At 46.1% G+C, this 71,301-nt stretch overlaps 2 protein-coding genes across 3 annotated transcripts; one reads left to right on the top strand and one right to left on the bottom strand.

The window, feature by feature from the left end:
• The first annotated feature begins 31,061 nt into the window (after window positions 1-31,061).
• Window positions 31,062-33,362, top strand: PLAAT1 (phospholipase A and acyltransferase 1). Of its 2 annotated transcripts, none has more exons than XM_072867134.1 (4): window positions 31,062-31,236; window positions 31,853-32,068; window positions 32,261-32,529; window positions 32,917-33,362. In XM_072867134.1, exons 2-4 carry the CDS (start codon window positions 31,945-31,947, stop codon window positions 33,016-33,018), a joined length of 495 nt encoding a protein of 164 aa, XP_072723235.1. In that variant the 5' UTR covers window positions 31,062-31,236; window positions 31,853-31,944; the 3' UTR covers window positions 33,019-33,362. The 2 variants fall into 2 exon arrangements, with proteins under 2 accessions (XP_072723235.1, XP_072723234.1); XM_072867133.1 differs by having other exon boundaries at window positions 31,850-32,068.
• A 2,182-nt stretch (window positions 33,363-35,544) lies between these two features.
• Window positions 35,545-69,574, bottom strand: ATP13A5 (ATPase 13A5). The gene is given in 30 exon segments (XM_072868494.1): window positions 35,545-35,745; window positions 36,499-36,579; window positions 37,437-37,525; window positions 39,029-39,219; window positions 40,308-40,482; window positions 41,092-41,164; window positions 42,207-42,303; window positions 43,030-43,139; window positions 43,956-43,998; window positions 45,015-45,094; window positions 45,892-46,014; window positions 46,602-46,765; window positions 46,928-47,052; window positions 47,651-47,768; window positions 49,196-49,352; window positions 50,451-50,534; window positions 51,818-51,968; window positions 54,605-54,666; window positions 54,914-55,099; window positions 55,380-55,543; window positions 55,778-55,948; window positions 56,563-56,694; window positions 57,501-57,573; window positions 59,863-59,997; window positions 62,225-62,294; window positions 62,847-62,927; window positions 63,004-63,074; window positions 63,303-63,449; window positions 64,592-64,765; window positions 69,524-69,574. Coding segments are annotated over 30 exon segments (3,579 nt in total).
• Window positions 69,575-71,301: the final 1,727 nt, after the last annotated feature.

The raw sequence follows: 71,301 nt of genomic DNA, 5'->3' as shown, positions 1-71,301 counted from the left end.
AACTCAGGTACTGCCATGTTCCATTCCCATCTTGCACTGCTTGTGGCCAGTGTTCAGTCAGCTTTCTTTGAGGCTCACGGCCAAGGGATAGAGCTGCTGTAGTGAAGGAGCTGCGTGTCTCCTTTTATCACCCAGCTATGCTGTGTGGATAGCACTTGAGTGCACAAATCTCTGCTGAGGAGTCACTGTGCGATCCCTGCCTTGGGCCTCTCTGGTCATGGTGTTGGGGTGTTTTTGGGAAGGGTGGACCAGCTGCCTGCAACAGATCTCCCATGTTGGCGCAGATCTCCTCTAACTCTCTCTTGTGCTAGGTCCATCGACACCAAAACCCACGATCCCGTCGCCAGGCACTACAACGCAGCCTCCACGCACGACATCACCACCGAGACCCACTCCGACCTCAGGTACTCTCATGCTTCCTCCCCACCTTCTACTGCTTGTGGTAACTGTTCATTTCACTTCCTGCAAGGCCCACAACCATGGGATGGAGTGTCTGTAGTGAAGGGGCTGAGCGTCTCTTTCTATCCTTGAGCTATGCTGGTGGAATAGCACTTAAGTGCAGAAATCTCTGCCGAGGAGTCACTGTGCGATCCCTGCCTTGGGCCTCTCTGGTCATGGTGTTGGGGTGTTTGGGAAGGGTGGACCAGCTGCCTGCTACAAAACTCCTGTGTTGACATTGACCACTTCTACCTCTGTCTCTTCATAGGTCCACTTCCTTCTACACCTTCAACCCCATTGCCAGGCACCACGACACAGCCGCCACGCACAACACCACCACCAACACCTGGGACGACCTCAGGTACTCTGCTGTTATTGGTAGCATTTTGAGTCACCTTCAAAACGCGTAGTGGAAACATGGTGCATTTGCATTGGAGGGCTGTTATTTGCTTTCTGTCACTCTCCTGCCATATTGAGACACGCACTGAGTGCTATTCCCATTCTGAGGCTTTGGGTGGGGCACCTGAGCTTCTGGCATTTAGGTGTTTGAGGAGGTTTGAACCGGATGCCTGGAGAAAATAATCCTGCCTTGACATATATCTCCACTAACTCCGTCTCTTGGTAAAAGCAGGAGAGCAGACATAGAGCTGATGTTTGTTGTGCAAGGTGGGCTGGGAAGAAGAGGCAGCAGGAGGTGCTTAACTGAACGTTTCCAACGTGAACTGAGAAACTGAACGTTTCTCAATGTGGCCTCCACATACAGCAGCATCACCATCACCTGGGACAAGCACAGGCACTGTTGTCTCCCATGCATGTTTTTTATGGCTGTGCTAGGCACTCAGGTCATGCACTTGCACGTGGTTGGCCATCCTCACCTGGCCATGAGCATGCCATGGATGTAGGTGTGCCCTGTGAGACACGTGGAAAAGGTGGCCCCACCCTCACTCTAGAAACTCTGCTTTCCTTTCTGTACCATATCTAGCTCCCACAAAAGACTGCAATTTCTTCTGCACATTCGACAACGACTTCTGTGAGTGGGTCCAGGCAGATTACAACAGCATTGACTGGATAAGGAACAAGGGTCCAACGCCCACGCAAAATACCGGCCCCTCCTCTGACCACACAACGGGAGGTAGGAACAGCAATTATTACTCAGCAGTCCTTCAGGCAGAGGGGTGTCCCTGGGAAGATGGCGAGAAACCTATTCTAACAGCAAATACAGGCCACATGTTTCCTGGCCTTGATCCAGAGCCGTTTGTGTCAGTCTCCCCCAGAGCCAGAGCCTTCCTTCAGGAAGATTTCAGGCCCTGGGAATCAGTCTGTGGTACCCACAGGGCAGGCAAGGACCTGCCACACAAGTGGGAAAGTAATGCAAAGCTTGATGATCTGGCTGCCTCAGGGGAACAGGAACGGGTCTCTCTTTTAGGAGATGCTGGCTTCTCCAGAAGCCAATGATAAGTGGGGCCCAAAGCTGCAGAGCCATGCAAGGATTGTGGAGGTGGTGCTGCTTTGGAGCTGGTGCCATTGCCCAGTCCAAATCCTGCAGCTGCCATGGCCCAAAGAGCACAGTTCATAGGCGGACTCAGGACTGGGGAGAGTTGTGGCTAGCCAAGGACCTGTGTTCGCTCTCCCCTCCTTTTGCCTGCCTTGAACTGAAGCAGGGGGTGCTCCCTGGCCTGTGCTTGGGTTGTCCCTGGCTGCCTTGTCTAGATTTGTTATGCGTGTGACAGCGTGGCTCACACTTCATTTTAGATGGCTACTACATTTACCTGCAAGGGAGCAATGCCCTCCCCGGCTTTGTGGCTCATCTGGTCAGTCCGGTGTGTGGATCAGACGGACCGCATTGCTTCCGCTTCTGGTATCACATGTACGGAACGGCTGAAACAATGGCCCTGCGGGTGTATGTGGCTAACGGTGAACAGCAAGGGCCAGTCTGGAGCAGCACTGGGAACCATGGGGACATATGGAACTTGGGAGAGATCACGGTGCACAGCACAGGAAACATGCAGGTAAGGGCACAGGCTCTCACTGCCACCTGAGATGAACCGTGCTTTGTAATGGCACTTCACATATGTGGCTGGAGCTAATCCTGTGAACCATCCCTTCCTTTAGATTGTTCTGGAGGGAGAATGGGGTGAAGATATCCGGAGCGACGTAGCATTGGATGATCTGTCCTTTGAAAAGGGATCCTGTGCAGGTACAAGGCTTGGCTTGGGGAAGGGCAGCTTGAGAGATGTCGCCGACTGAGGTGGCAGGCTGTGCTAGAGGCAGGAGCACAGGTAGTCTTTGCAGTGCCGTGTAGGCGAGTGATGTAGCCTGTGCCCAAGCAGGCTGTCCTCTGGGAGACTGGAGCGTTGGCACTGCCTGCAGTCACTGTTGAGTTCATGTATTACGAGGCCCACAGCCAAGACATAGAGCATAGGTACTGAAGTGCCTAACCTGCTTTTGTCACCCAGCTATGATGGTGGCAGAGCCCTTCAGTGGCAGGGCTCTTTCTGAGAAGACACTCTGCAATCCCTGGCCTGGGCCTTTCTGGTCATGGTGTTACGGTATTTGGGAAGGGTAGACCAGCTGCCTGCAACAAATCTCCCACGTTGGCGCAGATCTCCTCTAACTCTCTCTTGTACTAGGTCCATCGACACCAAAACCCATGATCCCCTCGCCAGGCACTACAACGCAGCCTCCACGCACGACATCACCACCGAGACCCACTCCGACCTCAGGTACTCTCATGCTCCCTCCCCACCTTCTACTGCTTGTGGTAACTGTTCATTTCACTTCCTGCAAGGCCCACGACCATGGGATGGAGTGTCTGTAGTGAAGGGGCTGAGCGTCTCTTTCTATCCTTGAGCTATGCTGGTGGAATAGCACTTAAGTGCAGAAATCTCTGCCGAGGAGTCACTGCGATCCCTGCCTTGGGCCTCTCTGGTCATGGTGTTGGGGTGTTTGGGAAGGGTGGACCAGCTGCCTGCAGCAAATCTCCCATGTTGGCGCAGATCTCCTCTAACTCTCTCTTGTGCTAGGTCCATCGACACCAAAACCCACGATCCCCTCGCCAGGCACTACAACGCAGCCTCCACACACGACATCACCACCGAGACCCACACCGACCTCAGGTACTGTCGTTTCCCATCCCCATCTCTTACTACCTGTCATAACTGCTCAGTTTTCTTAATCCAGGCTCATAGCCAAGTGACAGAGTTTTTACACTGAAGGGTCAGAGGTTTTCCTTGGTCACCCAGTCACACTAATGAGACAGTCCTTCAGTGCTGGGACTCTTTCTGAATAGTGGCTATGAAAGTCCCACCCTGGGTCTCTTTTGCCACAGTGTTGGGGTTACCAAAAACCCTCTCACATACCCTTTATTTCCATGACCAATAGTTATCTCACATACCCTTTATTTCCATGACCATAAATATTTAAATTACCCTTTTCTATGTCAAGTTTTCACCTTTTATTCAGATGTTATTGTTTGTATTATTTTGAAATTTAATTTAGCTTCCAAATTTTTTTTTTTTTTTAATATAATCCAATTGTGTGGTCCTGGAAAATACTATTATGTAGAGTGGTTATTGTTATTTTAATACTTAGGAAATACACTAAATTGTCAGTTTAGATAAGTTTTAACTGCTTCTTTCCTCCAATTTTAAACGCTAAGTCTTCTACATGTCGGCTTGTTAAGTACAAGAGACTGCTAGCTCACCTAGTCAGTTTGGATGTCTTCTGCGTTTTTTTATAATTGTTATGTATGTAGTTCCTGGAGTTTTAATAGTTTGTGTGTAAGCAGTTAAGGTTGACATGTAGACACAACCATAAGTGTAGCTATTTTTGTAACGTGCCATTGAAACGCAGAGAAGAGGTAAGGACCTCTTTTAATTATTTTTTGTTGTTGATAAACACCATAAAGCAGCTGCAAGCTCAGCTCTGCTAAGATTTGATGGGAAGATTTTTTTGTTGAAAATGGGAATTTCTTATTAGCACTCAAAACCTTGCCCAGCTCACACGCACAAATGTACACACACTGTGTACCTCCATTGTGCATATTATCACTGGCTAATTAACTTCAATATTTTTTAAGCGTGTAAAGGACATCTTGTGCATGCAGTGTTCAATAGGAGTTCCATAACTAATGTGAGTCCAGAACCCCAGCCAGCTGGTAGTGCAGTGGTCTATTCCAGCTAACCAAGCCTGTTTTTGAGTAAATTCTTCCTATTTAGTCAGATACAGCCTTTCAGACATGGACACTAAAAGCTCACTGCTCCACTTTATATAATGATGTCTTAAATACAAAGCTTTTTTTAATATCAAAGCTTTTTGCTTATATTTCTTCCTCAACCTCTAGCATAGATTTCTGATACACAGGACTACAGATTCTTTATGGGTCCAAAGACAGGAGGCTGGGTTGGGCTTTGGAATGTTCTTGACTGATGCCATCACTGTCATATCTGAGCAAGAATTACGAAGCGAAACAAGAAACAAAGTGAGAATAAAGCAACTGCAGAAGTCTGGTAGAGATTCAGAGGGAATTATTCTGTCTTTCTGTCTTCCTAGGCCGTGCTTTCTGTAGTGCCTCTGGGGATCCACATTATAACACTTTTGACCACAGAGTTCATAATTTCATGGGAAATTGCACTTACACCCTCTCCAAATTGTGCAACATCTCTGAGAGGCTTCCATACTTTGATGTGTCCACAACAAATGAACACAGAGGAGCCAACACCAAAGTCTCTTATGTGAAGTCAGTGCAAGTGGAAGTCTATGGCAATCAGATTTCTTTGCTGAAAAACAAGAAAGTGAATGTAAGAAAATATTTGTTTAAAAGACATATATAATATTTTTAAACTGACATGCAGATAATGAAATATTTTCTCTGTAGATTTTATAGCAAACTTTCTCTTTTTGTTAGCTAAATGTAACTCTTTTAATGAGATGTCCAACAAATTTGCTCAGATGAGGTGTTCTTTAATTGCTTCCAGTTCCCTTGTGCACAAGATCATATCTTTCACTAATCTGTTCTAGCTGCTGGTAGGGGTAGGAGTCCCAGCAGCCATACGCTAACTTTCACAACTTGCTGTACAGGTGAATGGCCACAGAATGAACCTGCCTGTATTTATTGAAAAGAAGATCAGTATTCAAAGCAGTGGTGGATATGTTCTCTTGGAAACTGACTTTGGACTATGGGTGAGATATGATGGAAATCACTATGCAGAAGTCTCTGTGCCCTCTAATTACAATGGTCTGCTCTGTGGCCTCTGTGGTAAGTCATAGGCTTAGACACTTTTTAGTGAGTTGTGGAGGCTGGTGATTACTTAAACTTTTTTTCCTAGCAAGTCATACTTATTCTACACACAACTACTCCTTGTCAAATGGACTGGAATTTACAGCAGAGAAGAAAACTTGCTGGAATTTTTCAGTTTCTAAGAACTTTTACTTACAAAATTCCTGGTAACATGCTATCCATTTGGAATGTTGTGAGGCATAACTACAAATAAAAATTTTAGCCAAATAAAAAAAGTCACTTCAGTTCTACATTTAAATTTAGGAAGACTAATGATTTGCATGCATCTACTCAAGAATTCTACAAATACATTTTTCTATTATTTATGTTCTGATGTATTTGTCTTTCGTTGGGTGTGAGGAATGCTACACCATTTCATTTTGTGAATCATAAAAACTTGAGGCTGTTTCCACAGCAGAGAGCAATCTTCAGAATAGGTTACTGTCAACATCCTCAAGCTTTTCTGCTGCTGTTTTCCCGTACTGTTTTAGGAGGTATTTATACAACCTGAATGATCATGTTTATATGATCAAAGGAAAAAAAAAAAAGAAGAAAGAAAAGAAAAAGAAAGAAATGAAAAATTAGACTACTAAGGCTTATTTTTACCTACTTTTTATTCCAGCTAAGACAGGCAATGTCTACATTAAAACAAAGCAATGGCAAGGATCCAATATGGATAATCCTGAGCTGACAGACTTGATGAATAAGGAAGAAAATGCATACTTTATTTCCAAAATTCAAATACCAAAAAATATTAAATGCTATATATGATACAAAACATAGAGGCCTTTTAGAGTCCTGTGAGAAAAGATCAGACACAAAGGGCACGTTCTACTGTGTTCTATAAGAAATTCTGTTGCAATAAAAAAATAAATAAGTCACAGGTGGCTTATGTAGCTAATGAGAGTAGGAGCTCACTGGAACTAGTAGTGACCAGTAATTTTCCTCAGCAATGTTGCTAATGCTTGAACCTGAGCAGGTTTAGTCGGAACAGCATTCTGAAATCCAGGTAATTATATGAAATGTACTTCAGGATGGAAATGGGACTGTAGAAATTACAAGAGTAGCTTGGCTTGTGAGTTTCTGATTATTCCTTGATTTGGATCATCTGAAATTTCCTGGTTCAATTATCTCTCCATGGGTTTTTCACATTTTCAATTCAGAAAATCTACCTAAGTATATAATGGTGCAAATAACACCATTTGATTTTTAGTCCAACATTCTACAGGTAGGATCCAAGGAAATGAGATGGTTTTTTTTAGCTAAGCAATTCTTTCTAGTATGCTATGTGATCTAGTTACATAAGAACTTACAGACTTCTTGCTTCAAGTCCACAAGTCTCTGAACGGCAGCTCTTGTCAGTTGTCAAAGTCTATAACACAATGGAGCTCTTCTTATTTTGCCCAGTACACATTAATGTTGCATATATACTCTCCCTAGTTCATTGTAGTTTATTTTACAGCCTGAAACCTAGGTTTGTTCTACAGGTGTGAACTTCATGTGTCCCATAAATCTCTTTTTATCCTCACAGGTAATTATAATGGTGATCCAAATGATGACAACATAAAGCCCAATGGTGACATTGCAAGTGGTTCCACTGATCTTGGACAAAGCTGGCTTGTGCCTGAGGAAAACACTATGTATGTATATTAATTTAATCACGCGGCATTTGCTAATCAAACTCTATAAAATCAAACATCCATCCACTCACTGGCTTTGTCATCCAGTACCATTGTACATCTTCCAACTGCCCATTAGGAGTAGGGAACTGCCCCTTTACATTAAACAGGGAATGAGAAGAGGGCTTGTGTCCTTTAAGTCTTGTTTGCCAAAGCAGGAACTGTCTGCTGAGTGTGAGGGGAGATGGGACTTCAGTCTGGTTCCCTGATTGGAAACCATAACTGATTGGATCCCATAGCTCTTTTTTCAGCTAAGAATAAGCCTTTGAATAGCCCAGAAGGCATCAAAAAGGGAGTCCATTCAGTGATAGGGCTGACATCAGCTTTTCAAAGAAGCTAGATAAAGCCTTGTGACTGTAATAAAATACACCCCGTTGTGCAGGGTTGTCATGTGTCAATCTTCCACTGAAAATCTGATAGTAAGAGATGTGAAACACATTTGATTTTGCTTGCTTTCCCCAGATGCTCCAGTGGGGCAGAAGAGCGATGTGATCCTGTGCTGGAGAGTGAAGCAAAGAAGAACACTGCATGTGGCATGATCACAGACCCAACAGGTAGTATGTTGGTAGTTCTCTGTGAGCCATGTGACGGAGCACTTTATAGCTCATGTTGTGTCCTCTCTATAGTCCGTTGTTCTGATCTCACATTGGAAGCATATAAAACCTCCAGTGTGAATGGCCAACATAAAACTCATAGGTGCTTGGTCAAGATATGTCAACCATTCAGACAGTGCCAATGTGTCCATGAAGATTATCTGAGAATGTGTGCAGAAAGCCATAGCTGCTCTTTGCTTTATAGTGACTTGCACTCTACTTGATAAAAGAAATAGTTCAGAGGGCACTGTCATTGCATGTATTACAGATAATTTATCTGAAATTGTGTACATGTTCCCCACATTGGACAGCCCCTGCAGTTGTCTAGAATTAGTGGCTTGCCTAGCCAGCAACTCTTAATTTATGCAAGCTGTGTTGTATGAATCATGCAAAAAGAAGAATGCCTGATCCAGAGGGCCAAGTCTCATTGTGCATGCTCCGTTTCAAGTGTTGGTTTAACTTACTAAACAAAGTTACCCTGGAGTACTCACAATACATTTGCTGTGACAGAAAATAGATGGTGGAGGTGATCTTATAATTTCCTTTTTTTTTTTCTATCCTTCTATATATCTTTCATGATTTACACAGGAATCTTCAAGGATTGTCATACCAAAGTGCCTCCAGAGAATTTCTTTGAAAACTGTATTTACGACATGTGTTTCACTGGTGGACAGGCAACATCCTTATGCTATGAACTGCAGGCCTATGCTGAGTCGTGTATCAATGCTGGGATATGCATAGAGTGGAGGAATGCTACTCTTTGCCGTGAGTGTTGTGGCTTATAAATATCTATTCTGGATTTAAACTTCAAAAGTATACACATTGTCCTCTACCTTTTTCATGCATGTTATTCCATTTTAGGTAATGTTTTGAGGATAGTCTATCTTTTGTCATGTCCTGAGCCTGCTTCAGTTTCCGTACCATTCCAGTATTTGTATAAAACACTCATTTTCATGAACATTTGGATATATGCAGGTCTAATCCTTAAAGTTTTAATAATTTACTATTAGTTTCTTGGAAAAGTTTGATTACATTCAACTGTATCTTATGTGAGCTTCTGCACTGGGGAAATAACTGTTGCTTTGCTCCACCGAAAATCTACCATCCTGAGTGTAAGCGGGGCTGGTAGTCCTCCATACACAAATGCTTATCGATGGCTTTTGGTTAAAAAAATAGTTTAATAAGAGACCTTGAGAAACAGCTGTTTCTAGGAAGTATTTCTCTATAAAGCAAAGAAATCAAGTATTCTCACTTGTTTCCTGATTAATTCTCTTCAGAATGACCTTATGGGAAATTTCATATAATGAACTCATATTTCTTAGAATAAATCTTTCCAGGGGTTCCACTAGTGCCGATTTCATGCAGCACTGGGCAGTTTTCTGCTTGCCAGACATCTTCTAAAGGACCTTTATATCCACAAAGTACACACCTGGAGAGAAAAAAATAAGTCCTCTAAAGGTCAACTACACTGAAATAAACCATACTTCTTCTCTATTTTTTTTTTTCTTTTACAGTAATTTTGATTATACCAGTTACCACTGTATTACTTTCTGCAGATTTGCACCCTTTTTTTCTTTTTTTTTTTTTTCTATGATCAACAATTAGTTCTGCATTGAAACTAAACCATAAAAAAACATTGAGAGATTCTAGGAGCTGCTCAGTTTGGAAGAAGAATTACTGTGACTTTAGAATGGCTTTAAAGCACCCAGTAAGTCTGCCCTGGGAGGACAGAACACAGAGAAATCATATATAAAAAGAAGACAAGCAAGAAATGAGTTTCTAACCCTCCAAATGAGATTAAAGCTATGGACATCCAGACTCCATAGACACCTAAATATCTATGGCTTGATTGTAGTGATAGAGAAGACTCAGTCACATTAAGCGGATTAACTCTCAAGTGCTCCCTCTATCAGTAATTCAAATAAAACCTCAACTAAGAACCTGACAAAGGGCAGGTACTCTGGCTAGATGACTGGAGATGTTGGCTGTAATTGCTTGACAGAACTAAGAGATCCTGCTGTAGGGACAGAAGTAAATGAGAGTCATATGTAGCGATTTATCACAGAATCTAGCCAGAAACAGTTTTTAGGGTTTTTTTTAGATGACAGAAATCGACAAATGTTTCAGGATTTCTGTAAAATGTAATGTCTTCCCTGGGGAGCATGCTTTGAGTGATAGAAGCCCAATTCTACCATGAGCAGGAAGGGTGTGACAGTATAATATATTTTCCTCAAGGGGTCTCAGTGAAAGAGAGAGTCTGATTTTTATTTCTACCTTTAAATATATGGCAGGTGTTCAAATAGTAACTACAGTAATGGGGCCATATCAGCTGGTACATGAAGAGATTCTTCTATTCCCTTAATGGAGTGACTTTATGTCTTTAAACCTGCAGAAAAAGGTTTACTGAACCAAGCACAATTAGTCCTGTATGATCACATCAGACCTACCCTCAAAGTGAGCCTGCAATGTTTGACTTCCTTTGTGAGATGAAGTGCAGGGTGGCCCACCTGTCTTACCCACCTCTACCAAAAGCCACGGCAAGAAAATCCTTTGTATGCAGCACTCTCCAGTGTCAGACTTTCTAACGGCAATTTTGTATATTTTCAGGACCAAACAGTGAAAGCATCAGGAAAACTTTTATCATGATTTTGCCCTTTCGAGTGATCTTATTTTTTTCTCTCTAGCAATGTCCTGTCCTGGAGGCAGCATCTACAAGAGCTGTGGTACTAGGTGTCCCTCTACCTGTTTGAACATCTCAGCAGCTAATTCCTGCAGTTCCTTACCAGTGGAAGGTTGCTTCTGTAAGGAAGGCTATGTTTTGAGTGGAGACAAATGTGTGCCAGAAAGCAGCTGCGGTTGTGTTGATGAAAAAAACCAGTATCACCAGGCAAGTTACCTCAGACATTTAAAGAAAAAAAAAAAGAAGGAACAAGGGATTACATTCTTTATCACCATGAGAGAAAAAAGTGTTAATAACACTAACACAATTATTATTTACACTATTAATAATAACAAAATAGACTCACTTTGCCAGTTGTCATGATCTGTGAGCTGTGTGGCTACAATTGCCCAAATGATCATCTATCATGCACATTGAAATACTAATAATTTGATTGCCCCAATTTATCTTACAGTATATACTTCTACACTCTTTTTTCCACTCAGCTGAATGAAAGCTGGTTCACCAGGTATCCCTGCACTGAACGCTGCACCTGCAAGGCTGATAACACCATTGTATGCACATCCTGGGAGTGTGGAATCCGAGAGGAATGCAGTATTCAGGATGGTGTGCTGGGCTGCCATTCCAATGGTAAGTCCTGCTTGAAAATGGTTCTCAATGTCAATTCCATAATTAGATCCTTCTTCTCCTTCTAGCTTTATTATAAATATTTTTTCATATGTGATGGCAAAGTCCCAACTGACTGCTGCCAGTGCTAAGAGGTGAAGAGACATTATGATCTGTCTTGCACACAGATCCCCTTCTGTTGTAGTGGATATCAGCAAAAACTGATGCTGCCCAAAAGCTTGCAAGGTCACTTGGGTTCTTTTTGTCTTGATAATACAAATTCAAGTACCACATCACCAGTGCTGCAAGCTCTAAATTTGGGAATAATTGAGAACTGCATTTCTGAGAGTCTCCGTGATGGCAAGTGCATTAAGTATCTACATATATAGATGCAAATTTATTTACTTTTATATTTACACCTATATTTTTACATATAATTATGTATTTTTATGTAGCTAAGTAGGAAAGCTCTGTATTATCTCAACTACCATAAATCATAGCTACAACAGCATATAGAAATGTATGAACAGGTTCATTTGCTGCCAAGTTGCCGGTTTGTACATAATTTGCAAATTAAATTTAGGGGATGCTTTCTGGAAATTTCTTATTTCCAAATAAATGTCATTGGCATATAATAATGATCAGGATTAGGTTGCTGCACTAATGCCAAACATCTTTGGTCAGCTGAGTCCATGGTGAATCCAGTCCAAAGTTCTTAGATAATTTTTTCACCTTCAGGCCAAGCAACATGTCAAGTGGCAGGAGATCCCCATTATTTCACTTTTGATGGAATGATGTACACTTTTGTGGGTACCTGCACCTACACCTTGGTTGAGGTTGTCAACACCAACAGTGCCATTCCTATAACCATCCTTGGCAAGAATGAAGACAGAGGACTAAGAGGGGCCACATACCTGAAAGAAGTCTACATAGATGTGTATGGTGTACGAATCACCCTTCAGAAAAGCCAAGGAATCCTGGTAGGTGGTGGTGCTCTTTATTCTGGCAAGATCTTAAAATTAGCTCACTACAGTAGCTGTAGGAAAAAGGATATTCATGTTTCCTAAGGAATATGTATGCGTATACTTAATATTTGTGGGCACCTCCCACAAATATCATGGGGAGGTGGTATCATGGGGAAATATCATTTCTCACTAGTTCCCAAGGCTTCTGGTTTGGGTTTACTGTTCTATTGGCTGTATCTTGGAGATGGAGCCCAGAGCCTCCAGATTGGAGAACTGTTGCCTGAACTAAAGAATGGGACTCCCCACTTCAATAGCTGTTTGGCTATTGACACTCACTGTGTTTTGAATGAAAACTGGCAATCACCTATAGCTAGCTAACAAGAGCAGAGGAAAAGCAAGTCATACTGTATTGGTCTAGAATAGCATGGGGATCCATAGCAGCACCGGAGGCAGGGAATCCACCTTATGGGTGGGTAAGATCTTGCTCGCTACCAAGGATCTTTCCAGCTCCCTGTTAAAGGCACAGGCTATGAGTCCTGCCCAGCTCTCCTCAGCTAAAAGGCTGATTCCTGCAACCCATAGTTGGAATATGCAATGGTGGAGGTGTAAAGGAGCTACAACTGTCATAGAGAAATCTTCAGCACTGCAAGGAATATAGATTATGAGCAGAAAAGCTTTCATGGAAGAATGTCCATACTGACATATGACGTTTCTCCAGCTGAACAATGAGAGAGTCTACACTCCAGTGGAGAACCGGTTGCGAGGCGTGTCCATTGGAAACGTTGGCAGATTTATAGTAGTAGAAACTGACTTTGGTGTGATAGTGAAATATGATGGCAATCACCATCTGGAAATCACCCTCCCACAGTCTTATTTCTCAAAGGTAAGATTTAGTATGTAAACGTCTGGCACTGTTTCAAAACCACTGCTTTGTGCATTTACTTTTAATTTATTTTATTCCTATGTTTTGCTATTGCATCTTTCTTTGTAGCTGTATTGTAACACGTCATTTTTTTTCCTTTCTATTTTTTTGGTCTTCACAACAATTTCCTTGTGTTCCAAGGGGGTAGTTAGAGAAAATGACCTGGTTAGGGGAATACATCCAGCTTATAGAATTAAACACCTTGAAGCCATAGGGAACCACAGATTTACTCCAGTTTCTATTTTATTTCTCCATGGGTGCAGTCATACACTAGTGAGTATGTCTGAAATGTCTGGTACAAGATTGGTTGGTGGTGGTGATTTGGTCACACCATTTCATAGGCAATGAATAAGAAGTTATTGGGGAAGCTGATGTAGAACAGATTATGCTTAGAATATGGTTCTTGTTAATTCGCAGGTACATGGCATGTGTGGTAACTTCAATGATAATCGTGAAGATGATCTGTCCTTGCCCAATGGTACACTCGTCAGTGTCACACAGTTTGGAAATAGCTGGAAAGTGGAGAAAGACAGTGATGAAGGGTAAATGTAACTTCTTTTCATACCTTCCAGCGTCCTTCAGGAAACAGTCTCCTTTCAGTTGTTTTGACTGTTTGCTACTTTGTAACATATAAGTAGTGTATATGAGACTTTTCTCTTCTTGAATTTGAAGCTCAAAAAAAAGCCATCGCCACAGGAAACCACTGCACAGGCCAGAGGGAAACCACAGCCATTCTATTGATCTACATACACACTTGGGGAATTAGGCTTTGGGGCAGTCCACAGTGTGGACATAACCTCTGTCTATTTTACACTGAAAACACCTAGAGCAGGACGATGATGTTGGGGAACAGTGAGGACCAGCTGCCCCCTAAGGGACAGGGAGCCAAGTGTGATAACACAGCCGAGACAACACTGGCCTCACCAGCCAGGGCCCATCCCACACTATGCGAGCAAGGCAAGGAGGGCAGGCCCAAGGATGGAAGCCAGGGTCAGCCAAGAGTCCAGATCACCATACAAGTTTGCAGTGATGAGACTGGTCCAAGGTCATACTGAGAAGTCAATCCTCTAGTCAGGGTTAAGTTCAAGATCAAGGTAACAAGGGTCAGACAGCATGGTGATTGCCAGGCAGGTCTACTTCTGCCTAATCTTTCTCTCGTAGACAGAAAGAAGACTGTAGTCTTTAGTGTTATTTATTTAATACCTTTCAGTAGAAACAAACTTTTCAGTTTCAGTCTCCATCTTATATATGCCTTTGAAACTTAAATGCAGCTGTGTCTGTGCTTTCATGCAGTTGTTTATCAGACTTAAGAGAAGATGATGTTCCTCCTTGCACTGTTGAGAATAAACCAGTCATTGAAAGCCAGTGCAATATCCTAAAATCAGACAAATTCAAAGCATGTCATAATCTAGTCAAGCCTGAAGACTTCATACAGATCTGCGTCTATGACATGTGCCAGTATGATGGCATGAAGTCCGCTCTCTGTGACATAGTTCAAGTCTATGTGGACACCTGCAGTAATTATGGAATCACCATTAAATGGAGGAACAGCACGTTCTGTCGTAAGTGCACAAGCAAGTAAAAAACCTGAAACTTGGATGGCTGATAGCATGAAAACAAATTTGCAGTATTAGGTGAACAAGTTATGTAAAAGAAAATTAAACCCAAATTCTCACAGAATGCAATTCTATTATTATGATTTTATGACTGCATTGTTGCACTGAACTGTGTTCAGGTTGAGTTAAACCCAGTGATAACTCACGACTAGACAAGTTACGGATAGTAATGTGGAGTTAGAATGGCTTTAGTAGCCAAATAGTGCCATAAGATATTGCAATGAGCCTAAAATGGAGAAATAATATAACCAGAAAACTAAAACAAAGTGGGATACTGCATTAGGACATAGGGCTCAATGCCACACACTGTGTTTTGAATGAAAACTGGCAATTTGGCCAGTTGCTTATTAAGGGCCACGTTCTCGGATTAATTTCCAGTGCATGTGCCTCACTCCATGCATTCAACAAAGCTACAAACAAATTATGTAAAAATGAGTAAAGATTACACAGTGGGTTTCTTTTTGTTGTGTTTTCACAATTTAGTATTACATTGTGGAATTAATTATCACATAATGTTGTGGAGGACAAAACAATTAACTGGGTAAAAAACAAGCCAGACGAATGTTGAATAGGTCCATCAGAAATTCCTAGTTGCCTCCTTGCCACGAGTGGAGGAAAATACTGGACAAACAAACCCTTTGTCCTGCTACCCTGTTTCTTGAGCTGTCCCCTTATGCATCTCTAGTCATTGGCAGAAATAGGGTATAGAGCTAGATGAATCTTCAGTCTGACAATGTATATCTGTTGTTCTTGCATGTGTTTATGTCTCCCGCTAAGCTAGATATACACCTGTTTTGCATCACTGAAGGGTTGAACATTCTAAGGAATTTGCCCTAAAGATTCTCATTTCTAGCAGTGCCCAAAGAGGCATTTGCAGCTGAAGTGGAATACTGAATCTGAATGATCTAGCACCAGGTGCCACCAATTCAGGCATACCTGTAAGAGAACTGAATCAGCAGCTCCAGAGAGGGTTCTCTGTTTTGTTGTTGGTGGGTTTTTTAGTAAAATATAAAAAATCAAAACGGGTTGATGATCAAAATCAGCTATTAAAAGGCAATTCTATACTACCATTTTATAGGCCAAGTTGTAGCTTTCAGGCAGGCACACGTGTTTTATGTGCACTTTCTAAATGTTTTTAATAACGCTGGTTCTGTTCTGTTCACCCACACAGCATTGCCCTGTCCACCCCACAGCCATTACACGGACTGTGTCTCCACCTGCCCATCAACATGCAATGACATTTTTGCCTCTTCCCTTTGTGAGAAGACAGAAAAGTGCACAGAGGGCTGTGTGTGTGATGATAATTACGTGCTCAGTAATGGCAAGTGTGTACCTCTGAGGAATTGTGGCTGCAGGGATGATGACAACAATTACTACAGTGTAAGTAATTCGTGGAACAAACCTCTGGCTGTAAGACTTGTAGAAAGTTGGTCTCCTATCCATCTGAATGAGAGAGAGAGAGAAATCCTCAGAGTCTACCTCTTAAATACCTTTCATCTGATTAGTAAAAGCTGGAGGCTCAGGTATTAGGAGAGGCAGGAGCTTGGTACTTCGCACCTGAGGTCAAAATTGAGGCATATTCAAAACTAGTCAATTGATCAGAGGTATTCAGGCAGTCTGTCCTAGTCCTGTTTTGTGTTCAAATTCTCATGTCGAAGACAATAAGATAAACGGACTGGGATCCCCCCTCCCAGGCTCTTGGTGAGACTACACCTGGATTGAGCCATTATGGAGTCACCAACTGGACAGGTTGCACCCAGCTAGCCCCCACACCCTTTGCTATTGAACTTTTATTGCAACACAAAGCTGAGCACCTTGATAACATATTATTAACACAACTTGTGTCCAGGATGGGGAGACCTGGATAACTCCACACTGCACCAAAAGATGCCAGTGTCAGAAGAATGGTGTCATCAAATGTAAGAACTATAGCTGTGATTCTAAAGAAACCTGCGTGATCAAAAATGGAAAACACAAGTGCAATCCAACAGGTACGTACAGGCAGGTCTTCACCTGGTTTTCCATGAGGGCTGGAGAAGGAGGAAGGATGTGGGTGTCCATTCTTTCTTCCATGGCATTTCCAGTCTTTTCCACAAGGAAAGAAGGCAGCTCTGACAGTGCAATTGACAACACATTATTGAACACAAAAAGGTCTCCGTTCTCAGAATAGAAAGTTCCAGTACAAGACAGAGAATTTGTAGAGGGAAGTAGAACAAGAGTTTGAAAATTTACTTACATCTAGAAATTTGACAGTTCAGTCTGACTAGTTTAAATTTAAAAAAAGAAAAAAGATTGCACTGCATCTACCAAAACCAAAACCCAGATATGTCTGTGAATCCTTTGGCAATGTTCCTGTTTTTTCCACTGCATATTGATTTGAGAACAGAAAAAAATAAAGGCAAAACAGGACAGAGCAGATCTGAACAGATATGTAATAGGCCAGTCAGAGAATTTTGGTGCTTTTCGTTCAATAGTTGCTTTGGCTAAGCAAAGTTAATCCCATATTCTCTAGGTAAATTGGATTGTTTAGGAGATAGCTTGTTGCCTAGTGACTCTACACTTCAATTTTGAAGAATAGTATGGCATAGGTCCTACTGTACTGATGATCAGTACAAAAGTATAATGCAAATCCAGCTTCCCCCAGCTCCATTTTGGCAAAATACCACAGCAGAGGCACCCCAGCAGTCTTAAGGAGAGCCTTGCTCTTGGGATAATTGTTTGCTCTGCGCTCAGTGGTCAAGGAGAATACTTAGACGATAGTTGCTGCATCAGATTGTTAGGTCTGGTGAACCCAATGATCAATTTAGTAACCTCAGAAGAAATCAGTGTGACAGCAATGAGCTAGCCAAAATTAGACATTGCTTTTCATGTTCCAGTAATTTTGTAGCAACACATTGCTGAGGATTATGAAACCGACATCTCTATGAGCCCACTGCAAGCCATGTTGTGTGGCAGAGTCATTCCTCTGCAGAGGACCAATGTGCATAACTTGGTCTCTGTAAAGCCTATAAAACCTAATGTTCTGCTTCAGTTCAGTTGGCTCGTGCTGGTTCTCAGAAGAGGAATTAGTTTCTCTGGCAGTATCTCCGTTTGAATGTCCATTCACTAGGGTGATGCCTGAGCACCCATCTTTACTTTAAGAGACCTGCATGCTAGCAGCAATCATTTTTATCTAACTTATTTTAAACTGATCCATGCATGAGATCTGGCACATGCACATTCAGACTGGAGAGTAATGAAGCTCTTCCCCTTTAGGTTTTGGGCAATGCCAGATCATGGGTGACCCACACTACATCACCTTTGACGGTCTGGTGCACCACTTTCAAGGGAAATACACGTATATTCTGGCTCAGACCATCCCTGACCTACCTGATACTCTGACACAGTTCAGCATTGAAGGCATGAACTATCCTCTTCGTCGAAGTCGACACATTACTTACCTGAAAGAGATTCTTGTCAATGTTTACAATCACACAGTGCGATTCAGGCAGAACAAGCAGCTTGTGGTAAGTCTCTTGCTGACTGCAGAGCACAGAGAAAGGCCCTCACTTGTACTAAAACACCTTTGAGTAATAAATGTCCGTTTTGAAGAATTTAAGTATTAAAGCTAACTGTATTATTACAGCAGTGGTATGGCGCAACCACACATGTGATTTTCAGTTGTGTCAAGTCTTTTTTCTCTATAGCTATGAAGGATATAATCCTACTTCAAACAAATAAATGAATAAATAGAGATTTAGAAATAAAACACCAAATATCCCAAGACTTACAATAAAGCCATACAAATTTTTATCAGCTGTAGAGAAAAGTGTGAATTATGCTAGGAAAACTTCATTTCCTTCCCCTTTATTGGTGCATAAGAGTATACATAGCTCATATATACATTTTTAGCTCAATAATACAAATCTCTTAGGATGATATGAAACTACTGTGTCCAGATCACTTTCCTCAATACATGATTTTGTTAACTTTAAAAAATTGAATATTGAGTTTTCTACCTGGTTAAATTATCTGATACATTTATCATAAAACCAGAGAAGAGGAGTGTTCATTTGTAGCATTGACCTGTACTGAAGACAGATTTGAATTTGGCCTATAAATCATGAATTTTAACTTATTCTTTCCCTGTTAGTTGGATGGTGTGAGAGTGAGACCACCTGCTCGTCCTCATGAAGGTATTCATATATATCAGAGGATAAGGAGAATTTACTTGGAGACAGATTTTGGCTTATACCTGAGCTTTGATGGCAATCAAAATGCAGGTAAGTGATACTAAGACAATGTGCGGGAATATTTATGCACTCTCTCAAAAAATGTTCTCATTCCAAAGGAGGTCTAAACCCAAGGCAAAATTAGAAACCTTCAGCCTTTGAACCTATGGCCCTTTGTGATATGAACTTCCAGAAAATTAAAACAAGAAGTGTTTCCCAGGAACCAGGAAAACCCTAAAACTAGCATTTCTTTGTCTGGATCCACCTGAACTTAGGAGAAATGACATGTAGAGTCAGACTGTTCTACTTTTTTTCATGTTAAGTAAGGCCTGAGTGATAAAAACAAAAGCAAATCAGAATGATGGGGTGAAGTCTGGATCTGTCCCTTTGCCAGCTTAACCCAGTCATACGGCTGAGGTCCTCAAGCTATACAGCTGTGAGTGCATCCTTTTTCATGCTTCCTCTCAAGCCTATTCCAGATAATCCCATTCTTTAGTGTTTCTCAGCGGGACTCTTATATCACATATACACAACTCAGTTATGTAAGTTGGACACACATTACTTCCTCTGTTCAAAGCAGAGTTACTCCTGATTTACAACAGAATATAGCCATGTTATTTCTGAGTGTATGGTGAAAGTGCCAGGCCATTTATACACATGACCATCATTCCAAACCCTAAAATTCCAACTGCAGAAAGAAAAGATCTGTTTTATAAGAATTCTGTTTCGCAATGAGCAAGTGGATTGTAAGTGAAGGGCAAAAGTGGGTGGTGCATTGTTTGTTGCAAAGCAGTAAGCAATATACACTAAGAGCACTCAGGTAGTGATGTCATGTTATATAATACCTGATTGGCTGCAAGAAATTACTTTTTTCATGATCCACATTGCACAGTACAGAAACAGTCCTGTGAATACATGTATGAACATGTATGTTCAGGGCTGTGTTCATGTCGTACGTATGATGCCCATGTCACATTACCAACTCTGATCTGAATCATGAAATGTGGTACTTGGCACTGCTTTCCACCTCTTCCATACACTCAGAAGCAAAGATTTCTGTGTAATGGCTTTTTTTTCTTTTGAACTTCCCTAGATATAAAGCTGGCCAACACCTACAGAAACAGAGTGGAGGGCTTGTGTGGTGACTTTGATGGGAGATATAGAAATGACTTCACAAATCCAGATGGTGTTTGGGTGAAGAACGTGAATGTATTTGGTGAGAGCTGGAAAGTTCCTCTGGAAAGAACAACCTCCCGTCTCAGGTACTTAATTTTCTACTGGAAATTTCCACTGGCAGTGAGTGAATTAAGCCACAGTTAATATCCAGGAATAACTACACTGTCTTATTTCTCGTCTTTCTTCTTCCCTTGGTCTGTATGTAGGGACTTTTCCTGTTCATCACTAAGGTGAACTATCATTGCCCTTCTATCTAGCCAAAAGAGGCCTGAACTATCACTGCATTACTCCAGTTCAGTATCCTTCTTTGGAGTCACAGCCTTTACAACTGCTAGGGCACAGGGATGAGTAAGATCTTTGCCAAGCTCATGATTCCTGGCAAAGATAAATACATCATGCTGTGCTGGATGGGCCTGAAGGAGGGCAAATCCTGGTTCAGTGCCATGCCTCCTTCTGGAACATGAAGGTAACTTTGAAATCCATCAAGATGAATTCACAATTCCTCCCAGAAGAGGTTCTTGAAGAGTCTGATTTCCTTACTTTCCTGGGTATCTAGTGTTTTCTGCCAGTACACAAAAAGTAAGGACATTCTTTTGAGTATAAATGAGCACGGTATTTGTGGTCAGGCAAATTCTGTGCTAATTAGTCCATACAGAACATTGAAACAGGTAGGGAAAGAAGTTTGTTTGTTTGTTTGTTTGTTTGTTTGTTTCCTCCCTTCCTTCTCAATTTGCTTTGAAAGACCTTTGGAGGTTGCTTAGCCACTAACACAGAACTTTTTCAGCAAGTAAGTGGAATTGTATTAGCTGTCAGGATATACTTTGGCTGACAAAACTTGTCTGCCAGAATAGTAGAAAGCAGTACGTAGGCTAGTGTTGAGCATAAAGGGGCTCTGGAGGCTCTGCCTACAGGAGAATTCTGGCAGCTTAGGCACACAGCCAGTTGTTCAGTGAAAGTGAGCATATGTCCAAGAAATAGTGGCCTATTCCAGCTGCATCATTCCGACTAACATTCAAGTTTTGAATAGATTGGATAAAGGAGGCATTGGATGAAGCCTGTGCCATGCAGAATTTCCAAAGAGATAATTACAGATATCCCTTTTGATTTAAATACCCATAAATCTCTGAGATGGTAGGAAGTGTTGTAGTACATCTTTGATTTGCTTTATCTATCTCCTTCCAATTCAGGATAAATCATGAGAGAGAAATAAGCTTACACTTACACCACAAAGCAGAAGTACTCTTGTGGTGTTATTAGAGAGTAGTACCATGAACGCTGAATGTACAGAGGACTGATGGTTTCATAATGACTTCATTTACAGACGAGATGTCAAGTCAAAAGATGAGTCTGAGGAGGAACCAGATCCAGGTCTCTTCCAAGGCTGCAACAAAAAGCAGCTGGGGCAACAAAACAGAACTTCGAGATGTCAAATCCTGACTGACTCAAATGGTCCTTTTGTAAAGTGTCATTCTATGGTCTCACCAAATTTCTATTTCACGTAAGTGTCTGCTGCAGACAGTTGTTCTCCCCATTTGCAAAATCATTTTGGTGCTAGTTTCTGACAAGGACTTTGCCTCTTCAGTCTCCAGGGTATTAATAGGAACTGAGGATAGTACGTGTTTTTGGAGAACTGGGCCCAGTGATTCCCTTATTGATATGTTTAAATCCCCATATTTATTTTTAAATAATTGTGATGATCTGTCTTTCCATCTATTTAGAGTTTCGCTTTTCTGTTAGCTCTAGAAGTAGCTTTCCTCTTTTCATACACAGATAAAGCAGCAGTGTTAAGCATTGTACCTGTAGACTGGGATTTCCAGTGTGCTTACAGTTCTCGTCCACATTCAGTGAGAATTTAGTACCTGGCAATTTAGTACATTCAGTGAGAATTTAGTACCTGGCAGTGAGAATTTAGTACCTTTTAGCAATTCTAGCTTCATAAAACCTAGCCTTCATGCTATAGCCACAAAGGCTGAAGCTGTCAGTGACACTTCTTGAATCTTCAATGGAGAAGTGCAAAAAACAGATTAGTGAAGAGTAACTAACCCAGTATCTTTAAAAAAGTTCACTCTGCTGTGTTTCAAGGCTGCTCTGGCCTCCTACATATACAGTGCCTACACACCTAATTTTCAGCTGTATGAAACCTGTTGATTCATCCCCACATTCATCATTCATCCATCATCAGTCACAAAACTGCAAAGTAGCTGCCAGTTTTCTTTAGTCATATAGTTGTACCTAATGTTTAAAGATAGATAATGCCCACCTCAAAGTCCCTCTTAGCTGTGAGAATAATGTGAAGGTATCTTAAGCCAGATAAACTGGACCGCTGGCTTCATTTTATATATACTGATTCTTAACATAAGCCTACTTTTCTCCTCACTCTAGCATTTGGCTGGGCAGCCTGTTCTACTTTCTTAGTGGTTGCCTGATTTTTCTGAGGTGCTGCACACTTGCAGATCCCATTCATCTCAGATCTCAGTGCCTCTGAAAATCAGACCATGGATATTCAGATGATGAGCAAAGCTGAGAAGGTAGCACTGGCAAACAAACACTGGGTAAAACAGAATTCTGTGTCAATATTCAAGGCATATGGACATGGGGAGGGCACCCATGTATTGAAAGAAGTGTGTAGTCCAGCTATAAGACTTAGCAGTGCTAAAAAGCACTCTATAAGCAAGATGCAGCCATGCTAGCCCAAAACAGAAGCAGATAGCAAAGAATAACTTACTGTGACAAGCAGTCAAGTACCTGTTTATTGCTTGTTCATATATGAATACCTCGCATGTTAGCAGCAGCTGCACAACAAATTATCTGATCTTCCCAATCATGTGGCTGGGGTTTTTTAATTCCTCTGTTTTCCTGTCAGCCAGGTACAGGAAAATGGAAGTAACTCACAGTCAGGCAGAAAAGCAGCTGAAAATAAACAATAACAAAGGTATTGGGAATTAATGCTTTCTCATGTTGCACATAGGAGCTGCCTGTTTGATATGTGTGTGGAAGGAGATGAGGATGCTATCTTATGTCGCAGTCTGGAGGAATACGTGCTGGCTTGTCAGCAGGAAGGAGTCTCTATGGACGGCTGGAGGCAACATACAGTTTGTGGTAAGCACAGGAAGAACCAGAAAGTATGGTTTCTGCCTAAAGGACTCTCAGAATCTGAGATCTGAGGCTTTTCCTAGACGTACCATATATCAAAGCTTCTCAGGGAGAAAAAGCATGTTGATTCACGCTTCAATCACTGTTCACAGTTTAGCATGCACACTTGCTCTTCTGGTCTCTCTTTGTCCTATGCTGACTGTCGCATTTAGATCCCAGCTTAGAAAGCTACTTAGGAAAGCAGAGCTGTCAGCTCCCCTGTTGTCAGAAGTTTTGTGAGAGAAGAAAACGTCCCCATTCCCAACTGGGCAAAGAAGTTAAAATGTTGGCATCACAAGCCACAAATCTAAAGGAAAAACATTTCATTTCAATCTCTTTTTAAATCTACAAAATATACTAATTCTCTTTTTTGCCTGTGACATTTCAAGATGAAAAAGATTCGGCTGAAAACTCCAAATCTTTCAGATTAAAAAACACTGAAATAAAACTTATAATAATCTCAAACCTTTTCTTCCTAATTTTTTTTTTCTAGTTGGGACATTCATCAAACCATAATTCCCCTGCGTCACCCATGGTTAGATGACTTTGTATTCCTGGTGAAACACAGTTCCCAGAGTTGTGAAACAGCTCTGGTACTTGCAGGGATGGCTACCCTGAATGTGTGAGAAGTTATCTGAGATCAGTGAACACCAGGAATACAAATAGCTTTGACGATGCATTTCCTGACTTTGGAGTGCTTTACTTACAACTCCAGTAGTATTATATGTGTATGCACATCTCTGTGTGTGTGTGTTCATCGTATTGCCTCCTACAAATTGGTGACGCTCCCTGGATCTCAAAGGGCATTGTGTAAGTAAGTAATGCACAGCAGCCTGCTATAACCGGAGTCTCCTTATTTTTACAGGTATGTCATGTCCTGCCAACAGCAACTACAGCTCATGCATGTCTGCATGCCCAGCATCCTGCAGCGACTTGACCAGCCCCTCTGAGTGCGAATCACCTTGTGTTGAAGGCTGTGAATGTCTCCCTGGCTATGTTCTTAGTGGTTTTGACTGCGTGCCTTACAAACAATGTGGCTGCACGTACCTTAACAAATATTATGAGGTACAGTTTCTCTGTGGGTCAGACAGCTCCCACAGCACCAAACAATATTTTCCTCTGCTAATTATTTTGACAATCTCCTCATTCTCCTCAGCATGTAATTTTGCATTAGAAACAAAGAGCAATTGTTTAATAAAATTCTGGTCTCTGGAGGAAGGGAAGAGAGAGCAGATCACTTGGTCTGTCTCTGAAACTCTGCCTGCCAGAATACTCAAGGCAGGCACTTGGAGAAAGTATATGATTACATTCTGACCTCCATGTTAATCCTTCTTCACCTTTATTACGCTAAATAATAGCCTCATAGGCTCTAAAGTTTACAACATACCAGTTACAGAGAAATTCTGTCAGTCACTGTGGTCCCTCTCCTCTCAGTGAAGAGTGATATAGGCAGAGCTGAGAGTGTAGAGTTGGCTATGACATGAAGAGAGCCACAAGCAAGGCTGGATTCTGAGGAATACAGAGAATCCTCCATTGTTGCTGCAGGATAGAACAGCTTCATAATCTCATAGATTTCTGTTTTAACACTAGAGATTTGGTACAGAAAAGGCCTAAGCCAGTAAAGATTGTTTTATGGGAGGAGACTCTTACTATGAACAGGTGGCACTTGCCAGAAAAATGGAGCATAGCATTTCCACATTGCCTTGGAGGCATTATGTGATGCATCTGCCACTCTCTCTTATCTCCAGCAACAGTTAGACATTGTTGGTTGCACAGGTACCTAACCTGGGGCTAGGATCTCATACCCCAAACTCTTCTTTTGCCTTCTTTCTTGGGCCATCCTTGAGATTCAAAGAGCTGGATTAGTAAGCTGCTTGCCTTCTTTTTTGTACAAACTACAAAAAAAAAAAAAAAATCTGCCCTGTTGCCATTCATCACGAAGGCATCAGAGAGAGTAGCATGGGGCCCCAGTGCTCCATTCATTGTTTTTCTGGCTGATTTTATTTGATATTTTTTAAAATTTAGCTGCTGTCTTCCAGATTGGAGAAATATTCACCACGGATGACTGCTCTCAGAGATGCCAGTGCACAGATAGCTCCACTGTCTACTGCTCTAACATAGTGTGTGGATCTGATGAAATCTGTGGCATTTCAAACTACAGTCGTGGATGCTACAGGAGTGAGTCAACCACTATCACATTGTCTTTGATGCTAAGAATTCTTGACTTACTGCTTATAGGACATCACTGGGTTGGGGATAGTTGCAACAGAGTGTGTACAGAAGAAAAGTGTATCGGGGATCTTGCTCTGATGATTCATTGTAGAAGCAGTGTTTCTTTTCCTTATTCCTGTTGTCAAGTACAGGTAATGTGCCTTAAAATACAGGGGATGTCCAGCATTAGGAGTCAGTGTAATATAAGCAAGAACAGTTCTCTCAGGGTTGGATTATCTGAGAGTCTGAAGTGTTTCTCTTTTCTTTTTGCTAGGTGGACCATGTATGCCAGATCCTTGTAAGAATGATGGAGTTTGCTATGAAACTACCAGCAGCACCTCTCTCCACTTCTACTGTGAATGTTCAGAACTGTACACAGGACCAAGCTGCGAGGCTGAAAAGATAGGTAATAAAACTATTTTGGATTTCACTGTCTGCATGACACACACCACTTTCAAAAATGGGTGTCATTATGGAGAAGACTGAGCTTGCTCTTCCTTTCCATGCTGTAAATTAGTAACTCAGTGGGTGAGAGCCTGTGGTCATCCAAGCAGAAAGAAGGGGTCAGATCCCCCAGTGGAGAGGTGCTAGAAGGCATGACTGCAGGGCTCTGTAGAGCATACAGGACCTGGGTCTGACACCACTCCAGAAAGCCACATTCATCAGAGAACACGGTATAAACCAAGCAGACAGGCAAGGGTTGAGAAAAAATTTCTGTTCACAGTATGGTTAGCTTTCACTGACAAGGCTCTTATTTCTTCTTACCCTCCCACAGAGGATCCTAAGGACCATACAGTTGCCATCATTGTTGGAGTTGTGGCGGGTGTAGTTGTTATCGTCATTCTCATCTCCTCGGCAGTGTACCTGTACAGGTAAGGCTTTTCCCAGCTTTGCTACGTTCAGCAGAGTCAAGACACATACACCCCTTTTAGCACCTGTAAACCTCAAAACTCCCATTAGTCACATACCTGCAGGACCAGAAAGGAACCACAGCATTCAGGATCTCATTCGAGGAATGTGAGGGAAAACTTAGCTTTTTCTACAGAAATGAACATATGCCATTTCCTTTACACAGGGCATATGCATCACTATCACAAAGCTTGGGCTTCTCCAAAATCTTACTTACTTCATGCTCACACCATTATTTGACCTCTCTCTACAGCTAAGAATAGAAATTATTGTTCTTTTTTTTTTTCCATTGTACAGAAGGAAGAGAAAGAGGGATACATCTGTGAAATCAAGGGATTCTTCTCTGAAACAGTCCAGGGATGTATTGGATGACAGAGTACATGAGCAAGATTATGGCTGCATCGTGAATGCTGCATTTGATCGACATGAATCCCCAAATACACACCTATAGTTAGCAATATTTTTCCAATTCATTTGTATTACTTTCTGCTCTTGTATTTTGACAGTATGTCTAATACTTTGAGAAGAAATAATAAAAAATAAATCATTGCATTTGCTGAAAACCTTTGAAATTGTTCATCTAAAATATCTCTCAGATCTCATGTTGTAGACCCAAATTGAAATATGTCCTAACTCACATAAGAGACTGTGTTCTCTTCAGAGGCTGTTTGAAAAACACAAAAGTCCAGACAGAATTTGCCAGCACAAGTGTGCTGCACACCACCACATACACACCTCTGATAGATGTACAAACCATAGACTGATGCAGTCAGAATTAATTATAGCATCCCAGGCAGGTCTTCACGAGATCATCTTACCCAAATCCTTTCATGGGGAGGGGATTAGCTGACTGAACTGGACACAGTTCTTACTCCTCTTCTGGCAAGGCATGTCCAAGTGAGGAGAGAAATACATAAGAAGACACTGAGCTCACCTGGTGACAGGTGTAGTAAAAAGGATGACCCCCATTGTCCCCCTTGGGAGTGCTGGACTGAAAGAAGTGACTGTTTGAAGGAGAGCTGCCTCCTTGCTGTCAGGGTGGAGTGGACAAGAAGTAGAGTTGTCATCAGCCCCTGGCCTGTGGGGGCTAAGCAAGAGCATAACAAAAACTTTCTAAAGAGTAAGATCCTGTCATAAACTCTCCTTGGGGTCTTTGCAAACTCTGAAGCTGCCACACTCCGATGAATAGGGGTAGAGATCCGCACTGGCTCAGTCCCAGACCATGCTAAGGACCCCGCTACAGCAGAAGATCAAAGGTGTTTGTGGCAAGGCCTAATAACATGCAGTGTGCGAGACACCTACCCCATGACAGACCACTCTCAAGGCTCAGGGGACCGAGGCACTGCCTGGGCCTTGTACAAGCCCTGCACAAATTTCCAGTGCCATGAATGAAGCCTTGAGACATAAGAAATGCAACATTAAGGCTTCGCTGATGCCTTTCCAGTTTTTTGCAGGTTCACTTCTGATCACGATGAGGAACAGTGTGGGCTTCCCATTGTTATGGCCATAATGCTGGTTATTATTTACTTACCCTTTCTCCTTCCCCTTGTATCCATAAACTCATGTGTGCTGTTAGCAAAAAAAGTATTTGTAACCTCCATGAACAGTTAGGTAGATAAAAGGCATTTCATTCCGGTCCGTTCAAGAACATGACAACTGTCCATACATGCACAACACAGCTATTTTGGAGACGATGTGAATGGGAAGGGGCTTTCAGCCTCGTTACATAATGAAAATGAATTGGTGCAAGAGACCTACTCGTGCACAAATGAACTGTCAACCTCACGCTGGAATTTCACCGCGATTATAAAAGCATCTTTCCTGCCTGTTCAGCAGCAGCTTCCTATTGCGCTCTCGTGCTTGCTAACAGTGCGATTCTGTGAATGTTGAGTGGTGCTGACCACGCTCACCTCCCCTTGCAGGCGGTGGGAGTACGGGCCAGCCCCTACCCTGCAGGATCCCAGCCCAGGCTCTCCCAAGCAACAGGGCCTAGCTGTGCCCAGGTAAAGCAGATTTCTGGGTTTCCATGGATACACCTTGCTATTTCAACACCTCAAGAATTGCCTTGGCTTTCCACTGCAAAGCCCTGCAAATACTTCAGACTTGAAACAGGAGTTGATACAGAGTGCAGCATCGCAATTCAGTGCTCCACCGAATTATTTCATGTCAACGGAAGCCAGAAAGATGATAAATCTTCTGCTGCTCTGATCTTTTAAATCAACTGCCTTGCTGACCTGACTTTTGAAATGTTGGGCTTTAAATACACTTCTTAGTTCAACTCACCCAGAGGACAGTTTTGTTGGTAGTGAACTCTCCTTTTCAGCATCCTGCGCTGGCAATAGCCAAGCAGACAGCTGTACCTGCTCAGCTGTGCTCAGGCTGCCGCCACTGCCCACCCCTTAGCTCAGAGGACTCCTGCTGGGCACAATCAGGAGACTTCTCCGATGTCCTGAAGGAAATTCCCAGGCCACAACATGAAAGACACATGAAAAGCCATCCTAGAAATCTCTCTGCCCTAAAATGTCCATTGGGGTTTACTCTGAGCTCCATCTCCTTTGCTTCCCTTCGCCAGCAAAGAAGCGAAACGGCAGCTCTGTGCTGCCTTTCGCTCAGGAAAGGTTTCCTGGTGAGAGATGCTCGCTCACCCCCCGGCTCGGCAGGACAGCTGCCCCAGCTCCACACACCGGAGCCCACCCTCATGGCTGGCAGGGCCCTGGGAGTCATGGCAGAGGTGCTAACGTGGGCCAGGAGCTATGGCAGAGACGGACCTGGGGCTGGCAGCACACCTCCAGGACGTGCTGCGGGTTGGGGCAGTCATCGTCGTTCTGCCTGGGCTGGGTTGCGGGCAGGAGTAGGAGAGCGGGGCAACACTGCAGCAAAGCAGAGGGCAGAGGAGCTAAGCAGCTTTATTTTAATTGATCCGAGTTCACTGAGCCTGACAATTTAATGAGTCCCCAGCAAGCAGCTTTAACGAGAGCCCGTGGCAGGCTTAGGAAAAGGAGATGAAGACGAGGGCAGAAACAGACGCTTGACCGCAGAGCCTGACGGGCTGGGGCCAGCACGGCAAGGAGGAGCTGGGGAGGGCTGGCGGCAGGCGCCGGGGCACCAGCCGGCCACCGAACGTGCTGCTCCAGTGCTTTGCCTTGCTGCCCTCCCGCCAAGCCCCAGCCCGGTTCTCCCGCTCTCCGGGCCGGCCATTAATCCCCTGGCAGGGGGCTGGGGCGAAAAAGGAGACGGGCCGTTCCCCACCCTCTATTCTGCTCGGTCTTGCTTTTGTCTGACTTCAGAGCTGCCGGCGTGGGCTCCCGCAGCCAGGCGGCCAAGGCCGCCAGGCCGAGCCGGGGCCACGCCGGGGCTCCAGCGCTGAGCCCCTCCGGGAGATGCCACGGCGACGGCCGCTGCAACGCCCGAAAGGGCCGCGGTGAGCAAGGAGGGTGCTGGAGAGGAGGAGGGGGATGGCTGCTCCCCCAGGAGCTGGGGTGCGGGCTGCAGGAGCATCCCCCCACAGCACCCAGCATCTCCCGCCTTCCCCTTGCACCGGGGGCAGGCACGCCTCCGTGCCGGAGCCGGGGCCGAGCCCCGCGCCGCTCAGCCCCAGCCAGGCGGACTGACCACGGCCGGGGCCCCGGCCGGCTCCAGGCACCGTGGGGCCTGAAAGGGGCCATTGTCTGCCCAGGGCTTTGAAGACGAAGTCTTGTACAAGTGCCAGGTGGTGCGAGCTGCGGCGCGGGGGCAGCTCCCGGCTCCCCGGGGCTGCTGCTCCTGCTGTCAACATCCCCCACACCCTTCGTTTCAAAAAACAACAAAAAAGTGGGGCTGGGAAATTGTTTTCTAAAGGAGAAAAAGGGCAGCAGCCCTTCCTTCCCCATCCGTGGTGGCCACGGCAGGCGGCTCCCCCGAGCGCAGGCGGGATGTGCGTGCGGGACGGCCTCGGTGCTCGGAGGAAGCATCTGAGCCTGGAGAGCAGCGGGGCTGATCCTGCCGGACACCAGCCTCGCTTCCCACACGGGCTGGCCAGCCTGCCCACAGAGCCTGGCAGGGGGTGAGCAGGGCTGGCAGCATCCCAGTGCACCGGTGGGTGCTGGGGCAGCCTGGCAGAGGGCTGGGAGAGGTCTCAAATGAGCGCTCAAGTGAGTGCTGCGAGCGTCTCAAATGAGCTCCTGGTGCAGGAAGGAAAGGGTGTTCCCGCACCCTCCCCAGGATGGCAGCGCAGCAGCAGCTGCCCAGGGTCAGGGTCCTCTTTACAGGCAAGGTTTGCCCTCGCCTGAGCCTTCGTTCACCTGCGTGGGGTATTTTTTCTGAATTTGTGCTGACTTCAGAGCCTCATCCCATGCATGGGGGAAGGTTTGGGGTCTGAGCTCCCGAGCCCACGGAAAGACTTGCAGGTTCCCAGGAGGGCCGGGTGAGTATCTCCCAGGGCTCTGGCAGTCCAGCCGCGCCCAGCCCTGCCTGCAGCCAGGAGCCTTGGGGAGGGCGGCTGGACTTCGCCCCGGGAAGAGAGCAGCAGCACCCCGCCGGCCCCTGCACAGCCCTTGCCCGGGGAAAGGTGTACTCCCGGCGAGGAGGCGGTGGCCCGCCTTCCCCGGGGGCAGGACGAGCTTTTCCACCCGACGGGCGGTTTTGGCAACACTCTCTAGAGCGGCTGCTCGGCTGCCGGGCAGCTCCCCGGGAACGGTGCAAACGCCGCCTGCCCAGAAGCCGCCCGGCTCCTCGCCCTTTACAGCGGCCGGAAGGAGCCAGGACCCGGCCCAGCTTCCGCCAGTGCCGCCCACCCCCCCGGGCGGAGCGTGGCCGCGGCAGCAGCGGGACGGGCGCTGGGGGTGAGCGGGGCGCGATGGGGGGGGGGCGGGGGAGCGGGCAGGCGTCTGCCAGCGGGGCGCGGCCCGCTCCGGGGTGCCGGTGCTGGGCTGCAGGAGTGCCGGCGGCGGGCGCGGGTCTGCCGAGCTCCCGGAGGTGCCCCAGAGACTGGGGAGGGGCTGGGGACCCGGGAACCAGCCATGGGGAGGGGTTCCGGGTGCCCCCCGGGGAGCTGTCGCCCTCCACCGGAGCTGGCCCGGTACCGGCACAAGCAGGGCCCCGAAAGGAGCACGGCCGGGAGGGGACCGGCGGTGTCCTGCGGTGGGGGAGCGGCTGGAACAGCTCCGGCCGCAGGCCCGGGAGGGGCCGGGCGGCGGGGTGGGCCGAGCGCTGCGAGCTGGGTGCCGGCCCGGAATGGCTTCACCCTTCGCCCGCGGCCCTTGGCCGGAGGGGCGGCGATTTCGTTCCTTACCGGACGCCAGCCCGTCGCGAGCAGGCGGGACCGGCTGGCCCTAGCCAGGGCCCTGCAGAGAGGGGACCGCCACAGCAGCGGCCGGTGCCGCCCGGCGATGCTCCTCATGCGGTATGCGTGTGCCAGCGCCAGGCCCTGACGATCTCCCTGCCTGCGATCCTCAGCAGACGCCCTGTGCACGTCCCAGACCTCCCCTCCGCTGTGCCTTGCGCTGAGCCTGCCCAGCAAGAGGGTCAGTTCCTGACCTCACGCTCTTGAGATGGCAGCTACTTCCCACCCCGGCGACCCCCAGCCCGGGGACCTGATCGAGATCTTCCGGCCAGCTTACCAGCACTGGGCCCTCTACCTGGGGGACGGGTACATCATCAATGTGACGCCCATAGGTAAGGCTGCTGCAGCCCAGCAGGGTGCAGAGGAGGCTTTGGGGTGACTCGGGAACCCTGTCTCCCTCCATGGGCCGGTGGGGGACCCTGTGTGTGTAGATGGCATTTCCAGGAACCAGCCAGAAACCCCTCTGAGGTCTTGGAGGGATCGGACAGGGCCTGCCTGGCTCATCCAGTCCCTACCTTACCCAGATGAAGGGTCCGCAGCCAAGTTTGCCAGCGCCAAGTCAGTGTTCAGCAGAAAGGCCCGGGTGAAGATGCAGCTCCTGAAGGACGTGGTGGGAAACGACTACTACCACGTCAACAACAAGTACGACGGCACCTACACTCCTCTCCCAGTGAAGGAGATCATCCGGCGCGCTGAGTACTTCATTGACCAGGAGGTGTCCTATGACGTGCTCGGCAACAACTGCGAGCACTTCGTGACGCTGCTCCGCTACGGCGAGCGGGTCTCCGACCAGGTAAGTAACATGGGATAAGGCCCTGCATGCCTCACAGCGCTCCTACTTGCTGCTCTGTGTGAGCCCTTGGACTAGGGCACAGCATGCACACTGCATGGAGACAGCAAAGTCCCAAGCATGGGGTCCAAACCATCACTCCTTCTGGCCTCACTGGAGACCCTGGACCAGGAGGTTCACTGTGGTCTGTCTGCACCCTGATAGTGCCCTCTTACTGAATGCCACAGCCTAAGGGTAAAAGCCTGGGTGTTACCCCTTCTGTTTATAGAGCGGGTATCTCTCATTCATTTAATTGCCTTGATTATCCCTGCCTGCTCTTCATCAGAGTGCCCGGGGGTAAAAAGAAAAGCCTATCATGTTTCCAGCCTGTGTTTTACTTCCCCTTTGCAGGCCACACGAGTAGTCGGTGCCGTTGGGTTTGCGACAGTTGCCGCCGGTACCTTCTCCTTGCTGGGCTTGCTCTGGAGCAGATCCAGAGAGAAACACTACTGACAGGCCACAGGGTCGAGCTTGGAGTCGGGCAGGGAGCCCCTAGCCAGGCGAGACCCAGGACAGTTTGTGGCCACACCTGCCCCGGAGACTTACTAACAAGTCTGTTTCCCTTGCTGAGAGCAGCACTAGCCTCTTTGCCACATCTGCTTTTATTTCATTGCCCACAATGACTTTTGTTGTAGTCTGGGAGTGCTTGCAAGCAAATTCTCCATCCTCGCACCCCTGGTGCTCTGCTGAGGGCTGGTGCAGGTTTTCTACGCACCACCTCTTTTTATCAGCTACATCTTGTGGGCTCTTTCTGTGAATACTGTATTTTAACTGTTTAAAAAAATAATTAAAAAATATATATAATGTAAAAGTATTGCTGAGAGTTTATTGTGCGTCCTCCAGCTGAGGGCCTGTACAAGTGGAAAACCCCAGGTTTCCAGGCCTGCGAAAGGGCAGACAAGGCACGTGCTGTGTCTTGGATGTGTGCCTGCGGTGCCTAAACTGAGCTGCTCCTGCGAGGGTGGGAGGTAGGAAAGAAGGGCAGGTCTTACAGGCTGTATCCCTCAGTTTTAAATGAGTGTTCTGTTTTTGGCATGGTGGTGTTTTGCTCAGTTTTCTTCTGCCTGGAAAGCATCCCTTTCCCTGGCTTCTCTGATTCCTTTTGGGAGCAGCAGACCCTAAGTCTGGGGTGGGTCTGACAAAAAACCCAGCTAGCTTTTTCTCTGTCAGCTGTTTGTTCTATGCTGGGATGACTGTGCCACTGAATTTCCCTCTTCATCCCTGTAAGTGCAGTAATTGTTGGTATTGGACCTAACCAAGCTTGCTAGATGATCTTTAAGGTCCCTTCCAACCCAACCCATTCTGTGATTCTACTCCTTGGGCTGCCAAAGCACTGAGGTTTAAAGAAAGACCACCGTGGATTGCAAGGACAGCCAGGAGCCTTTGCCCCCTGGAGCTAGGGCCATTGGCTTCTCAGTGACCAGAAGTTCAGTTTAAGCAGTTTGTAGCCCCAGCACAAGACTGATCTTTCTCCAGCCAGCAGGAAGGCAAAGCCAGGGTCCCTGCAGTGCTGTGGGCAACATAGCTGGAGAGTGAGCTGTGCAGCACCTATGCCCCATCTCCAAATCTGCAGAACCCCGTATTTCCTTGTCACAAAGCTGACATGTGGCTTGTCTTAGAAGAAAACTGTTTTGGAAAAGTGTGATTTGTTACTCTTTACCAGGAATATCTGACTTGCGTGCTTGGAACCATGTTATTTGCAGACCACATGTAAGAAATTAAATCCTGGGTTGCTTTCACCACATGCAACTGCCTGGACTGAAAGAAGAGATGAGAGCAAAAGAGCTGTCTAAGATGCTTGCTATTTTTGTCTGCTTTTAACATGTACATAATGGGATCAGAAGCTTTTTTTAAACATCCGTTGTTTCAATGTTTGAAATAACAAAGCCAAGACTTCTGGTCATATTTTGTAGTGCCCTCTTATTACATTTAAATAAAGTTTTTCTTTTTTAATATGGGAAAATATATTATAATAAAACTGAACCTGAAAGTCCTTTTTTTTGCTTCCTGCAAATGTAATCAGAAGTTCTTTCATGGCTAAACTATTCAGGTGGTTGAACAACTTGAAGATGAAAGAGGAAGTGGAGAGGGACTCAGCTTCTTGTGCCTGTCCAGCAGCTGTGTGCCAGAGCACATTAAAACCCCTGCTTCTTGACCTAGTTAAAGCAAGAAGCCAAGGCCTGGCCCTGCTTTCTGCTGTGTGACACCAAACCTGGGCCAGGACCTGGTAGCAGCAGAGCACAAACTGGGGGATTCTGTGTGTGCAGCAGCTGTGCTGTCCTCTGCCTCAAGCTTCAGTGGGGCATATCCTCGCCAGCCTTCCCAGCCGGGTCTTACAGCAATCTGTGAGCTTTAACCTCTCCTGTACTCAGAGCATTATGTCTGCAAGAACTGGCAAGGGAGAGCTGGGTGAGGGCAGCGTATGCACCCTCTCATATCTGTAACTCACTCTGGGATGCAAGAAAACTGGAATTACTTTATCTGTGGAACTTTCTTGGAGTTCTTGGAAGCTGCAGCATTTCGTTTAACTCAGGATTTTGTAATCGTATGCATGCTCCTCTGTGCAGTCAAGATGAGGTCACTTATTTTGGACTGCCTTTCCATCAAGCTCAGTGGGTACATTGACAGGATTTAGTGGAGCAGTGGCTGAAACATGGAGTGAAAGTGTGATGTGGAGCAGCAGAAGCCATCACTTCACTGTATTCAGTATTTTGGAGCATTTGTAGGAGAGGTTGGCAAGGCCTATGACCTGCTGTTGCCATGGAGTAGAGTCAAGGCTGTTGTCTTACCAGCAACCAAGAGAATAATCCTTGCCTGTGCTCTGGGGCACAGCCAGTGCGGGCCCAGCCAGCCCCTGAATGGATGGGTTTGTGCAGGGATTTCAACCATCTGGATCTGGTGCACATCAAAGGATGAAAACAGTGCAAGCCGGGGAGCCTGCTAGCACTGCACAGCCCCATGGCAGCTGCAGGGTCTCGCCTAGTCCTCATCAGTGTATTCGTAGGTGGGGTTAATGTAAATCCCATCTGTGCTTTTTGCTGCAAAGTCTTTTGCATTTATGGGAGGCCAGTTGGGATCCCTCTGCAGCATCCTCTGCCATTTTCGGTACTGGCTGTTTGACTGGTACCCAAACCAGGCTTTAATCAGTAGCCAGATGTGCTTGTTCTGCAAGATAACATCCTGCGGAGTGACACGGCGCAGGGTCAGTGCTGCTGCTCTTCACTGGAAGGGAGGACCGCTCGGGGACAAAAGCCATCCCTTGCTACACGTGCAACCACCGAGCCCCATGGCGCTGGGCGGCTGCGTGCACTCCCCTTCAGTAACACGGCTGCCAAATGCCACCTTCCTCATCCACAGGAAGGCTCTGCTCAGTTATATCAGGACAACACTGATCTCAGTCTGTTTAGCTCAAGGGGATAATCAAGGGGCAAGATTTTCCTCCTGGGGCTGTGGGACAACTGGGCGCTGCTGCTCCTTGCAGGGGACAATACTCCATGCTGGATACAGCCAGCTTTGACCCACAAAACACTTCAGGGCTTAGTCTTTACTGCAATATCCAATGGCACAAGCCAGCGCGGTCTCTGGCCTGGTTAATTGTAGGACAAGAGGGAAGTGGTTGTTTCAAAATCACTGCCAAGTGCCTGACCCGTGCTGCGGTCTGCTCCCCTGTGAGCCAGGACAGCGGGCTCCTCACAGGCAGCTGCACTTCAGCTTGCTCCATGTCTAAAGGCTTAAGAGATGTGGTCTAAATCACCTCTGGGGCTGCATAAAATGGATTTGACTGACACACATTGAGTCTTAAGGAAAAAAAAAAAGGCCTGAGGGTTTATGCTTCTGCGGGAAGAGAGTGTTGCTGCAAATGGGGGTAGAAAGACCTGACCAGACACTGCTCCTGTTAACCCCAGGGAACAGGCAGTAAACAAATTCACTCACCTCCGTAAAAAAAGATACGCAAAAGGTGACTAAGAGCATCAGTAAAATGTAAACTCTCCAGATCACAGGAGTGCAAAGAAACTGTTGGAAAAGACATGAACAGCAATTAGGTTTAAATGCCTTGCCAAGATTTGCATCTGTTCCTAATGATTTGAGAGGCTGACTAACATTTTCCCAGTGGCAAGCATGGGGGAGGCAGTAGGAAGTGACAGTAATTCCTTGTCACAGAGATCTTGGAAGGTTTGGTGCCAGATTCCCCACGGCACGGAGCTGCCTAACTCATCTCCGCTACTTAAGCTACCGCTGAAACCTGCAGATCAGGTGCCTGGGGCAGGATCCAGCGCACTTCTGGGGAGCTGCAGCTAATGCATCATGTGTGGCTCCTCTCCCTCTCTGTATGCCCACCCTAACGCCAGGCCTCCACCCGAATCCATCCCGTGCAGCATGGCCAGGGACAAGCCGCGGGGCTCGGCCATTCCCGACGTTGGGCAGCACAGCTGGAGGCAGCTTCCTGCACTGTGCCCTGGCTGAGCGCCCGGAGGGCCGAGGCAGCCATGGCCCCACGTGAGCTCATGGTGCTCCAGGGGGGTGGTGGGGCGGCAGCAGCAATCCCTGCCCACTCGCTTCTCCGGCCAACAAGCCTCCTCCAACATGCAAAACCACATTGTGCGTTTCTGTTAAGAAGAAAAGCTCAGCAAGCTATAAGCACTTTTTCTTCTCCCTGTTGCCACCCAGTCTCTAGAGAAGAGGACTACCTCATTAATCAAGCCCTTGTCAGAAGGATGTTAGAGAAGTTTGAAAGGGTTGCCCAGTCAGCATCAGATCAGCAAATTCATTTCCAAGATGACTGTAGCTGTAGCTTCTGCTCTGTATGCTTAGGTAAAGGGCCAGCAAAATATGTGGCATGAAAAGGAAATGCACATTCCGTTTGCACTTACCTGCATGCCGCTGTACACAGCATCAATGTCGGCCAAGAAGAGGAAGAGGCAGATTGCAAGCTGGAGGGCCAGGAGGACTGAAAATACATCTAGGGAAAGAAGAGCATTTGTGGCCCTGGGAGGGAGGGGGGTTGGTGACCAAACTCTGCAAATATGCTGACAGGAATATCAAATGCTAATACTATAAAACTGCCATCATGTAAAATGCCTTTCTTTTTTTTTCCCCGCTAAGAATTGTGGAACTGAAACTAGAGGAGCTACTCCCCAGCAGCTTGTTGCAAAGCTCACCACCTACACTGGTTTTTGTTGCACAAGTGATTTGGCACATTCTGATTCTTACACAACCACAGAAAATTGCCTCGAAAGGGCACTGCTGTGAGCCACACCAGCACCCCTTCCCTGCGCTCACTCCTCCATGTGCTCAGCCTTACGCCTGGACTGCAGGCAGCAGAGGAGGCTGCTTGTTCTCGTGGGCTGCCCTCCCAGGGAGGCCCAGGTGCTTCTGGGACCCACAGGGTGCAAAGGTGGGCTACACCTGTGCCTTCCACAGGAAGAGTTTGTCTGGCTTTGCATCCTCTTCCAAAGATGCAGGAGGCCACAGAGCAATGGCAAATGGCTCAGACGTCCAGAGGTACCAAACTCCTGGCAATTACCAGGAGCTGAGCATCTTAAAACTAGCTGGTAAATTGGGTCAACAGCTCCCAACGGCCTCCTGGCAACCTTCTCACTGCCAGGGAGGGGAGGGGACAGAGCTAATCGGGTGGCAAAAACAAGGGAATTGCCCTTTGCTTCCTCCTAGGGATTGTCCCCAAACAGGGATAAAACACAGGGAAGCATGTGCAGATTTCTCAGCTGACAGAGTCCTCTGTCCCATCTCAGCCTGGCTGCTTGCAGGGCAGCTTCTTTCTGGTCTCACCTGTCTTCTGCAGGTGATCAATCTCTGTGAAACGGGTTTGGGACCTGCCTTTTAACAAAATACCTAACAAAACCAACTCTGCTAAGATTAAGCAAAGTCTGGCCCTCTCATCCATGAGCTGCAATTGCAAAGGAGCTATCAGTCAACCGACGGCTAGAAGGGATAAATCATCTCGGCAAAACTCAAACAGAAAAAGAAAGGTTATTGTGAGAGGATTTTAAGAGTGATATTATCACAGGCTTTTCTCTCTCATCTCTAGGAATGGAAGTCAGGCAAGGTAAGACTGAATCTCAGAGAAAGTCTTTTTGATGTATTTCGAAACAAATACATCTGATCCTCATATGCTCTCTGTGTTCACAATAATACACAGTTCTGCTCTAAATCCAACCCATCATCTTCTGGAAAGCACACATTTTCCAAAACAAGATGCGGTCTCCTTTTTCAGCTCTGCTGCTTCTTATCTCCAGGAAGATGCTAACATAAGCAGTGCTCACTGAGCTTTTTTAGAAATTGAGAAGCAGGAGCTCACATACACCAACAATTATTTTACATGCCAGTCACTGGTGTGGGTACAGAAAAATCCACAGCATCCCTTCCCTGGCAGCCTCTCCTGCCAGGGTTATTTTGGGGCAGGAATGAGAGTCTGTGGAGCACATGTTACTCCAGCTCCACTCACAGTTGGTATAGATGGGCTTCCAGAAGGGCTTTCCCTTGGAAAAGACGAAGGCCACAATGATGCAGTTAATAGAAGACAGTGGCCACAGTGCAGTGCCTTCGTAACTGAGGACAGTGCTCTGGGCACCGCTGCTGGTACCGTTTCCCCCTGGGCTGGTGGGAGACATGGTCTGGTTCCCTGGAGAGCAATGTCTGTAAGGTAACACCCAGCATTTTGTTTCTGCTCTCTCCAGTAAGAGCGAGCTGCAGACAGCAATTCCCTTTTCTTTCCAAACCAGCTTACTATAACCAGATATCAACCACAGGAGTGAAAACCATGTTTTAAAACAAAACAAAAGCAAACCGAAAACCCCCCAAAAAACCTCAGCTTAATTTTCTGGTTTGAGCCAAAATCCTGGCTCTCAAGTGGGCAATGATAGCAGCATTCAAGAGACATAGCTATGAAGATGCATGCCCCAGCTGCCTGCACACCACTCCGGCACACTCGCCCTGTGACCCATCCATGCAGGCGCTGGGAAACGGCCCCAGCGGAGCCCTGGCATCTGGGACTGTCCCCGCCGAAACGCCTCGCTGGCCCTCCTGCCCTACCGGTGCGTTTCTGCATGACGACGTGCTGGTCATTGATATATATACTATGATATCTATTATATAATATTACACATGTAATATATAATAAAATTCGGCTCTGGAATATGGAGAGAGACTTTCTACCTTTCACAAAGACGGAAACGAGCCGGCTTCCCGGCCTCGCAACCCTTTTTTAAGCCAAGCTGGATTCCAGAAAACCCCGGCCCCAGGGCTGTTTATTTCCCGGAGGAGGAGCAGCAGTGCGGCCGGACGCCGGGAGAGGGCAGCAAAGGGGAGCGGAGGGAGCCCGGCCGGCCCCGCGGGCGCCCCGAGCCGCGGCCCCGGCGCCGCCCGCCGCCCGCCGCCACGGGGATGGGCGCCCGCCGCAGCGCGGGGCAGCTCCGTGGCACGGGCACCGCCGCTTCTCCCGCTCTTCCAGCTGGGCAGCGCCACGCGTGCCTCAGAGGAGGCGTTTGAAAAACACGCGTGTGTTAGCCCTCGGGCTGGCCCACGAGATGTCTGTGTGGCATCTGCAGGAACTTAATTTTGTCTTGGCAACGCTCTGCTGAGTACACACGCAGGTGCGGGGGGAACTGTCCCAGTCGGGTCCTGCGGTGTGCCCGGCTGCAGGCCACGGCGAGGCTGGAGTGTCCCCCGCACGCAGCAGCAACACGATCTGCAAGCTGGGGATCAGAGCCAAAAGAGGGACTTACCTCTGGCTGGCCAGCGCTACGTACCAGGGCTGCTGCTTCACTAGAAGGAAGCCACAGGTTTGCGTGATTATGGTAAAGCATGTGTGGAGGATGATGGAGAGCAGCAAGGGAGGAGAGATGAGCTGGGCGGGAGGGCGATAAGGTGCCAGCTTTGGATAGGCTTCAGTCAAGCTCACTGGAGAGAAACCAGAGACATTTGCAGTCTGTGGCAGCTCAGCCCACCAGCATCCCTGCATTTGCTGGGCAAGCGGAGCCGCACACAGACCCCCACACTCTCATCACTGGTAAATGCTGCAAAGCCTGGCCCTAATAAGCAGGCAAGAAATGGCTTTGATCTCCACTATTTTCCATCTGAACCTCCTCTGAATCCCTCCCTCAGGAGAACACACAGAGAAGATGGCGAATATCATCCTCACTTGCAGGCAGGGATCTCCAGTGGAGTCTTAGAGCTGTACTGGGTCTCATGCCAGGAACGCACAGGAGACCAGGACCTGAAGTTACACTGCCTGAGCCCCACTAACAGTCAGAAGAGCAACTGCTCCTTTTCCAGTCGAGTCTCACATCCAAACCCTATCAGTTACGTACAGAGTTCTGCAGCCATGTTTGCAAAGGACTATGAGCCAAATCCCACACTCTGGGCCCTGGGAATTGCTCCAGCATCAATGGTTATGATGTTACTGACAGCAGAAGTTGTCTCCTTGTTTTAACTTCTATTGGGAAATGAAATCAACTATTTACATTCAGGCTCTCAAACAGACACAGCTGGCTTCCCCAAGCTGCTTACTTGTTAGGCAAACCAGAAGGGTAATGATGACGTCTTGTATCAAATACTGGTGATTCCCAAAGATTTGCAGTTGCTGGAACAAAAACAAAGCCAGCACCACCTGAGAACCAACGACAACTTTGACAATACAAACCGTAGCATCTGATGCCATTTCAGAGCAATGTCATGCCAGCAACAGCAGCCTCACGGCCCTGATGCACCTCCATGAAGACTAGCAAGCCCAGCTTATCGGCTGTCAGCTGGGTCCCACTGAACCCCTTGCTAATTCATAGCACTTGTGGGCGACCCAGTGGCATTTGAATGTTTTCCCAGCAGATACCAGTGCCCCTGGACCGCCCAGATCAGGTCACACACTCCCAGCCCACAGTAACAGCAATGACAGCCAGTGTTTCACTTTGTGCCAGTTTTGCAATGTCTTTGGGTAGTGGGGACATGGACAAAGTTGGCATGCCCAGACTAGTGGTTGGGGAAGCTCTCCCCCTGTGGTGACCCACCAGCGCTCCCTGTTTGCCAGCAAGCCTCGGCTGTACCTTGCAGATTCACAGCATCTCACTTTGCTTTCTGCCCTTCACCCTCTGTGGGTCTGTGCCCAGAAGACGTGCATGAACTGAGGGAAGAGAGGTGCCCAGAGAAAATCCATACATTAATTTCCTTCGCTGTTTTTCTTTTCATGGATTAAAATTTTAGAGGATTCATCATTTACTGGTGATAGACAATGGTAATTCTTCCTTAACTACCCTCCTTCATCTGCCTGAGACACTCCCTTCTTTTTCAAGCTTTTTTTCCAGCTGAGAGAGGCAGCTGCTCTCCCAAAGCCCTCATCTTACAGCAAGTCCTGCTCCTGGGCCTCCACCACCCAGGTAGGCAGGACTCAACCCCCCTTCTATTTCCCCTTCTTCTTTTGGAAGAGATGAAGTTTTATCACTGGGCTTTTTCCCCAATTCTGGGGGTCCCTACAACCAATCTACCCCCTGCCAATAATTATCCAGCTTTTCACATCTTTGTTCTTCCTTAAAGCCCTGTATGCCTTTTCTTCCCTGCCAAGTAATACCACTAAAGATAAAAACCTATGATGAGCACAGTGTACTGATAAAAGATGGGCATTAAACACTTACCCAAAACAGCAGAGCAGTACCAACAAACTGAATCAGGCCGTAAAGGGTCAGGTATTTAACTACAGCAAAGGAAGCAACCAAAGCAGCTCGACCTTCCCTGCTGAAAACACAAAACAAAGCTAAAAACCCCACTTACAGCTACAGTACTGTGGTTTTAGTGCTACAGATGGTTTCTGCTTCTAAGGAGGGTAACTCCTTTTGTTTAAGACCTCTAAGAAGGACAGAAAACAGTTCAAATTCTATATACAAATATTTTGGCCTTAAGATACTGCAGAGCCACTTAACTACCCTTCATCTGCAGTGTTTTGTTTCCTTGTTTGTATTCTTCAGCCACAATTTTAATACCTGGATTAAGCTGCTCTTGCTTTTTCATTACTAATTTGCTCAACAGTTCTGGGAATCAAGCACATTTCTACACAAACAGGTAATTTTTGCATACATTTGGTTAAATGGCATTATTACTGGCTACTCCATGGCTGTGTGCAGCATATAGATACCAGTATTTTAAAGTAATGACAGGCAAACCTATTCTGTGGTCACTGTTATACCTGCCCTTTCATGTGACTCTCCTGCTGTACCTGTTCCAAAAATATCAGCCACCATGGGCAATGCTCTCCTAAAACCACAAAAAAACTCCCAGCACTGGTATTTGAGGCCCAAAAACAATTAAAAAACCCTTCCGCTGTAGTAGTTACTGAGGAATTAGGTTTGATTTAGCAGCATCTTTGAGGGTAGCGCACGCCCACTCGCAGCCCCACACACTGAGCTCAGAGCAGGCAGCAGCACCCTGAGACTGCACCAGGGCAGCACCCAGCAGACTCACCTGATCAGCTCCGGCACACACTGGATGTTGGGGATTTGAGAGGTGAAAGGCGAGGCCACAGATTCCTCCTGCTCTGACAGTGATATCCCGGCATGGGCCATTTTCAAAGCCTGAAATCCACAGGAGTAAGAAGATGGAGAGACATCCATCCACCCCTCCCACCCTGCACAGTATGTTTACTGGTGCTTTACAAGTTTTGCTTCAAGTGTCCTTTGTAATTGATCTTCCCCTATTCTGTGGCCCAGCTGATCTCATTTTCCAGATATCTTCCCTTCCCTGGAGCTTAAATATGTCTTTTCTTCATTTAATCCCAGTATACCTATTTACAGTCCTTTGAACTACCCTGTATGCTGTTTCCCATGCTGGAGTTTGTGCATACCTCTCCTGTTAAACAGTCTCCTAAAGTATTTAAATAACCATTTTATCCTCTTTCTATTCCTTTCAATCTCCTGTTCATATTTCTTTCATTGCTGTCTTATGAGCTCCCTGTCACCTGGCCTTGTCACCTCTGGTTTAGTGCTCAGGTGTAGGCTATGGACAACTTTTACCAAGCAAGCTAATGCATTATTATAAAATTATATTATAACATTTATTATAATAATATAATAGATAATATAATAATTATTTTTATGGCTAAGACCCTCAAATTTACAATTCTAAATTTCAACAAATGTGTAAGAAAAAGTCCCTTGCCCTTACTTTTGGGGGGGAGGGGAATCAAAACAGTAATCCTAATACTATTATCGTGTATGTTAGTATTAAAAAAAAGCATGTAGATAGTATTTTACAGTGACACGCTGACCGAGTGTACCCATGGGCTAACTTGGGAAGTGCTAGTGACAAGTGGTGTTGGGCAGCCTCTTGTCACAGCGCACCTTAGGTTGAAAGAGATGAAACTTAAGAACAGGAGATGAGCTCGTACGTACCCCGCAGTCGTTGGCACCATCACCACACATACCCACGTAGTAACTGATGGAGGAAGAAGAAGGAGAACACATAAACCTTGCATGTAGCTTTTTGATCCCGTGGTGGAGCACCCGCTGGCTTAGCACTTGCAGGTTCTTCAGAGCAGGGGCCTCATGTTGGCCCTGGAGAAGGCAGTGGCTGTTTCCAGAGGACAAGTTGTATATGAGCAGAGGTTGGGGCAGAGTGCACAGAGCAAAATTAGGATTAAGTTTTGAAAGAGGCTGTAATGGGAAAGGGAACACTGCCGCTTCATTCCAGACAGTGTTTTCCCCTTGGTACCAGGGGCCACGGAAAGGGAGCTGGGTGTGCACATTTGCAGCAGCTCCTGCGCCTGTGCTTGGCTTTTACCAGCATTTTCTCCTCAACTGTCTTTGTAGACCCAGAGATACAGGAATTGCTAAAATAATACAGCAGCTCCCAAGCTACCACACATGAAATCCCTCTAAGAGGGCAGGGAACTTCATCCCCAGAGGAAGCACCTCACAACAAGTAATTAACTGTTGCTTTTTCAGAAAGGTATCACATCTTGTTTATGCTTAGCAAGCAATATCCATAGTTAGCATGAGTCCTGTTTGGGGGAGGAAACATTCTTTTGGGGCACGTGAAGGAGCATCTTTGGGGTCAAACGCCCAACTGCGTCAGGTTGTTTTCAGCTTTGCTAAAGCTGCAGCCAGGACAGCACCAGCAGCCGTGCGGGAGTTGCTGGGGATGGGGGCTATTTGTATATGTGGGGGTCTGCCTCTGTATTTTTATCTCAGCCTCATTTAATGCTGCCTTCCGTACTGCACCAGCGAGAAGCAGTGGCTAAGTCTGGGCGAGGGGTGCAGGCACTCCTGATGCAGGGGGATCCCTGTAGGGGAACTGGGAGGAAGGCAGCCACAAGGATGCGAACACGGGTTGTGTGTGGAGGAAGGGAGGGTTGGAAAGATGGGCCCGAAGCAGCACTAGCTGGGACGATCACACTTTAGAGAAAACATGTTATTGGTTTGGTTCAAGAAGAAAACAAAAGAGAACCTTACTTGAGTTTCTGAAACTCTTCAACGAGGCTGGACTTCTGGCCAGGAGACATCCTAGCAAAGACAGTCGCGTTCACCAGTATCTGCAAGAAAGAGCAACGAGCTGCCTTGGGCAGGCATTTGTGCCTCCATTGCTCCACCAAGGCAGGATCCGGCCTCCCTGATGGGTGCCTGACACTTGTAAAATCCTCTGATCCCATCTCCCAAACCCCACCATGGTTTTGTGGTTTTGCTACCCTTAGGGTTCAGGTTTCCTCTAACATCAGATTTATCCTGCTCTCTTTTCTGCCTTGCCTGCTCCATAGGAGGGGCTGGGAAGCCAGCGATCACCACATGCTCTGCAGCAGCCTTTAGAGCAGCAAGACGTTGTAAGTGTTTCCCAAGTGCAGAACAGATGGTTGATGACAGCAGCAATAACACTGCTTGGCCTGAGGTTTCCCCCACCTGAAAATCTGTCCCAGCACCAGCTATTTTATGGACTGGGTGACAGGAGTTGAAGATTTCTGCTGCTAGATGCGAGTATTTTGTGTTCCTGATGCCCCTGCTGAGCAGAGGCCGTTGCCAGCTATGGTACTGGTACATGGGAATGTGGTTGATGTTTTTAATTAAACAGAAATTGGGAAGGTGACCATGGAGTAACTCCACTGCGCAGCTGCTCGCAGCACCACAGCCACCCCTGTCATTTGAGGTCTTAGAAGATGCTGAAAGCAAGCTGTTTGGGTGAAACCTGAGGCATGGTGGGAGGCTGCCCGGAGCTGTCAAAATGTGAAGTGACAATGCTACAGCTACCGGCAGAAAAACACCTTTCTCCAGCTGGAGCACCACTGCCACTTAATAAAACAGGGAGGGCAAGTAAGTGCTTTGTTTCCTCTGAACTTACTTTTGGCAGCAAGTTGTAGAAGTGCTTTATAATAACCTGATAGGACTTCCCATTCATTGCAAAATGGTAGTTGCCAGTTTCTCCTTCCAAGGTGATCTTTTCCTCTGTGTTAGCACATACCTCCTAGAAATAAGACAGCATTTATTCTCAGACTGAGGTCATAACACGCCATTTCACTTCCACCTCGTCAGCCTCCCACCAGGCAACCAAGGACACAGCCTTTTGCAGCATCCTTTTGTAAAACTTTACGCCTGGCAGTACTTGATTTTCTAGCTGTGTTTCCATGCATAACTAATCCCTGTTAGCCACAGGCTGCTAGTTTAGACACTGAAGTTTGGTCCAGCAAACAGTCACACAGACCAGTATGTATAATTGCATTAATTCTGCACACTTCAAGTGTGATTGAAGTGGCCACTGCATCTGCAGAGCCTTGCCACTTATGCGTGTAGTTATTTTGCATGTTGCCCTGAGCAAAGAGCCACTGTATTAATTATTTCTCCCTAATAGGTACATGGTCCCTACCACACCTCCATATACCCTGGGGTAGATACAAACTAGCCTTCAGGTTTCCCCTGTTCCTCAGAGCTACTTCTAAATCCTTAGCAAGGAGTCCAGGCCTAAGGAGTCTGGACATTAGACATTAATTAGACATTAAAAGCTTCATTAATTCCCCCTGGCACCCGAAGGTAACCATCCCTGGCTGTGCTTACATGGGGAGCAGCTGTGTTTGCTTTGCTGTCTTCTGCCAATTGCCAAGCAATGGAAGCTGGAGCGGAGCCCTCCGGTTCATTTGCTTTGACAAGGATGACTTTGCTGCCCGTGTGAATCATACCTGCATTCCTGGCCACTGTGACAGCTGTCTGCAGGTTGTCCCCTGCAACGATAGTGGAGAGGCAAGCTCCTCACATCTGCCATAGCATGGTGGCAGCCCAGGTAGAGACCATGGACGTGCAAGGGAGGATGCTGAAGGAGCGAATCTCTCCTGTGTGCTCCATGGCAGCCAGCATGGCCACAGGAGGAGCCTGGGGGGATTTACCTGTGACCATGATGCTCCTGATGCGGGCGGCAGCCAGCTCGCACAGCACGGGCTTCGTCTCCTGCTTCAGGCGGTTCTCCATCACCAGGAGGCCCAGGAATGCCAGCCCAGACTCTGCCTCCTCTCTTGGAGCAAGGACAGAAACACATGTGCTGTTTCCCGTGGACGGCACAGAGAGCGAGACTCTCCCTGCCGTTTTTGTTCAACGAGAAAGCTGTGCTCAGTGGGAAACACGCTTGCCCGGCAGGGAAACACAACTGCTACGAGTTCAAGACAAGCAGTGCTTAACAAGTGCTAACATTTCTGCAGCTTCAGCCAAGCTGCTGATCCGCTACATTGCGGTATCTAGGAAGGAGCAATGGAGCAGAGATGCATGTGCAGAGAGAGGCACAGGGATTTGCAGGAACTGGCTGGCTGAAACCCACAGATTATGGCATACAGAATTTCTATTACAGTCCCAATCCATTGCCATATGGAAGCACACTAACTTGCTTTCATTACCCTTTGATAACAGATTCTGAAATTCAGCTCAGTGAGCCTTGCAAGAGCAGTAGTAAAGCAGGCAATTAACCGTGTAATCAGCATCTGCCGAGAGGAAGGTGTTATATGGTACAGCTTCCCAATAGGCTTCCTTTGGCAGGAGAGGAGGGGAAGGTTTGGGTCAGGGCAGGTCATAACAAGTATATAGGAAAGCAACCCCACAGCAATACCAGCACACATTACCTCTCTACGTTGCTCACGTCTACATCCTTTCCTAGATTTAGCACTTTATGGGCCAGGGCAATGACTCTGAAGCCTTGGCTTGTGTACATCTTAAGCTCCTTTAAGAAATCAGCTGGGACTGTTTACAGGAAAAAAAGTTTCATGGTTAGAATATTCCATCCTTGCCAGTTGCTTTTCTAGGGTTAAATGCCTGTCCTTTAAACCACTTTATAGCCTTAGTAAACCACTTTATAGCCTTAGTTACAGCACTGTGCCCTCTCAGAGAAGTCAGCTGTTTTGTACCAAGGCTGTGTAACTGACTGTTCAAATAAGTGATCTATGTGTCTGTTTTATACTTTTTAAATGCATGTTAAGGTGCAGGTAGGTAAGATGAATTACTGGGCAGAGCACAAATGACTGACTTCATAATTCTGTCCTAAGCTTTACTGCATACATGCCGAGTGACTGAGGAAATTGTTCTTATGTTTATGCCTTAAAGTGAGAATTCTCCCAAATCCTAAATTTTCAATTCTCTGATCATTCCCGTGACTCTAAAAGCAAAGAGTTCTTTTTAAACTTTGCAGTATTTTGTACTGCAGTCACAGCTTTACAGTGCGGTACCGAATTATTCATTAAGCTGTAATCAATACAGAAACAATCAAGACAAGATAAGAGGAGCTATTTAGAAACCTGAGAAAGTGGAACATAATTTTGAAGACATTTTTCTTGCTGATGTTGACTTGTTTGGAGGTTTGTGTTATTAAATCTTAGGTGGTTTGAAACTAAATCTTTCCATTGTCCCTTAAAACTGTTTTCACCTGTTTTCAGGTCAGTGCCATCTGAAATAACAAACCACAGAGCCACAGACCATTGGTACTGTGTTTGCTTGGCATCCTTTTGAAGTATTCAGTGAATGTGACCAGAGTTTCAAGTTTGCAGAATAATTTGAGTATAAGCCTATAATATTGTTCACGTACAAAAAAGAAAAGCCTATGTTTACTTGCAGAGAGAGGACAGAAGCCTTGGCTCAAGTGTTAATACCAATTATCCTTAATAACAGTAATTTGCATGTCCACAGCACGTTTCCCATCGCTGAGATTTAAAGCCTTTGCAAGCTGGGTCAGTAACTCAATGCTGAATTTACAGGGCAATATATTAGCAGGAAATTTCAGAACTTGTACAGCACAACACACTTGCTGTGACACATGCAATTACCATCATCCTACATATCTTGACATATCAACATTATGCACTATATCTTCTGCTGATGCAAGTCAGCTGAGGGATGTATAGGGGCTGAACCTCAGGCTGTGCATCTCACTCCCTGTTGGGCTGTGTGCATCTTTAACTTACAAACAAGCAATGAAAACTTGTTTGTAATATTAACTAATGACATTTAACAAGGCCAAGGCTTGCTTGTGGGAAGAGTCATACACATGCAGTTGCAGTGTGGCCAGTGGGAAGAGTGAGTGCTGAAAACCTTTTAGGATTAGAGCCCCAGCATAAACTCTGGTTTGGATTAAGTCCAAATAAACACTGTAAAGTTTCCCTTTCCCAATTCTGTACCAGTGTCTTGTCTACAAAAGCTGGACACTAGTTCTGGTGCTCCTTTCATGTACAGGTCATACTGTTCCTCTCCGATCTTCTGTGAAACAACAGACGTCCTCTGCAGCCCAGAAGAAAATGGGAATTGATGTAGGATTGGTATCCCTTCCACGGGAGCCTGGAGAGGTCAGGAAAGTGAGATGTTATTTGAGTCATTGATTATACAAAGCAAATCCATTCAGCTCATTTGAGACTTTCTTGCTAAGGTGACTTATTATTAATAGGAGATTATTCACTTTTGCTGCCTTCTGGCTATGGGATCAGATCACTGATTACAGGTTTAGGAACCACAGTCTCAACAGCTCTGTCTTCCCAGTGTACTTCCCAGGAATGTCAATGTTTTTCTTTATATTTAACTGGTTTTCCAGGCTTTGTCCCATTCTTTCTCTTAATAACCATATATTAATGTAATATCCTGCATTTACAGTCCTGGGAACTGAAATTTGATGTGCTATGGTGACATTACCACGGGAACAGAGCAATCCTAGAAACAAGATTGATTTCCTCCTTGCCACAGCACTGTCTTCCCGGTACTGCTAGCAGAAATAGCACTCCTTCCACCGGGAGGATGCTGGCTGGTTCAACATTTGGACTGGAAACATAACAATTTTCAACTGTCAAAACTTGGAGCTTCCTAAGTGTACTTTTAAGAGAAGAGTGAAGCAAACAACACCGTGCTTTGGGGTGATGCTGATAAATCTGCTAGTAGGGTTGCACAACCATTACCAGAAGGACTCGTGGACCCACGTCCATGCTTCTAGCTGTAATGCCTTGTCCTTACTCACATTGCCTCCTGCTGCAAATGAACTCATGCTTTAGACATGTCATTTATTCTGTTTACACAGTTTCTCTGCATTAGTTTCCACTTAAACTGATTGTGTAGTTTCATTTTGCCAGCAGCTTTACAGGGTGAGGACTCAGAGAAATCTGTATCTTTCATTAGTGCAAATAATGGAGTTGGAAATGAGGGAATTTAAGGCACATGAAGTGCTTTAGATGCCACTTCAGAGCAGTATCTCCACTTTAATCAGAATTTGCTTTTCTGGTCCTATGTTTCCAGGGTGTTTCAGGGGGGAGATGCAACACAGTACCAAGGGTGGTTGAAAGGCATTTTGCAACTGCTAGCCCAGGTAAATGAATAGTGCATGTGCTAGGAGTTGCACATGCTGCAGGTTGAAAACACAGAATATTCATTCTCAGAAAGAACTGGACTTACACTGCTAGCCTTCGGCCCCGGTCTAACAATGCAGGTGTTGAGAGCACCAGCCCTGTCCTGAGCTGTGCCGGAGTCATCTATCTCCTGTACAAGGAAAAGCATTATTTCTGATACTTTTTTTTTCTGACTTCACACCTGTCTGTTAAAGCAGGGGCTGCAGTACATGGGAGCGTGTTTCCCCCTTACTGTTGGCACTCAGTTGCAGAAGTGGTTTGTTATGATCTAATAGGTCTTCCTATCCATCGTTGGTGACAGCCTCCCTGCAGCTTTGTCCTTAGCAGGAGCCTACGTGGCCCTGCGTCTTTTGACTTGATGAGAGTAAAAACCTGTGTCAAATTTTGTGGTTTCTCTAAACTCAAGTTCCACATAAATTTAATGCCATATCAACAATGAAGGGAAAGAGAAATAATTATCTTTATCTAGCTGGTTTTATCTTCCAGTCTCCTGCTTTTAAAAGATTCTCACTGATGTTCTGTCCAGAAGCAGGGTGGTAATTTTCAGTGTAGGATGCTTTTAGCCCTCCAGCTCTGTTACTTTACATGCTGCCAAGGCTCATTCACCCTCACAGTCCCTTCTGCTGTCATGTGGCCCTGCTGCTGCCTGCTCTTCCACAAGACCGAGCACCAGCCTGATGCCTTCCCCCAGTGCTGCTGAAAGAGCTGCCATCTGTTTTACTTATTGATTAATCTCTCTTGAGCAAAAGGTTGGAGGAGAAAAGATGATGAGGCAGCTAACTGCAGAGACCCAGAACCCCTCCAGGCTAGGATGTGGGAGGGAGAAGAGCAGCCCCTTTCTTTCTCGTGCCTCCTCCCACCCAAGCTACTCTGCATCCCCATGGATGAGCCCCGAGGCTCAGTCTCTTGCCTCCTCCCCAGGTCTCTCTGCGACTTGCTGTTCACTCAACTGGAGGCTGCAGCCTTGGTTTCTCCACAGGGATGTCCCTTTGCTAATCAGAGATAACAGCCTTTAGCGTAAGGGCATAGAAACCTGCCTGTGCATTTCCTTGGCTGACTTGTGGTCTGTGCACCACGTGGCGAATGGCGTGGTCTGATCCCCTGCTTCCAGCAAGCAGCAACCAGGCTCCCCCTCTGCTTCCTTACACTCCAGTGTTTCCAAATCAAATTAAGAGAGCAAATGCAGGCAGCCCCAAGGAAAATGATTGTTGGACTATCAAAAAGCAGCTGCAGTGCTGCAAATCGGCCATGCAGTTAGTAGAAATAACAGCAAATTCCAGCTGTTATGACCAGGACTGAAAAGGAGTTTCCCCTACAGGCATGTATTTGAGCTTGGCTTGTGAGTAAACCCCCATGGGCTAGGTTGGGGGTGTCCATGTTTTGGATGTGTGTAGAGGATGCAAATCACATTACCCACTGTGTGCCCTCAAACATTTTCAAGTCCAGTGGATCTCCTTGAACCTTCTTGTCCAAAACAACCAGTGAATGACAGCTCGCCATGGCTCCACACACAGGTACCCATGGCAGAGGAGTGCTGGATGGGAACTTTTGGATTTTCTGAAACCTGATTAAAAGCAGAGGGTTAGTGGGACTGCTTATAAAAGAGATGCAAAGACACAAGTCCTCAGCTGGTGCATACAGGTTCTGCTCTGCTGTGTTGAGTGGACCTGAGCCCAATAACAGCAAGAAACATGCTGTCCTACCCATCCTTCTGATAACAGGTCAGATGCATTCAGGAGGACAAAAAGTACCCAGTAATTAACTGGCACGGGTTCAACTTGATGTGAAGTAACCGAGACGGTAAAACACTCAGAGGGGCTGGCACGGGCACAGGAGTCCTGCTTGGCAACTGCTGTTTGGTATTACACAAAGCAGAGAAGACACTATCAGAGAGGAAACAGCTTGCAGGAGGGATCTCAAAGAAGTTTGGCAAAGTGCCCTAGGAGAAGATTTGTGAAACTGCAGTATGGAAAGTATGGAATCTGCTCAGGCTGGTGCTCTGCACCCACTGGGGTGGACGAGCACCAGCAGCCCGCACTCCGCACCCCTGGGAGCGATGTGGGAGAGCCACGAGGAGCCCGACCTTTACTTCCAGCTGTAGATTTTCCATCTGCATATCCACAGACACCAGATGCTTGTCCCTCACACATTGGTTTTAAAGATAGGCACATTGGTTGACTCCTACTGAGAGGGATGCTGTCAAAGATTCATGCCCCGATTTCTTTCTGTGGAAAGCCTTGAGGTTTATTCCCGCTTTGGCCCCACAGTACAGACTGAACATGTGCGAAGCTGGGCTGGGTGAAGGCTCTATAATTTCATCATGGAAGTTATTTCTCAGAATCCTCTCTTCTCACACACACATTTTTCCCCTAAGAAACTGTCTGGCTGACAAGCTGTGTTTGCCAGACCGGAACACAGCCCATTACCATTTACGCTGCCATGTTAAGGAGAAATTTAAACAGATTTTATTTACCTTTGATCATCACTAGCATCCCCTGTTACTAACACAGGCACAGTGAAATGCATCTGGAAGTGAGCAGCATGACAGCTCGCAGCTCTATTAAAAGGAGCAATGAATCCGGGACCTGTTGTCCCTCTGGGCCATCCAGGTCTGTTCTGTTTCCAGCAAGTTATACCTTGTTCTCAGCCTGGTCATAATTGGCTTATTAATTAATTAATACTCGAGAGATACTGTGAAACTGCTAAACACCACATAAAACAAACATTTATATCTTATTAAACGTACAATAGGATATTTTGCAAGTTGAATGAAATTCCTTTACTGTCATTGCCTCTCAGTATTAGCTGACAGCTAGTCTCATAACATGTTTAAAAATGTGAACATTTGAGAAAGAGTAATTACGCAAATAGGCTAATGAGATCAATGCAGACAACAATAGCTCCTCCTTGCGTTTTGGCAAGCCACCAGCACTGTTTGCCAGCTGGGTGCAGATTGGACATGTCTGCAAAGACAGCCTTATGTTTTGATACCTTGCAGAGGTTTTTTTTATTATTATTACATTAATTTATTCTGATATATGGATCTAGTTTTGTTCTGCTGCTCATGTGAGCAGACACTACCTGCAAGGCTCCCTTGATGGAAATCATTCTGGCACTACCATGAGCAGCCTGCCTTTGGTGGGCTCCAAGCCTGTTCAACATGCACCTTTCAGTGTGGCCTGCCAAGAAGAGACTGTCCTATGTGCCTGCGGTTTGCTCCCACTGGAAGAGTAGTTTATTGGTTGACACTTATTAATCTCTTCTCATTAATTTGGATTGGATAGTAATTTTCCCTCTGTCCTTTGAGGAAGTATTGGGAATGTGATTTTTCTCCTCTCACAATGAATTCATCCTTTCATTCATTATGGCGTGATTATCTCTGTGGTGTTGAAGTATCTGATATATTAACAACTACTAATGAAACCTGGGAGTTGATATGGGGTGTGTGATTTGTCCTGGCCACTGCAAAAGATTAATATTTTGAGTTTGGCATAACATGCACTGCAGAGCTGAAGTCTGTTATTGTATTACAGTAATATGAATTAAATAGTATAATTCTGGATGTACTCAAGTTTAATGTTTACATAGTGGTTATTTCTTGAGGATTTCAATGGTCTTTGGGCCTGGTATTGAGATGGAGCCTGCCATGGGTTTGAGGGAGTTCCTAAGGACACCTGAGCTTTGCAGGTCTGATCTGTGGTCTCATGGATTTTTTTTCACGGCATTTACAGAAGGTAGGTGAGATTTGACAGGCACCAAAGTTGGCAACACTTAATTTCAACAGAAGGAGCATTATCCTAACATTTAAATGATGAAAGGTTTATTGACTAGATTAAGAATATTTATTGAACTGTGCTGAGAATGACATAATTGAAAAGCCCTGTGCATATTCTCCAAATCCCCTCAGGGTAATTAAAAGCACTCATGCTGCTGCTGACTTCTGTTTGCCTTGAATTAGCAGCGACCTTTACAGCTACGCCTGCCGCAGCAGTGCCCAGATGCCCTCCTCGGAGGGAAGGAGCTGAGCAGGGAACAGGGACATCCATTGCACTCTGTCTCCCCAGATGCACCTGAACATCTCTTGCTGCATGCTATTTGCTGTCTATCTGTATCCTATGCAACTGCCTCCCTCCTAACTAGACGTCTGGGCAGTACCTTCGCACTGGAGATTAGTTCTTGCTAAATGAAATCCTTCCTTACCGGCTTCCCTCAGAAGGGATGACGCCCCACAGGTCCAGTCCATCTTCTGTCAGCGTGCCTGTCTAAATTTAAATAAATATCTAGTTACCTTGCTATTGCCCACCCCTTCCTCCTGCCACGTACCCAGAGGTCCTTCCCAGCTCCCGGGCAGGGTAAGGAAAGCCTCCTGCCCGCAGTGTGACCCTGCTGCATGGGCACCTGTAGAAGATTTTTCCCTGGGATTAGGTGAGGGTAGATGGGGTGGAAAAAAAATTATCCCATGTTTCTAGCAGCCCCCAGCATCTTTCAGTGCCCCAGGAAGCTCCTTACTTTGTCGAAGCAAACAAGGTTGATCTGCCCACAGATATTAATCCTCTGTGGGCTGATGCAGAAAATCTTCTTTTTCTTCAGCCTCCTTTGGGCATAAACAGTGCCTGTTGTCAAGGCAGCAGGGATAGCGGGAGGCACAGCCGCAGTGAGGAGGAGGAGGGCCATAGCCACCACGTCTGCCATCGGCTTCTGCAGTGAGAGCAACAGGGGCGGTGGGGTGGGAACAGCCGCCCTCCCCTGCTACCACCACTCTCAGGGGGTCCGACCCTCCTGCCTAGGAGGAATGCCCCCCAAGCTCTGCCCCTGGGGATGACAGATTTATTTTGCTTTGTTCTCTGCATCTCCCCCTCCCCTCCACCATTTCTGGCATCTGAAAACTGAATTACAGAAGTGAGCAATATTCCAAGGATCCTCAGTGACCGAGGGCTCAGAGCTGGCGCCTGCAGCACGGAGGCATCCCTCGTACTTACCTCGTGGGACACGAACACACACACACGGTATAGATGAGTCCGAACACGCCAATGACAGAGAGCCCTACAATGAACTTGAAGGCATCTCTGTAGAGTTTGAAGTTCACTGGCTTGGGGTAGAGGATGGATCTCACCAGGTCACCTTTAGCTGTATTGAACCCTGCGTGAAGTCATGTGCCATACATTGCGTATGTTACGTAGCGGCGTCGTACTGCATTGGTGCTGTTTGAAAACAGATAACATTGCACCAGCCTTAGCCATAAGGTGGCAACAAGCACTTCTCAGGGACAGCAGACCTGTGCTGGACTTGAACTACAAAATGAAACCAGCTCTCCTACCAGCCTCTGGGGCTGCCACTTTCCCTCTGCTGGTTAGCAAATGATAAAAGAAATACCGGTTTGCAGCACAACAGCTCTCACTGGCCCTCTGCCCGTTGGCTTCGTCTGTATGACTTCTGTCCCGCAGAAGAGGATGTGTCTCCGATAGTCTTCCATGGTGTGGGTTTTCCAGGGCAGCAGACCCTCCGCGAGAGGCAAGGGGGTTTTAGTAACTGGAATGCTTTCACCTAAGAACAACAGCATGCAGCTTCACTTAAAGGGGATTTAAAAGTCTCAGATTCTGCATATTAGAAAGGGACAGCACCCTTTAGGTGCTCAAGCTTGCCTAATTAGCTTGCTTATGTACTTACACATGTGGTTTTATGGTGACAGCCATTATAGTTCTTGTTTCAGAGTACATCAGATGGCTTCTCTGAGCATTTTCTATCAATGGGCTTGGGCCAAATTTTGCCCTTGACCCAAGTTTGTGCCTTGTAGTGGCTTGATGTTTAGGTATAACACTGACCCCTGTGCTCATACATTGCCTGCTTGAACAGAACTGCTGCAAGATCAGAATCCGAAAACTCAAAAAATACATACTCAGTGTATGAGTATTTACACTTTCTACTCCTGACAGTATATTAATCCTAATTGTTTTTAATGTGGATAAGAAATGCATGTTACATAATGGCAGTATTCAAAAGTCCAAGACAACTATGAATTACTCAAGCCACAGTTTTTCCACCTCCTGCTGCAAACTATTCTAATAAATAGGAAATAATTTGCTGTCAGAACAGATAGAGACAACTCCCTGACGGACAAGCTGCACAGGGTGTTAGCATTTCAAACTCCAAGGCTGCACCTGTGAGCATCCCTTCATTCACAATGCAGCTTCCATCAATCAGAACAGCATCACATGGGAGAGAGAGCTTTTTTCCATCTAAAAGAAACATGTCTCCAGGGACTAAGTAACGAGACTCCAGCTCTTTGCAACCTGTAGAACAATACAAAAATGAACTTTACTTGTGCACAAGTTCTGGGCAATTAAAAAAACTCTCAAGGCACACACATCACCACTAAACTTCTACACTGCATGATTTAAGTCCAGTGCTTCTTAGAAATAATACTGACTGAAAAGCAACAGCACAGAGATCGGCCCTTGTCTAAACATCTCCCTCCAAGTGGTTGTCTTCAGGTTTATTTGCTTAGTGTCCATAAAACACTCTGACCAAGAAAACCTATCCAAGGCCTTTACATCTCCCATCACCCTAGCAATTGCCCATCTCAACATCTTTCGGAGGCAAAAATAGCTATAACCCCTATTTTACGGGCAAGGAACCAAGACACAGGAAAGAAAGCGCATACCTCGGTGGGAGCCATATATCTAGACTCCTTGAAAATCGCTCACAAGCTACTTGACAAGATTGTGCACGTAGCCTATAGCAGAGCAGGGAAGCAGGCCTTGGAAGGCCAGAGTTGTTATCTAGTTGCTTGTTTGTGAAATTAAATTTTCCAAGCCATTCTCAACTCTTAACACAAATTACTAGGTTCACCTGTATCATTACAGGTGCCACAGATACAGATGATAATGGTACAGATGCATCATTACCGCACCACATAGGCTGTGCCCACACTTCTCACTGCCCTGCCCGGCTCACCTCCCTCTGCCCCATTGTCCCTGCAGCTCGCCCTTCACGCTTCAGCCATGGAAATCAACAGGAGCTGTGCAATTTCAGGTAAATTTCAACATGTTAGTTAATTATACAGGCTGGTGAGGAAAATGAGATGCAGATGACTCACCTTCACTCTTCGTGCAGACTGTAACCTGGACTTTGTTATGCTCCCCAACGAGGTCATGCAGCTTGGTAGACTGCTGTAGATGGGAAAGCAATTGCAGTGTTGAAACACCAATACTCAAGTGAAGCAGTAGGTTACAATTCAGTGATCATGCTAACATCACAGAAACTGAACTCTGCTGAGTTATCCTGGGGAGGTTTCACACCGCTTGTTAGAAGAAGTCAGGATGCAAGTTCATCAAGTTAACCTAGAACAAGCTAGTTTTTTATCTGCTTCTGATTCATGCCGCTGTATCTCCTTCGACCTTCAAGGGACTATTCCTGCTTCATGCCAGAGTAAGTCTCCTTAGCTGCAACGTTGCTATATGCAATCCCTTCATAGAGGGCTTCTTTTTGATCAGCAGTTTTATCCTTGCTAGGAGGCTATCAACAGGACAACCACATTGCAAAGACTATCATTACAAAACTGCCATTGCAAGAAGAAAAACAGAAATTCTAATTTAGCTGGGTGTCTGTGCTTTGCCAGTTTTTGCAATCTAATTCAGACAATTACATATCCTGAGATAATGATGAAGTCAACTGTCATTGCTAGGCCATTAGAGAGAATGCCTTATCTTGATTCAAAAGTTGAAATTGCAAAAAACTGATCCCCGAGTGTGGATTTCTTCATTAGCATTGTTCATGTGAAGATGTCAAGCCAGTTTGAAGAATATCCAGAGGCCCCGAACATTGTAATTCTTCCTGCCAAAATTATCAGTCACACAATAAAACTGGCTTTGCCAAAGAAAGCTGAACGGACCTTATCTGTTCTTCGTGCTCTGCAATACCAGGACGTGACACCAACACTTTAAGTACAAAGGTGCGCTCAAGAAGATGCAAGTGCTTGTTCAACATGGGAGTGCTAGTCATGCTACAGATGTTAGTCAGAGATACAAAAACGTGACGCGTAGCCAACGCACCTGTGCTGGCAAAAGCCCCAGCTATTCACAAAGCCCTCGCTGAGATCAGTGTGAGGCAGCGATAAAAGCATGCCCTTGGCAGGGCAGGGAGTGCACAGGAGTGCCTTGTCAGCACAGCGCACCCGTGAGCACATACTGCCCAAAGCCCCGTGAGCCCGGGGGCCTGGGACCTGTGCGGGGATGTGCTGTGTGCCTCTACCAGCCCAGGGAAAAGCAGAGTTGTTTCAAACAAAAGCCAGCTCCTGGAAGGGCAAATTATTGCCTCCTCCTGGGCAGCACTTCACAGAGCAGTTTGCTATACCACCTTCTCAAGGAACCTTTCTAAGGGCTAAATCTTGCCCTTCCCCAGTAATTCAGTGCAGAAACAATGATTTTAGCAGTGAATTTGGAGGCAATGTGAGCTCTGCCTGGCTTTGAAGCAGAATAGGAGCATGACAGTCAGGTCAGCGCACCCCAGAGCTGCCATCCCTTCACCCTGCCACCACCTCTAATCACATCACGCTGTCTGCAGGAACTGTAATTCTCAATGCTGTCCTCTAACCCTTATATTTTTCCTGAAGATTAAGAAAACATTTACCAGAACCCAGGAATCCCCAGTTCATTTTTGCTTTTAAATCTTGACAATGCAGAGGAATGTGATACCTAAAAATCCAGACCTGGGAGACTAAAACGTTGCCTGCCAGACTCCTGTTCCTATCACTCTTCCCCATCTGTACTTTTATTCACATAGTTTCTCTTTTTTCCCTATTATATCCTTTCTCCACGTGATTTTTGCCTTCCCTGTGTATGTAAAGTGGGCTCAGAAATCAAACAAATGTTTTCCCAACTCCCAGCAAGTGTTCTGCGTTTCCAGCAGGAAGCACCAGGAAGCTCATCTGGCTGCATGAGCATACTCAGTGGCAGGCAAACATTGCATAAGGCTCAGCTCAATCTATTTGCCTTTGCTATAGAGACAGAAGGTTTCAGGTTTATAATAGGTGAATGAGCTGAGACTATTAGAAAATGCTTCCAAGCAGCGGTGTCCATGACAGAAGTGTTGAACAAACTTGAGAAATAAACAGTCATGCTTCTTTTTGCTGTTAAGACCTGCTATTTAGCAAACACTAAAAGAAGTGAATCTTCCTAAAATTACAGTAGGAACCAGACTCATGGATATAGTCCACCTTCATAAAGTCTTACAAAGACCAGGTATCAGACTTCAATCTTCTTTAATTCTTGCGAAGTTCAAGACCCCCAGGTATGACCCTTTTAACTCTTCTATAGAAATAAATCTGTAGTAATACAGCAGAATACACAGCAATAAAAAATAACTGGAAAGAGCATATAAATAGCTACTTGTGTCTGTGGTAGATGAAATTGCTAGCAGAGTGCAGGATGGGGAGCTGGAAAGCTGCACAGCAGACTCACCTGCCTGAGGTCGTACACAGTTAAGCCAACAGAAATGATCGACAGGATTATAATGGCCACTGAATATTCAGTGTAGCCTTGGCTCAGCCACAGCATGAGGGTGAAGGCTTGGAACACGTAGAAGGGGTTAAAAATCTGCAAATGCAAATGTAACACTTGTCAGGGGATGGGCATAACACTTCAGGAGAGATCGAGTGTGGGAAGAGGTGAGAACATTTCATTACAGCATCCAGGAGTCTTAAACACCAATTTGAAGGGCTGTTTTGCCATCCCAAGGCAGCATTCTTTCATGGCTGTTTTAGAGCGTTAATAGCCTCCAGCTCTGAACTTACCAGCTTACACGTAGTTTGTGGTATTTGTAATTAAAAGCTGTTGCTAACCAGTTACGAAGCAGTAGCATCTATGCTGGCAACTTTAAGTCAGACTTAAGGGACTGTAAGTCAGTTGGTTTCCCACTGTAGCCATCTAACAAAGGTGACCTTAACATTTCTGATACTAAGTAATTGCTACAGAGGAGATACTACCCAATGTGAAAAAAAAGACCAAATTACAGTAAATGTCTTTAATACTTTGTGATTTAAGAAAGTCACTATGAATATGATATTTATTTGGAAAAAGGAAAATGGCAAAGAAGAACTAAGGGTCTGTGGGGCTATCAGTAATCAGCCTTTGACTACAGCTAAAATTAAGGCTTGATTTCCTTGTACTTCCCTACTTTTGGCTACTCTACATTGCATCAGTCTTACAATACCAGTCATCACTCACTTTAATGTGTTACGCTAAAACAGGCAACAAGCCTCACTGAAGTCTGGGAATATAATTTTGGTTATTGTGTTATCTAGCTAACAACAAAAGAATTCAATGAGATTTTCAGAGATTTGCCCACCACTTGGCTTGCCTGAAGGAGTGACAGATTTTTCTGTAGACCTGGTATAACTATAATAGCCACCAAAAGAGCTTTCTGCATAAAGATTGGAACTGAAATTAATTATTCATCTGACAAATTCGGTCCCTCAGTGAAAATTTAATACTTTCTTTGACATTCAGTAGGACAGAGACAGACACTAAATCAGGATGCCAGCCTTTGGCCACTGAAGCTGTATCTGGACTGAAATACCACAAGCTTATGAGGACTGGTCTGCCTCCAGGCACCACCATTAATATTTCAAACATGAAGCTTCAGCCTTGGATGGAAGTGCAAAGTTCAAATTAAATAAACTTTTTAGAGTGCTAGACTGGAGTTCTCTTCAAAACCATCTCCAGGGGCACTGAAAGGTTGGTAACATCAAATCCAACCAATTTCAGGAGCCCTGGAGCTTTTAATGTATTTTGGAGGGTTTCAAACAAACTCCACTTAAAGTTCAGACACATGCTAGCTTGGAGTCCCAGCATTCATAGCTCTTTTCCATTTTAAAGACACTCATGTAGCATCCATAATCCACTAAAGTGAACACAGATGACATGACGGTATCCTGTATGCAAAGCCTCTGCTTACAAGTTGGCAAAAATATATATGTCCAGCATTTCTATATGCAAATTCAGCAAGTCACCACCCATATGTGTCTCTCCTTTTATCCACAAGACGTGTTTGGTTTGTCCTCTGTAGAGGAAGAATAGTCTTGCAGTGTGTCTTTATTTATGCAGGAAAAAAACTGTCTTGCATCTATGTCACAGGAGAAAAGGAAGTTACTGGGTGAACAAGGCAATTATAAAACAGGAATTTTGCAGATGCTTTCCTCCATTCTAAAGCACACTCCTGATTTACACTGCTGTTGAGGCCACAAGCAAGCTTGTACCATGCTTTGTAACTACCTTTGGACTACTAAAACAAGGCTATTAAAGAGAAACAAGTGTGCCTTAGTTGTAACAATAAAATTTTCACTGCAGATCATTATCAAGAGCCTACATGAAAGGACAGAGTTACTGATGTGGCTATGGTCAGTCCTAGAAGTTGCAGAAAGCACAAGCACTCCAGGTGCATGTCACTGCTCAGTCACGAGGCAAGATGTCCCAACTGACAGGAGATGTTCTGTCAGGAATAAGGGCCTACAGCAGAGAAGGAGGACATCAGTCCCCCGCAGTACTGCTCTCCAGGAAGGGACACAGTCATCATGAGGGAAACATTTAGCTGTTGTAAGTATGCAGCACCAAGCACCCTTTCAGCTTCATATTCTTCCCTGTAACCTTCCGCCAGGAATGTGTGCTAATAGCCATAAAGGAGGTTCACCAACTTTCCTCTATGGCTTATGCCTATCAGTCACCTCACCAGTCACCCCATCAGTCACCCCATCCCAGTGTGCCCAGGTAAAGTCTTCAAAACACTCCAAACCTGTCCCACCAAGTGCTCGTCTGACTTACTGACCTCTTTACAAAGTAACTTCCAAATAGGACGAATTTCAACTTCAATGGCATTAGGCCCACACACCAGCTGCCTGTAGGAAGGTAGAGAAGAGTTCCCCATGTTATAGCTTAGTCATGTACAGTAAAACTTCATGTGGAAAACTGTGCGCCCAAATAACATTAACACTGATCTGAAAAAGTAAGTCCTGGGGGCACCATATGAGTAAGCAGGACAAGTAAACCTGTCAGGAAGCTATTGTATCTGAGGACTTCATGAAGAGGCAGAATTTTACTGTTTCCTTGCTGAAAAGATTGTCAGTTTGCTGCTAAACCCTGTCATGAGCTTTCCAGAGGGCTTTTAAGGAGATGATGGCAAAGGAAGCCAGTCACAGCTTGCTGTGCCCTGAACCCCAGGTGGAACCAGTGGCATTTTCCCCAGACTTAGCCTGGCATCACTGAGAAGATAATGAGCTCAATAGAGTGTAAGGGATAATGATTTTGCACCTTTCTGAATGTCACCCATGCAGTTTGCACTGCCTTACTACTAAGGTCAGTAGCAAGAAGCTCACATGAATTTGAAAGGAAGAATTAATAGGTCACACTGTCTCAACCAGCTCATATGTCTACTCATATGTAGACCATACCTGATCTTCTGTTCTTCCCTTGTGAGGCCAGCTCCAAACTTGTGGTGTATGCTGTGAGATGTGTTGCTGTCTTCTAATGATCTAGGATAACAGGAGAAAGTTCAGACAAGGGAGTCCCCTACCACAACAGGTTTTGTAACAGGCTGTTGACACTCACCCAACTTTCTTGAATTCTTTTACAGAAAAGTCCCAAATATAACGGATTTTCTGCACCTGGATGCATCTCATCTGCAAGACCAAATACCAAAAATTCCTTTTGCCATTCAAGGGAAAACCACCTCACTGTTACAGAAATGCTTCCCCATGTTTTAGGAGAAAACTTGAGCTTAAGTAAACAGGATTTGCAGGAAGATGCTGACAGAGCACCCTTGGGAGCCTCCAGGTGCCTTGACTCCTATTTTCACCCACCTCCTCCCTGCCATCTTTCTTCTCCATTTTATAGGTGACTTGACTTACCTTTAACTGTGGCTTAATTACAGCTCTGTTTATGACAGAGTCTTTATCAGCTACAAGAGGACAATCTGAATTACTACCAACAGGTAGTGCCAATGTGGACAAATCAATCCAGGTCACCTTCTTCTAGGTGTATCTCTGGAACTCATCCTAGGGAAATAGAGCACAGTTCAGTGACAAGCCCAAAATGTTGCTTGTGATAACGTTTCCTGACTCTGGGAAGTATATATGAGATTCCCAGAGAACTACAGTACTGTGGCATCATTGCAATCGTAGCAAATGTAAGTCCATAGTAACAGGGATGTTGGTGCCAGTGTTTTAGTACCGATTAGTAAAGCACTTCGAAGTCAATCTCGCAATCATCTCCATTTGCTTTGGATCATGCTGCAGAGCAATTTCAGAGAAGATGAAACTAAACCAGAAGATGTGCTTCAGTACCTACTGGATGGATATTCAGTCTATAGGATCAGACTAGAGCTAGTTGGAAGTAAAAGCTTTCTGACTTACTTCTGGTGTGGACATTGAGTCCTCAGCACCCGCTACTTTGCTCTACAAAACTTCTATAATGCTGTGGTACTTGCTATACATCCATAGTCAAAAGCAACTCAGCCTCACTGCTATACATGCATTTGTCAGACTGAATTGTTCTTTAATCAGTTTAGTCTAATGTAGCTAGATACAATGAGCAATAGATTACTCATTTAGTGGTTTGAGTGCATTTATTTTAGGAATATCATTGCAATGTTGAGCGTTAAATGTCTTAAGCATTTACTCTGCTAGAATTGGGTTGGGTTTTAAATTACAGTCATGGAGTCTTAGAATATAACTAGTGCCTGAAATCTAGCTCTCTAAAACCCATCTCCTCAGCATGCTCCAATAACTTTAAACCAGAAGGGCTACTAACAGCCACAACTTCTGAAGATGGTCCCTCCGCTGAAGCCAGTTGGCTGCACCCCATGCACATAAAGGGAACATGTTTTATGGAACATGTTATTGGCAGAGGGCAGCTGCTGGAGCCTGTGGATGGGCAGCAGCAATGCCTGAAGTCTGCTTGGTGCCCAGCCTTCAGGCAGAGTAGCTGTGCTCTTGTTCGTGTAAACATGGTCTTCTACGCGGTATTTCAAAATCTGCAAATAAAAATGGTTCGTCCTCTGAAGCTTGACTCATCCCTGCCACTCCACTTCCAAAAGTGGAAAGTATTATTAACCTGCTACATCATGCAAAGACAGGCTGCCCTATCTGTGAAAACAATAGGTTCTGCAACTAATAATGAGCTAGGAGGGTTCACCTACTGTTGTTCTGAGCAGAACAACGTCCGCTTCTTCCAAGCTGCAGCGGATGCAGTTTGCCCACACATCCCACTCAGGTTTCCAGTAAAACAGCAGCAGCAGAGCCCCACAGGACAAGATGTATCCAGCAATGCACAATACCCTCCGCCAGCCTTGGGTTTTGTAGCCAAAAATCTCCTGTACAGCAAAGAGAAGGCATTCTTTAACAAGTTTGACCTTGGCATTTGTTCATGAGGAAGCCCAAGCTTATTGAAAAGAAAGGCTGGTGACTGAAGCCCTCCCTCATAACTGCTCAAGGTCATTTTTGGAAATGAGAGTTTGCTGATTGATACGACATAGTTAAGAATACAGCAGAGCTGCTGAAAGGAGGATGCTGCTGGGCTGCTGCCAGCAGAGAAGCGTTCTCATGTCAGCTCTCCCAGAATTAATGAAGAATTAACTCCAGTCTGGAGATTTTACCATCAAGACTGCAGCTGACCTGTCATGGTAACACTTCTCTATCTGCAGTGCTAGCACCAAACAGCCCTGCCTGCCACCGAGGAGGATGTCTCCATGCAAACTTAGTGTTGACTTCTGAAATCTACCTTGCAGCAGGGGCACAGAATCTGCCTCAGGGAAAGAAACTGCCAAGCCCCAAGCAACTTCTGTCAGGTACCAGGTACCGTACCTACTGGTGTGTTATCTTCCACCACGTACACCTTATCTTGAAAACAAATATGGAAGGGCTCCTTTTGCTCTGTACACTCTCTTTCTCCAACTTATTCCCCAGGTCGTCTGTCATCTTCCCTACTTGCCCTTTCATTTTGATAGCCCAATAGTCATCTATTCAGTGATGCTCCATTGTCTGTGAAGGAGATTGTTAAGTCCGTAGCTTTAGTTTTTCCCCTGGAGAAGAACTTTGGATTTTTGTACCCTTTGGTTTGCTTTAAATGTGCCCATGGGGCTAACAATAGCTTTAATGCCTGTAGTGTAACTGGATCCTTCTCTACATGCTGGGTGCTTTCCCAGCCCTCTCAGCTCCCTGCAGGGCATGAGGGAAGGGGGGGGAGATGCTCCATCCACAGCACCCAGGTGGCTCACAGCACCCGGGGATGCCAACCCTTTGGACACGTCACCCACATCCAGTCTGGCCACAGCTCTCACGGCAGTGAGACAGCAGCCTTGGTAGGTGCCACCCTGGCCCTGCAGCCCTACATCACCCCCTCAGCAGCCATGTGTCTGTCCCTTTCTGCTTCCCCACAGGCACCGAGGCAAGAACCCAGGCAGTCCTCACGATGGGGCTCGCTTTGTGCCACCCATGCTATGGTAGACGGTATCAAAGTTTATTTGGGAAGAGAATTTTGGTTTAAGGCTGAGATGAAAACCTAGAAAAAGAGATTTAATCTGTTGTGTCACACCCATTGCTGAATAAAACCCAAATCTATTGCTTTCCATCAGGTGTCTCCATTCCTGCTGCAGTGATCCATTTATTTCCCTGTCCAGGGCACTTCCCAGGCACCTGTCAGCTCTCTTCCCTAGCCCAAAAAGCCCAGCTCCAGGCAATCCCTGCGACTTCACCCCAGGGCTGATGGCGAGGGCAGGAGAGCACCCGCGCTCAGAAGCAAGCGGAGGAAGCAGCAGCATCGCAGCGAGCAGCTGCGATGCTGCCCTGCCCACGCCTGGCCCATTGCTCTGGCACCAGCACAGATGCTGCCAGCAGCCCACTGCTTGTGGGTGCTGCAGAACAGGCCCATGCAAGGAGCTGCAGGAGCAATCCTGTGCCATCACCAGGGTGAGATACCTAACCCAGACCACAGATAACAATTACCCACCCACCCACAGGGCAGCGGGTGCATGAGCACCTGCCCCTGAGGAGGTATCAACTGCAGATGTAGGCAGAGGTAGTAAGTAAAAGGAAATGTTCTTGCACGTCTACTTGTGACTACACTGAATGCTTTTCCCAGAATAGCTTGCCAACCAAAGTACACAATGTGGTGGGATAGTGTGACCTATTGACACAGCTTATGTAGTTGAGAGGAGGGGGAGGAAATGGTGGTTTAAATTATGAAAAAATAATAAAAATGAGGAAGTCCTGCATCTGAAATGTACATCAGAGAAATACCAGAAGGACGACTGGTGCTTTACAGGACAGAGTTTGCAACAAAGCAGAGCTTCTTGGAGACGGCTTGTACAAACAATTGTACTCATTCAACTTCAAATATAATTTTCAAGTCAAGTCATTTAAAGGCAGGGGAGTAAGCACCTATTTAGGTTTAAGAGAGCAATTAACTTGATTTATCTGAACTCTGATCATAATCAACATAAACTAAGCTGAAATCAATGCAGCTCAACTGAAATAAAGATAATCATTCAGCCCTTATACCAGGTTAGCAAAATCCATTTCAAATCAGCTCTGTAGCTTTTAGATATGTGGCCCTGCTGTATACAAAATATTATTCCTTCAGAGGCCAGAGAAGTTTAAATAAATAACTACAAATGGTGTTTTCAGGGTGGGAGAACAAACCACAGTGTCCACAACTAAGGAAATTCAAGGAGATTTTCATTTGCTTGCCTTTTCATAGCTGAATTTTTATAAATACACTCCAAAGTCAGGCCTGGAAAACAAGGAGCCTGTTATGGGGGTGACTGGAATGACCAGGGGTGTGTGGGACCACAACTCATGCATCACCCCACAGGGATGCGAGAGGATCAAATCTCCAGCCAAAGGTGTAGGGAAGGCTGGGGAAGAGCTGTGGCGTAAGGGCTGGGTGAGTGCAAAGCTAGGAGTCGCCCAGTGGGAGCATTCAGGGATTTCCAGCATGAGCCAAACACAGGCTGCTGCCAGCAAGTGGGGCTCTAGCACACAGCTATATGCTAAGCACAGCAACTGAGGAACCGGAAAATGCATTAGACATGATGGAAGATAATCAATAGAAGTACACTGTACATGTCTAAAAGGGCTGGTTTAAATAAGTGGAGTGGTGCTGTGAGCTCCTGACATCCGAGGTGCTGGGGAGGTGCCCCGTCCCACAGGCTGCAGGACGCCAGCACAGCCGGGTCGTGCCAGGTCCTCACCACCATGCCGGCATGGGGCAGGCGGGAGCCCAGTCCTGCTGTTACAGGACCCCAAGTCCCCTGGGCCAGAGAGATGGCCTCGGCTGGTGCAGTCAGTCCCCGTACAGCTGCAACACGTGGCTGATCAACTGGATTGCTCTGCACAGATGAGGTACAAAGGCAACCTGTGCTAGTGCACAGCCTGTTCTCAGAGAATACACACTGGGCATTCGCACAGTACTTAGGAGGAAGCACTGCAGGCCAGAGCTGAGGGAACCCACGTTCATGGCTGATTTACCCCGCTGAGTCTGTCTGCACTAAGAAGACATTTCCAAGAAGTGCAGTACCTGGAAGCAAGGCTGCTCCAGCAAACAGGACCACAGGAAAATGTATTATGAAAAACACCGCCCGGTCTGACGCATACAACCTTGCACAAGGCAGGCTGTGTGAGCAGCACCCAGGGCAGAGCCGGGGCCCTCCTCTGCCAGCAGGGTTGCAGCCACGGGCTGGATGGGGCAAGGGAGGTGTTTCCTGGAAATGGCTGCAGCTCATCTGGGGTGCACAGGCTCCCAACTAAAAGGCTGCTTGTGGCAACAGTCTCGCTCCACCCATCCATCCATCCTGGCCCTCCATCCTCATCAGGGAGCTGGCATCCCCATTGCTTCTTATGCAAGTACAGGCAGGCATTGAGGGCCATATCCACACACCAGCTAGTGACCCCCTGAAGAACACTGTCTGTAGCAATCAGCATGACACAGATGATCCCTAGCTGACTCCCTACCTGTCTCCCACAGATATCTCCCATCTGTTGCATGCCCTGAGCACCTGCATCCCCATGATGGAGGCACTTACTCAGTCCCCAAGGCTGGGCAAACAGTGACACTGGAGATGCTGGGAAGCACCTGCTAGCAGCCTCTGCTTGCAGAGGACAGAGACTCCTGTCCTGGGGGAGCGTGCTGCTGTGCTTCCAGTGCATGCAGCGCATATATATATCTAGCAAATACAGGAGGGACAGGACTATATTTTACACCTGTGCAGAGGCATCTGCTTCTGTGCCCACTCTGTGCACTGGAAATATGTGGATTCCATTTGTTCCTTGGACAGAAAGCTGGATGAGAAACTCTTACTCCCACCCTCACTAGACTGTGTAATCACTCCATGTCAGCAGGTAGAAGAGTTTCCAACTCATTGTGTTTGCAAAGCACTCATTTAGTGCAGCCCTTCCAGGCTGCTGCACATAATCAATAATCAATCACAATCAAAGACAGAAAGTAGATTCGATTAACATTAATAAAAAACCCTTGTAAGGACAGAGCAGCTCCATAAAAGCTGCTGTAAAAGACTGAGAAACAAGGGATTCCTGCCATGAGAGCTGCGGTAGACTTTGGTCATCTGCCCAATCTTCCTGGGCCTGCTAAGCAGCAAAGACCTGTGCATTTCAGGAGAAATTATTTAATCACTGCTTCAGACAACTGTCCAGGATAAAACTCATTTGTAAGCACTTTCCCTATGACTTGCTTTCTGATACATGATGACCCAGTAAGGGAAAGTGTACCCATTAGTAGAGATCCTCACAATTAGGATGGAAAAGACAATGGAACAGCCAGTGGGGAAAGGGACACTGCTCCCTGGCCAGATGACTTCTGGTGGGCAAAGAGGTCTCTTACATGTTTCGTGCCTCTGGACTGAAGTAGTATGTTCCTCAGCCCGTACTTTGCAAAAATCAATCTCAAAGTCAGCAAGGACTGATCCAGGGTTTTGTCTTCACCAAGGCTATGTTGAAGAGTCAGTGCCCAAATGGGGAGTGAAGGTGAAGAAGAGGTAGAGGCATATCCAAAATGGGCATGTGGGAGAAGAGGCACACAAGGAAACCAAAACCCAGCGCGGTCCCCCACTCCTTACCAGCTCATTGTCTTCATCCTTGTTGAGGAGAACACAAAGCTTTTCCTCCATCTGACCACATTGTTTTCAGTCCTGGATGTCCTTGTCAGTGGAAGCAATGTTGAACGCAGTTACTGACTTGAACTCAGGCCAGTGTTAAAGTCAGCTCTCACCATGCTCCTGTCTGCTGCCTTGGAAAGCCTCACAGTGCACACGCTTCTTATTAGGCTCCCAGGAGAGGGAGGAAAATCCACCCTCACGTGTAAAGTCCTTAAATGCCTGGCTTATGTAAGACGGGCATTTCTCTGCCTCCTGGCTTTGCTGCACTTGCCAGGGTGGGACAGGCTGGAGCAGGGCTCTGGTGGCTGAGGGAGGGAGGGCACCTGCGATCCTGTGTGGGGGAGATGGCTCTGTGCAGGGCTTGGAGGGAAATCAAGGCACGTGGCAAGGAGAAGGGTGGGAGAGTGGCACAGCCCCGCGCAGAGCTGACCGCAGAGCAGGCACCCTGGCGCCAGGAACCACCCCCAGCACGTCAGAGAGAAGTGTCTGCTCTGGGGAGATCACAGTGTCCGCGCCCAGGCTTGGTTTCAGCGCAGCGGAGGTGCATGCTGGAGCAGTGGCTTTCAGGTGTGGATCCGGTCTGAACTTCCCCCCTAGCTCTGGGCATCGCCTCAAACACGAGGTTTGGTTCAAATTCTGCCTGAGTTACAAGGAAAGAGCAATGGGGCTGGATGACTCCTTTGGAGAAGCCCAGCTGGGTGACACAGGACCCTTGAACAGCGTGCAGCGTGAAACCCTGCGAGGCAGGGAAAGACGGGACCTCCAGCCAGTCCCCCTGGCAGGGACAGCAGCGGCAGGCAGGCTTGGGAGCCCCACTGCACATCTTCCAGTCTCTCGTGTCCCAGCTTTCAGTGTTGTCAGAGACATTTTTTCAGGTATTATCCTGAAATTGCTCTGTCTCCCCCCATTCTCCTTCTGTCACAAAGTCTGAGAACAACCATTTACCCAGGCAGGAAAAAAGTGCTGCGCTAGTGTCCTGGAATAAACTACATGCTTGTGGGAATAGAGACAATGGCTCTAAGTTTGCTCAGACCCTTTTTGGCTCAGCCACAGGGAAGTAATTATCTATCACTGATGAGACCAGGGGATTTAAACTCCATAAAGAGACACACTTTTTGCGCACAGTGTATTTCCCTGGTGATGGCAAATGAGGAATTCTTGCAAATTCTCCTTCCCCCGGGTGGGAGAGAGAACGATGCCCAGGGACTGTAGTGCAGCATGTCTGGAGTCCTCTAAGTCTCCCTCAATCTGCAGCTCCATCCTGGAAAGGGCTCCAACAACTGAGAGAAGCACCTTTCACTAGGCAGACTACTAAGAAAATAAAAGCATTTATCCATGCTTCTTCTCTTTGAAACAGAGCAAGGAGAGGCCAGGCTGTCTGGCCCTGGGATGACCAAAGAACAATTGTCACTTTGCTGCACGCTGAGCCTACCTGGGGCTGGCTCTGCATAGTCCAACCAGATCCATCTTTGAGGGGTTCTGCCAGCTGCAGTTGTGTCCATGAAACGGCAAAGATGGACCAAACACTGAAGACTCCTGAAAAATCAGGGGGGTGGTGGAAAAATACATATTTTTCTTTTTTTTTTTTAAGCATCGTCATTTTGAACTGTCTAAAGCCTGAATTGAATCAGATTTCAATGTAAGTAAACAGTCCCCCTTTGTCTCTACCTCTCTTCTGAGTGTGCATCGGTAGGCTCATCCACCACACTGTTCTGCACATCAGCCACTGTCATGCAGCT

The sequence above is a fragment of the Ciconia boyciana genome, chromosome 7 (genome assembly GCF_034638445.1).
Source record: "Ciconia boyciana chromosome 7, ASM3463844v1, whole genome shotgun sequence".
Taxonomy (NCBI): domain Eukaryota; kingdom Metazoa; phylum Chordata; class Aves; order Ciconiiformes; family Ciconiidae; genus Ciconia; species Ciconia boyciana.
The sequence above is the reverse complement of the archived record's forward strand: the minus strand, read 5'-3'. Positions and strand labels throughout refer to the sequence as shown.

Coding starts and splice junctions, on each gene's coding strand:
- PLAAT1 (XM_072867134.1), top strand. CDS start 31,945: ATGGCAGCTACTTCCCACCCCGGCGACCCCCAGCCCGGGGACCTGATC. Junction 32,069..32,260: donor CATCAATGTGACGCCCATAG/GTAAGGCTGCTG, acceptor TACCTTACCCAG/ATGAAGGGTCCGCAGCCAAG. Junction 32,530..32,916: donor GCGAGCGGGTCTCCGACCAG/GTAAGTAACATG, acceptor TCCCCTTTGCAG/GCCACACGAGTAGTCGGTGC.